The sequence below is a fragment of the Tursiops truncatus genome, chromosome 5, assembly GCF_011762595.2.
Source record: "Tursiops truncatus isolate mTurTru1 chromosome 5, mTurTru1.mat.Y, whole genome shotgun sequence".
NCBI classification, from domain to species: domain Eukaryota; kingdom Metazoa; phylum Chordata; class Mammalia; order Artiodactyla; family Delphinidae; genus Tursiops; species Tursiops truncatus.
Window position 1 is genome coordinate 132,377,618 of NC_047038.1, and position 72,089 is coordinate 132,449,706.

The 72,089-nt window shown below is 38.4% G+C and overlaps 1 protein-coding gene across 1 annotated transcript; it reads left to right on the top strand.

The window, feature by feature from the left end:
- The first annotated feature begins 12,989 nt into the window (after positions 1 to 12,989).
- NAF1 (nuclear assembly factor 1 ribonucleoprotein) lies at positions 12,990 to 51,820 on the top strand. The gene is made up of 8 exons (XM_033857406.2): positions 12,990 to 13,395; positions 15,840 to 16,008; positions 29,214 to 29,307; positions 32,669 to 32,751; positions 37,963 to 38,123; positions 41,058 to 41,109; positions 44,308 to 44,410; positions 50,885 to 51,820. The coding sequence occupies exons 1-8, from the start codon at positions 13,142 to 13,144 to the stop codon at positions 51,340 to 51,342; spliced, it is 1,374 nt and encodes a 457-aa protein (XP_033713297.1). The 5' UTR covers positions 12,990 to 13,141; the 3' UTR covers positions 51,343 to 51,820.
- The last annotated feature ends 20,269 nt before the right edge of the window (positions 51,821 to 72,089 follow it).

Genomic DNA, 72,089 nt, shown 5'->3' on the forward strand with positions numbered 1-72,089 from the left:
TTCAATTTACTATGTGAAGTTAAATAATTCACTTAATTATTTAATCAAATTTATTAGATTTGTAAGAGCTGTTTATGTAATCATGCAGGATCTATTTGAAGACAACTGATGTACTTAAGGAGATAAACTACATTAAACTTGTAAATGCAGCTTGAAATGTTGAAGGTGTTTGTCTAAGCAGTTCCAAATATTATTCAAAGATCTCTTAAAAATGATTATTAAAATTTACTAGTCTTACAAGTGAATAATAAGATTATGAGGTGAAATTAATTGCTTAAGAAAGTATCAGGGTTTTAAAATTGTAAAGTTGACAGATTGAGTATACACAAGGTAAACTTCTGAAGTTTCTTTCCTATGTATAAAACTATCTGAGAGGACACCAAAAGAACTCACATCAACTGTACACATATAGTACTTTGAATGACGCTTTTCAAGCAAAAGTGTAACTTTTCACATTAAACTCTGTATGTTCAGGTAATATCTATTTGGAAGATTGCTTTTTTTTGGATAGGACCACGATCTGTTGTCATAAAAAGAGGACTCTTTATAATACTTAAATTTATCTGGTCTAGTTCAACAGTTCATCATATTGCTATTGAATACAATAAATCAAGGAAACCTGCTTTAAAATAAAAACTACCAAAATGTAAATAAACAGAAACCGTCAGCCACTCTAAATATCATTTAGCAAAATGCACATTCTTCTTTAATTATCCATTATTATTTTCATCACTTTTAAGAAAGTTTTGAAGAGTAGGTAGAATGCAATGAATAAAAGAAAACATATTGCAATAGAAATAGTACCATGTTAATTAATGAATATTTTACCATGTTGAAAATATAGTTAGAATTTATTAAATGCTTCCCAAACTTCTACTTTTCCCAATTTACTCATATTTAGTGCATCTTTGCATTTTTCAATATGTAAACTACATGAAGGTAATAACTGCAATAGCTTATCATAATTCCAGAGAAAGAATAAATTATTGTGGAAATACTATAAACTGAGTCTGGCTCTGATTTAAGATATACAAATCTTTGGAAACTATTTTAAGGACTGAAGGCAAATAATTGCCTGAACAACAGGCAATCTAATTCTTTGCTAACCTGAGTTACTTGTTTTACTTGTTTTCTTAATATTGTTCTTTTTACTATTTTTCTCCAATTAAAAATTTCCAGAATTTCAGAGGTGATTGCTTTGCCCTACTTGATGTTGGTAAGAACACATGTACAATATTGTGCTAAGTTTGAGGAGAGCATTGAAAATCTAGAGAATGCCCCCTGTTTTGATGCATTCATTCACTCATGTGTATATCAAGCACTTATTGAACATTTACATGGTCCAGGAAGCATAAAAGGCACTAGTTAAGGTGGGGAACGTCCTTTTTAGGAGTTTGAAATCTATTTAAGGCAACTTCGGAAAGCTTGCTCATTTTCCCCTGGGATGACCTCTAGAAGATATACCATCAACAAGGGTATTATCAAAGTTTGCATAATCGTGAAATGGAACAAACTACCTGCAGAACCTTCAAGAGAAAACTGTCACCTACAGAGCATGCTTAACCACACAATTCCCAGAGAGTTGTATTTAATGCCACAGACTAGCTTGCAGTTGCTATATGTCATAAAAACAAAAAAAAAAAGGACATATACTATTTCTGGACCAGACGTTATTTGGTACTTTGCTATGAGACCAAATTTTTAGATCACTAAGATACAGACGCAAAAAATAAATGTTTTGACTCTTTATGGTCCTACTTGGAAAAAAAAAGTATTTTCAGTAATTCTAATCCTAAGAACAAGACATTCTGGACGAAAATAAAATGAAACGAAATAAAATCTATTTGAAGGCATAGGAAAGCTGCCAAATAGCAAATATTCGTGAGACCAAGATCCTGGAGAGAATTGAAGTTCAGAGAGGTGAGTCCAGTATGGTCAATTCCAAACGTAATTATGTGGGCTGCAAACTGAGACTTTGGTAGACCCATGAAGTTCTGGTAACAAAAAACTGGGTTTTAGAGACTACAAAGTAGGAAGAAGCCTAGCAAATATTACAGATTTTATGCTACTACCTTGGAGAGCTCCACCCTAGGAATCAAGGGTGAATCAGAAATAAGGCTCAAATTAGAATCATTTCAACCCCTGATTAGATTAAGATGACCTGGGATTCCTAGCACTTTAGTAGAAGAAAATTAAATTCTCTCTCTGGGAAAATATCATCCAGAGATTCAAGTTATCTATACTTTTTCATAAAAATGTCTGACATTTAAAGAAAAATCACCCAGTATAACAGAATCAAAAGAGAACAAATGAATCAAAATATAGGTCAGAGAAAACATCCAAACTGAAGTATGAAAGACATAATGATAGAAAATACATGAGCACAAGAAACATGTAACGTGGTTAAAGGGTCTATCACATGTGAAATTGGAGTCCCAGAAAGAGAAGACAGAGGGCATTTAGACAGTAGTAATATTTCAAAAGATAATGCCTGAGATTTTTTTCCAAAACTGGTTCTCATGATGAAGAGCTGAGAAAAATCCCCTGTGGCTCAGACAGGGGCAAGGAAAGAGTAATCCTTGTGAAAAACACTGAGTGTGTTCTCCATAATAAAGACCTACTCTCTAGAGAAAAAAAATCTCAGCAGGGCTTTATCCCAAGTGGGGGAAGGGCACTTATTTCACTGTAGTCCCCTCTAGAATTTCTGTCTCACATACAGGGGGAAGTTCTTGGGAAGGTAACCCTCCAAGAACACAGACCCACCTAAAGACTGAGATTTAATTTTAGGGTCATAGAATGCTTACCCTCCCTCACACCTTAGTACATACCATCAGGGGCTCCAATATAACAACAGTGGATTAGGCTGGAAGAGCTGTGAGATATAGACTCTCTCTAAGGAGGACCACTACTTAGGAAAGCCTGAAGTCAACAGGGGAGAAAGAAGAAAAAAAAAAAAGAGGATTTTAGAGAAATTTGAAGCCTCTGGTACTTACAGCACTGACATAGACATTAAACACAAGTGAGTTCCTAGCCCGACTAATATAAAAGCTCACCGTGAAGACTGTTTACCGTATTACCTGATATATCATGTCTGGCTTTTAATAAAAATATTACAAGGCATGCTAAGAAGCCAGAAAGACCAGTGTGAAGAGGCAATGCAAGCATCAGAACCAGGCTTAGATATGACACATACGTTGAAATTATGGGACAGGGAATTTAAAATACTATGCTGAATATGTTAAATGCTCTAATGGAAAAGGTAGACAACATGCAAGAACAGATTGGTAATATAGAGATGGAAAACCTAAGAAAGAATCAAAAGGAAACTTCAGAAATAAAATACACTTAGAAATGAAGAATGCCTTTGATAAGCTCATCAGTAGACTGGATGTGAGATCAGTGAGCTTGAGATAGGTTCACAGAAAATTTCCCAACAAAATGCAAAGAAAAGTGTAAAAGGACAGAATAAAATATCAAAGAACTGTGGGACAATTTCAAACGGTGTAACATATGTGTAATTGGCACACCAAACAGAGAAGAAAGAAAAAATGGAGCAGAAGAAATATTTAAAGTCATAATGACTAAGAACTTTCCAAAAGTACTGACAGATAGCAAATCACAGATCTAGAAAGCTCAGAGAATACTGACTGGGTATATTCACCCAAAGGGGGACGTCTGACAATCCACTGAGTAGGAATAAATAAATCTTTAGAGCTTCCCTTTGTATTTATTTTTTAATTGCAAGGATTTCGGAAAAAAATAAGCTTTATAAATATTGCCTATGGATTGACCCTGTTGTCCTCATTCTGTCTTTAGATTAGTACTGATTTCCCTGTAATAAGAGAGGTATGATTTTTTCAATTAATTAATTTTTATTGGCATATAGTTGCTTTACAATGTTGAGTTAGTTTCTGTTGTGCAGCAAAGTGAATCTGCTATATGTACACATATATCCCCTCTTTTTTGGATTTCCTTCCCATTTAGGTCACCACAGAGCATTGAGTAGTGTTCCCTGTGCTATACAGTAGAGTCTCATTAGTTATCTATTTTATACATAGTTGTGTATATACATCAATCCCAATCTCCCATTCACCCCCACCCCTTCCCCCTTGGTATCCATACATTTGTTCTCTGCGTCTGTGTCTCTATTTCTGCCTTGCATCCTAAGGGGAGGATGACGGTCCCCCAGGACAGGGGGCTTCATAGCAGAGTGCACCCTGTCCTTTACTTGAAGTATACGGTAACACATTGAATTTTAAGTGTGACTTAAGTGGATTTATGGCTTACATATGGTTTTACGATATGTGATATATGATAGATGGTTTTAACTAAAGTAGCTCTCGTAACATGTACAAGCAGCTTTAAAATATTATTCTAAGAAACCAGTGATACTAGTAAAGCAATTGTGATGCTAGTAAAGCAAGCAAGAAATAAGCAAGGATACTGGTAAAGCAGCAACGGCAGAGCTGAACCTCCTGTTTCTTAGTAAGAGCTCTTTTTATAGTTAACAGTACAGTATTATATAATTCAAAGCAGTTAAGAGACAAGATCTTAAATGTTTTCATCATAAAAAAGAAATGATAACTTTGTGAGATGATGGAGGTGTTAGCTAACCCATCATATTGCAATGTATAAAGGTACCAAATTGTTACCGAATCAGGTCCAGCTGCTCATCACTCAAAACATTAATACTTGAGCTTCCCTGGTGGCGCAGTGGTTAAGAGTCCGCCTGCCAATGCAGGGGACACGGGTTCGTGCTCTGGTCTGGGAAAATCCCACATGCCGCGGAGCGGCTGGGCCCGTGAGCCATGGCCGCTGAGCCTGCGCATCCGGAGCCTGTGCTCCGCAGCGGGAGAGGCCACAACAGTGAGAGGCCCACGTACCAAAAAAAAAAAAAAAAAAAAAAAAAAAATTAAGCCTCCCGAGGATCCAGAGGCTAAACCCTTGATTTCTTTTACTCCCTGGACTAAAGCTGAACTGTGAGCCATAGTCAAAAATTTTCCCAAAATAACCCAAGATCCTGCCAGAAATAGTGAGGAATTTAATATAGTCATTCAGACGTATCAACCTGGTTTCTCTTTCATCAGCTAGTTTATATGCTTGTTGGTGAAGGCCAGACCCACATTGGATGAAAACCAGTAATTGGGAAAGTCCTGACAGGTCTCTAGAATTACACCTAGGAGACCATCCACTAACTTATTATATGATCGGGCTCAAGCAATTGCTAGGTGTGTTCATCAGGACATTTTTTCAAAGCTTGTTAACTGGAACAAAATTCAGGCTCGCACATAAAATCTGATGAACCTGTTCATGACTATTCTATGGACTTCCGATTATTTATTTATTTATTTGCGGTACGCGGGCCTCTCACTGTTGTGGCCTCTCCCGTTGCGGAGCACAGGCTCCGGACGCACAGGCTCAGTGACCATGGCTCACGGGCCCAGCCGCTCCGCGGCATGTGGGATCTTCCCGGACCGGGGCACGAACCCGTGTCCCCTGCATCGGCAGGTGGACTCTCAACCACTGCTCCACCAGGGAAGCCCGACTTCAGATTATTCTTTTTTTCTTTTTTTCTTTTTTTTTTTTTTTTTGCAGTTTGGGGATGAATCTCTTCCAGTCCTAAGTGACACCAGAGCCACACACTTGGTGTTCAACCCCATTATTATAAAGCAGCCCCTGCCTCAGAATACTAAAACAGTTCAAATAGTGGGGATCTCTAATGAACCTCAAGAGGTTCCTGTCTCTGAACCTGTTCCCTTTTGTTTAGGCCCTTTGAGAGATACACACCATTTTCCCCTTTGTTACTCTGACCCTATCTATTTATTAGGCTTCTTGGAAAACTATCATACTGGAATGTCTTTCTTCCAAAAGGGGAAAATAATTCTAGAATTTGACAGTAGTCATCAAAGTAACCAGCCAAGTGAATTAAATGACCCTTTGACACCTTTTATTTGCTCCATCTCTGATGGTACTAGAGCTGATTCTGGAAACACTTATCATTTGTTCCTATTGAATCAGCTACTAACCTCCTTCTGGGGAAAATCTCCAACTGATGTTAGCAAAATTCACCGCACACCTCCCATCATGATTCAGATAGATACCTCAAAATCTCTACCCAGAATTAATCAATATCCTATAGGATATAGAGTCCTTTACCATAAGGACGTAAGGCATAAAGCCCACAATAGAAGATTACAGGGCTTAAGGCCTCTTATCCCTGTACTAGCCCCTGTCACACTGTCATTTCACTATTAAGAAAACTTAAGGACTAAGGATGGAGGTTTGTCTGGGACCTCTGAGCAATAAACGACATTGTTATCCCTTGACACCCTGTTGTTCCTAATCTCATACTAACATCCATTCCCACCAGAAGTAAATTCTTCACTGTAACTGATTTGTGCAGTGCATTCTTTCATATTCCAGTTGATGAAGCTACCCGATATCTTTTTGCCTTCACTTGGGAAGAGAAATATTCACCTGTACACGTGATACTAATATAATACTGTAAATCATTTATACATTGTCGACTGAAACAAAAATGCACAACCTAAAAGTTGAGAATTATGTTTTATTTGGTGGACATACTGAAGACGTAAGCCCAGAAGACACCCTCTCAGATAGCTCTGAGGGACTGTTCTGAAGGGGTAAGGCAGGAGCCAGGTATATAGGGATTTTTGCAAAACAACAGCAACATCAAAAAAGCAAAACAACAACAAAACACAAAACAAAAAAAAAAAAAAACCCAAAACAGGTAGCTAGAAATCAAAAGATGACTGTTAATTAAAGAAAACCAGACATCTCAAAGTAAGAGTTTAGTGCTTTTCTGTGTATGGGAAGAAGCAAGAGTCTGGGCTCATTGAAATCATTCCTATGATGTGTACCTTAACGATCTAGGGCCAGTGTCCTGCTTCTCTCCATCCTGAATGTCCTCAGGGTGCACAGTCTGGGGTTCCTGCTGTGGCCGATGGCTTGATGGCCACAACATCCCTTTGTTTACCAATATGGCAAGCAACATTCCTTGTCCACAACATCAATTTCAATAAAAGAAAAGAAAAAGAAAAAAGAGTCCAGATGTAGAATCAGGCCTACCTGGGGTGACATGCCAGCTCCCATCCAACCAGCGCTGTGATCTTGGGTATGTTTATTAACCTACCTAAGCCTGTTTCTTTGTGTGTGAAAAGAGGATAATAATACTTTGCAAAGATTAAATATGATGTTTATAAATAGATTAGCATAGTGTTTGGTACCTGAGAAGCAACAGGTTGCAAGGTACCTGGAGATGTATCTTCCTGTTCAAAATCAAATAGGGGAAAAAAGCAAGAACAAGGAAATAACTTTTTTACGATTTTATGATTCACATTTGCTTCATCTTAATTTGTGCTTAATACTTAATCCACAACACTTGGAATAATTGTGTTTTTATTATTTTTTTCCTAAAGTAAGAATGATGTTAAGATGTCGTGATCCTTTTATATAACCCGATAAGTTTTTTTGGCATTGTGAATAACTTCACTCCCTAATTTATCTGTGTGCAGTCAACATATTTAGGTATTAATCTTAATTATGTTTAATAATATAAAAAGCTAATCCATGTGTTGAGTGATACAGCTCTACAGAAAAACAAAGACAAACAAACCAAAAAAGAACAAAAATATTTCATCTGGACAGTAATGTCTTAAGGTTATACTGACAGTCCTTCTTATTTCTTAGAAATCCTGAAGTCTGATCTGGATGATATAAAGTCCCTAGAGGTTCTCTTTGTTGCAGTATGTGGATGATTTGCTTCTTTGCTCTCCTTCTTAAGCTTCTTCACAGGGAGACAGCATCCACTTCCTAGAGCTTTCAGGCTTAAAGATACAAAAAGTCTCCAAAGAAAGATTGCAGTTTTCCCAAACTCAGATTTGGTACTTAGGGGATCTGATATCAGAACAAGATCCACATGACATCATGGTGTCCTCAGTTTCCAAAAACCCAAAACTAAACACCAACTGTAAGGTTTTCTCAGGATAGTTGGTTATTGCCAAAACTGGATTCCAAATTTCTTCCTTATGGCCAAGCCTTTACATGTTTTACTCAACAATAACAACGTTGACCCAATTTTATGGGAAGAACTTGACAACATAGCCTTCAAGACTTCAAATGAGAGTTGGATGAACCCACCTGCCCTTGGGCATCCCAATCATCAGATTTCCTTTCTCCATTTTGTGTATGAAAAGATTGGAACACCCTTGGGGTACTCACCCAAAAACATGGGGACCACCATCGACCCATAGGGTATTATAGCCTACAACTGGACCCTGTGGCATGGGGATACCCCCCTTGTCATAAAGCCATTATGAAAACTGCCCTTTTGCTTAATATCTCCAAGAAAATCATGGGATTCCCTTTAACCATTTTTGTACCTCATGCAATAGAATCTCCCCTGAATTCTCATCGCACTCAACATTTCTCAGTCAGCAGCCTCAACTCCCATGAAGTTCTCTTTAACTGCCCCTCACAGAACCATTTTACATCGTAATAATCTTAACCTGGATACTCTTCTTCCCTCCATCACTGACAAAATCCCTCTCAACTGCTTAATGCTGACAGACCACTACTGGCTCTTCGTAATGATCTACAGAAAACTCCTGTGGGTAACTCTGACCTCAAATGGTTCACTGATGGTTCTTATTTAAAAGGTGACAATAACAAATATTGTGCTATGTATGGTATTACAACTCCTTTTAACGTTATTGAGGCAATACATTTACCTCTGGATACTTTGGCCTTATCACCTAAATTATACACTCTTACAGGGGCTTGTACTTTAGCCAAGGACAAACCTGCCAATATTTATATTGATGGCAGATATACTCTTGGAGTAGCTCATGATTTTGGAATGTTATGGAAGCAATGTGGCTTCCTTGCTTCCAGTGGAAATAAAATTTAAAATGGCCCCTATGTTCAGGAATTATTGGATGCAATAATTTTACGTGCCACTTTAGCTATTATTAAGATCTAAGAACATTCTAAACTTCACTGTCTGGTGGCTATGGGAAATTACTTTGCTGACATTTCCTCAAGGAATGCTGTCCTTAAAGGGACCAACCAGCAGCCAAGCCTCTGTCATGATTCAAAGGTATATTTCCCCAAATGAGAATTTTAAAAAACTGGCTAAAGAAGCCCAGCAATTGGCCTCAGAAAAGGAAAAACAGGACTGGAAATTCAACAATTGTCGGTTTGATAAAAGAGAAAGCCCAAGTTTGGATCAAATAACAACCCGGTTCTAGCAGACACTCTAAAATTTCTCCCTACTGTACGTGCCTTAACCCATCAGTCTACTGACAAAATGAGAGCCTTCATGAATCAGTGTTGGTGGGGAAACATTAACAAGGCTTCAAAGAGTGTCTACCTCCTTGTCTCACTATCCAAAGTACAGCTCGGGGAAGCATGTTCATCCTGCTCTGGGGGCATTTTAAACCACCTAATGGACAATCTGAGGTCTGGAAAATGGATTTCATATAACTTCCTCCTCTCATGGATATAAATATGTTTTAGTCATGGTGTGTGTGTTTTCACACTGCACTGAAGCCTTCCCTTGCAGACAGGCTACTGCCTCTTCCGCAGCTAAAATCCTTTTTAGCCCTACCTGAGGAACTCCTCTCAAACTTTATAGTGATGGAGGAACCCATTGTACCAGCCAGGTACTTTGACAAGTCTGTGCTCTTTGGCCAGCTTTGCAGCTCTTTCTTTAACTGCATTATCGGAAGACTCAACTGGCAAAATCTGTAGAGGTGCTAGAAATACCTCGGCCAAAAGCATTGCCCTTGGTCCTTTTTAATCTCAGATCCACCCTTTTTGGAACTCATAAACTCTCAGCTTTGAGGTTTGTCACAGATGCTCGATGCACTTGACTCCTGCTTCTTTTGACCCACAACAGATAAAAGGAGAGACACTCCGATATTACAAAGACCTAATTGCTTCTCTTAAAAATAACCATGTTTTGGTAGAGCAACCTTTTCACAGTGTGCCCTTGAGAGACACAGACCCTAAGCATCATGTTTTGTAAACTGGAGATTTTGTTTATTGGAAAAGACACCTCCCATAGAACTCTCTCCACCCTCACTGGAGACACCCCTATCTGGTACTGCTAACCAACTCTTGTGTCGCCAAACTCCAAGGGATAGACTCTTGGATTCACATGACACCTAAAGAAAGCGCTGAACCTTGACTGGACCTGTGCATCATCTGGTGACCTGAAAGTAAAGATTTCCTGCAACTGAAGCAGATGACATCTGATGAGACAGCTTTCTCAAGATAGCCAGACCAAGGCTGTTGGAAGTTTGTCACCAGACCTTTGATGATGACTTAGCACTTCAGATGATCTCCAGTGCCTATGCTCTTGATAACATATGGACTTCTCCCTCCTACCCCTCCTTGTTACTTGAATGTGACCTTAACAGGTTTCCAATCTGTGCACTTTCCCTCCAATGTGAGACACTACACCCAGGAAAGGTCCTTTCTGACACTGAGGGACAAAAAGTCAGTGAACCTAGAAAAACTAACTCTTGATCAATGATGCTTAGAGAGAGATCTTGATCAAGAGGGGGAAAAGTAAAAAATGTAATAAACAGAAAACTCAATTAAATAGAGTTGGGAGACCAGAAGGGGGATCTCTCACACCCTGTGACAACAGCAGAGCCCAGCAGGAAGAAGAAAGACTCCTCTTCTTTCTTGGCCAAGCCATGGATTCTTTGTTTATTACATCCCTCCCAACTTCCTTTTCCTCTCTATAAAAGCAGTCTCCTTCCCTTGCCATGCGTATGGTTTGCCATGATTACAGACCCAGAACTGCAATTCTCTGCTGATCCTGAATAAACCCATCTTTGCTGGAGAAATATCAGTTCATTTGTTTCAGATCAACATCAATATGAAGTTCTTCTACTTTCTTAGATTCTTAGATTCCTGGTTCTCTTTAAAAGTCCAGCTCAAATGTCATACTTGTTGAAAAGTCTTCCTTCACTCTCCCATCGCTTTCTCTCTCTTTCGTATTCCTTTGGTACATCCCTCTTCTGTAGTACATGCTTGTACTATAATACATTTCTCTACTAAAGTACTTATGGCTTGCTTCCAACTTGTCTTTTTTACTAAACTGTTAGTTACTTAAGGGCAGGGACTGTGTTTTTCACCTTCCTGTATGCCCAGTTCATGATGCAGTGCATAGGCATGCTAGTAAGTAAATGATCACGGAGTGAACAACTAGGTATTTGAATTGTTCCCAAACCTATGCTTCTGGTCTTAGCCTTTCTATTCAACTCCATTCTCATATTTTCAAAGGGCTGCTGGCATTTTTCAATTGACTGTGTAGTTTTTCCTCAAACTCAACATCACAAACTCATTATGTTGTTCCAACTTCTCCATCTTTATCAGTAATACCAACTTCCTTCCAGTTTCCTTGTTAGACATTTTAGAGTACTTTGAGTCTTCTTCTGATGCTGAGGATTTCCTTTACTCTATTTCACTGACTCTAGCCTCTGTTCAGACATTCATCACTCAATTCCTGGAAAAATACAAAACCTTTTTGGCTGGCTGGAGGGTATTCTGACTCAAATTTCTTTTCTTCTTAAATTAATATGCATATCTCTGCAAGATCATCACTGAAGTATCATTTTATTCATGTCCATGTGTTGTTCTATTTATCAAATAGTTTTGTGAATGTGTATGACACATGCCATTCTCTTGCATAAAAACTTAATTAATGTTCACATGAACTAAATGAGATAGTATTTTTATCTCTATTTTATAGATAAGGAAAATGAAATTTAGGTATGTTAGACTCTCTGCCCAAAGTCAGTTACACCAACAAGGAAATGGTAGAGCTGAGATTTGAACACAGGTCTATTCAGCTGGGAACACTGAGCTCTGCTTAATCACTGCATTAGAGAATAGTTATCTCGAATTTAAATTCCTGCCTCTTTTTGGAAGGTCTCCATGATACAGCCAATCAATCTTATTTAACTTCCTTTCACATTTCAAATATCTTTCTCGTTATCTCCTGTGCGTTGACCTTTTAACTTCAATTAAATTGTAAGCTCCGGAGACTGTGCATTATTCTTGTCTTAATTTCTATGAAGGTCTAGTACTGTGGAGGGCACACAGTAAAACTCCGTGAATAAATGATAACGTCTTTGGTACAGTTCTCGGCACATATGCATGCTTAATCAGTGGTCACGACGATTATTATTTATTATTACTCGAGGGGTGGATGCATCAAGCTGAAGTCCTAACAGAAAACCAGAAAATTCTGATCTCTACCTCAATCCTAAGAACTTCTTCCTTGCCTTCCTTATGACCCAGAATTATGGTTTCTCAGGCCAAGTTAGTCATTTTAATTACATCCCACCCTTTCTGCGAAGCGGTATCAACTATAACATCAACCAGCAGCAACACTTTTTCCACGATTAGTGCTCTCTTTAAATTGGGAGCGCTTTGGAGGAAAAAAAAAATGGAAGAGTTGTAATCGTTTTGAGATGGATGGTCATCGTGCTTGCTGTCTATCCACGGCTGGAACTCCATTTAACTTTAAGGAAGTCTACTAGAAGTGCCTGCTCAAGGATTCCTGGCTCAAGTTTCTGATGTGTACGGTCTCGGCCCATCAGGCATCTCCCTGTCCTGTCCTGTCATCCCTCCTACCAGTCTCCGCCTCCGCGGAATTGTCCCAGATCCTGCAGCAGCTGCAGGAAAGTCTCTCCATCCCTCTTTGCGGAGTGAGACGCACTTCCCAAGACGCAGGAAATTCGGCGGCTTTCGGACCCCGCGGTCCAGGCTGCAAGGGCCTGCGGCCCGGCCCCGCCCGCCCCGGCCCCGGCCCCGGCCCCGCCCGCCCCGGCCCCGGCCCCGCCCGCCCCGGCCCCGGCCCCGCCCGCCCCGGCACCGGCCCGGCCCCGCCCCGCCCCGCCCCAGAGAACGCCGTCGCGTCTCTCTACGTCACGCGCTGCCGGAAGTGCAGCTGCGTGCACGGCGGGGGCACGTCTCCGGACGGTTCCGCGCGCTGTTCCGCGTGCGGCTCCCCGAGCAGCGCGGGAAGTGGCCCAGCGCTTCGTTGTCGCCTCCGCCGCCGAGGTGGTGTATCTCCCCGCGCGGGCGCTCCGAGCGCGGCGCCATGGAGGTGGTGGAGGCCGCCGCCGCTCAGCTGCAAACTCTGAAATTCGGTGGCGCCGGCGTCGGGGTTGACCAAGGTCTGGCCGTGCCGGCTCCGGACCCCGCTCCGGTCGCAGCACCGGGGGCGGACGAGGGGGCCCCGGACCTTGCGGGGGAGCAGCCGCCTCAGCTCGCCCCGCCGTCGCTCCCGGAGCCGCATCCCGGAGGGAGCAGCCTGGAGACGTCGGACTCCGACTCGGACTCCGACTCGGACAGGTCGGGCGCCCGGCGGTCCGGGGCGCGGGGCCTGGGGCGGGCTCGGGGAGCGGGAGGGCCCGGGGAGCCGGGGCGCGTTCCTCGCCGCCCCCTGTGGATCGCGCTCGGGGCCTGAGCATCGCCGTCAGGGCCCCTCGTCCCCGAAGTCTGGGGGTCTTGTGTACACCATATCGTTTTCAGCTAGAGTATAGGAAATCTGTGGATATAGGGTTGTTCCGTGACCAGTCGTGTGGCGTGTCCTTGGTGGTTATAGCTTATAGTTTGGGGCAGAGCCGACTTTTCCCCTTCCAGTTTAGTGTGTGCGCTTGTTTGTGGAGCCAGATAAATGGAGCATCAGGTGAAGGATTTTATGTGTTTACAAGTTAGGTCCCGGCAGTTTTGTTCGTAGAAGCTTTCTGGTGAGGAATTATTAATGAAATTAGCGAAATATTGTTATTTTAGTGTTAGTGCAGGCTTCCGTAGGTTTTATGAGCCACCTCCCCCCTCTCTCGCGGTGTCTTTTAAATATGAAAGTTTTGTGGAGGGAGGGGACTTCGGCGTGACGTTACTACACCACGCTGCACATCGTCTACAAGTGTTTGACTGTGTCTTGTGCGACGCGGTTAACAAAATAGATACTACCCCTGCCCTGCATTCTGCTGAGAGGGACGAAAAATAAAAGTAAACATACCAATCAGCCAATGAGTTGGTGACAATTACCACGAAGGAACAAGCTAGGCACTGAGAAAGTAATAGGAGAACCCAACCCGGTCGGACCCCCTGGCCATGATAAAGTTTTAATTCTAATGGGTGGAGAAACTATTGAAGAATTTTTGAGCAGATAATTGACATGCTCAGGTTAACGTTCTGATGTTTTGCTCTGTGGATAAGGAATTGAACTGGGCTCAAGAGTGAAAGCAGAATGGGCAGGGTTAGTGTGGAAGCAGTTGGAAAGATGTTCCGTTAGTCCACGATGTGACCATGTTTGGATTGAATATTTTGACATCTCCCTGATCAGGGTCGCTAGTAGATGTTGTAGTGGCCGAGTCAGAGAGGCATCAGTTGGGTGGATGGTGGTGCTGTTTACTGGGATGGGGGCTGTAGACCAATAGGAGTATTAACTTCGGACAGTTAATTTGAGGTTTCCCTCACAACAAATTGGAGATGTCATGTAAGCAGTAGGATGATGAGTTTAGAGTTCAGAGGACAATTCTGGTATGGACATGTAAATTTGAACATCAGATTACAGATAAAACTTACTTGAACTTTTTAATATGGATGTTTTCAAACTCATACAAAGTACAGAGAGTAATACAATGAATGAACATATACTCATCACCAAACTTGACACTTTCCAATATTTTGCTCACTTTGTTTTATCTAACATTTCTAACTTTTTTTTTAACCTGGTAGTGTTAAAACAAATTTCAGACAGCATGCCACCTTACCTGTAAATTCTTTACTATTCATCTCTGATAAAATACTTTTTACATAACCACCATGTCATTATAAATCATAGTAAAATGAACCCTAATTCCTTAATATCACCTAATACACACTCTGTATTCAGATTTTTCTAGCGGAATAGGAGTCACGTTTACCAGTTTTATCATTGACTGAGAATGCAATAGCTTGAAATGATTCCAAGGTTTCTACCTCTGGTGACTGGATTGAGGACTAAACAATGAAATAAAAGTAGAAGCTCGAAGACAGAAGCAGATTTAGTAAGGAGAATGCACTTTTTTCTTTTAACTTGTGAGTGTGAGACATGTATAGGTCATTCATACCACAGTTGCTGGTAAGCAGCTAGAGATCAGGAGAGGAGCCTGGGGATATCAAGGCTGAAGATTTGGGAGTTATCTGCACATTGGTAATGATTGAGCTCGTTGGAGTGGATGAGGTTATCCATGGAAAGAGTACCAGAGAAAGAAGAGAACATGAGGATGGGACTCTTAGAAACAGTACATACAAGGAGCTGAAGTGGCTACCAGCAAACAATTTAAGAGGAGAGTTACTGGCACTGAGAATTGCTGTGGAAGTCAAGGGCTAAAGGAGATTTCAGAGAGTAGTGTTCAGCATGGTTAGTAACTTTGAGGAGTTGCCAAATTGAAGACTGAGAAGAAACTCTCTTGGCTTAGTTGTGATTTGGTCCTTGGTGACTAATAAGAGAGGTGCCTTTCCCAGAATTCTCGTCTGTCAGTGATTTGTCACATGCTTAATTATATTCAGACTGTGGCATGACACGTGAGGCAGTTGTAATAAGAGGGTTTGGGTTATAGCAGGGATTTTGTGATCAATGGATTAAAGACTGCTTTCCAAATACCATAGTCAGTTTCGAAATGCTAAGCTTTTGAACAGCAGCCATAAACACCTAGTAAGGTAGATATTTCCTAGTTGAATAATCGTATTTTGGTACCCTCATAATAATGCTTTTGTACTGTTTTCAATTTTTTTCTTCTCTACAGTGAAACAGATTCCGATAGTTCAAGCTCCTCTTCTTCCTCATCATCATCCTCATCGTCTTCATCCCGTATATCCCTCCCTGCAGTGCTGTCAGATGGAGAAGATGATTTACAAGTTGAGAAGGAAAATAAGAATTTTCCTCTTAAAACAAAAGATGAGTTACTTCTGAGTGTAAGTACTTAGATTTGTTACTGAACTTAATTTGCATGTTCTAAAATATTTTATGGTACCAGTATTGATCTCATTTGGCCTATATCTGCTCCATAAATTTGAATACCTTTCTCAGCTTTTATTGGTCATACCTTTGCCATGCCTTGGCTTTCTTAAGTAAAAGAAAGTATTGATCTGAATAATTTCTCAGGTTGCTTCCAACGCTAACATTTGACAGTTGTGCTGGGCATCAAGTTTGGCTTGCTGCTTTTCATTTTTTATCTTCCCTAAAGAGTGTAAAGATTTTTTTTTTTTTTTTTTTGCTCTACAACTCAGGAAATTTTGCTAAGTAGCAATTGAAATTATTTTTTTAATCGACTGCATTTAGAGAAATAGTGAAATTAGGTCGGTTGCACTTTTGAGGATTTATATTTACGTGAAGTTTTTGCAGTGTTTTCATTATTACAGTTGGAAAAAACTTGTTTATTGTGGATTGGTATTGACATTTGATAGGTTTGGTCTATAAACTTAACTCTTGTGTGCTTATTTCCTTCTAAGCTGTTACTAGGAGGTTGATGGTAGTCTGGTTGAATGAAACCTTATGATCCAAGAGGAAAGTCTTCTCAGAATTTCACAGGATATTGCCACATGTTTATTCTCCCCACTCCCACGTGTACTTTAGTTATTATTAAAGCTTTTAAAAACCTTAATGATCACTGACTGTAATGATATAATACTTAAATCAATGAAGTAGTAAAGCAAGATTTGAAAAAAAATTTTAAAGCCTAGAGTCATTCAGGCACCTTTTCATGACTGTATTCACTCGATATTATTTCCTTTTTCTCGTTGTAAGAAATTTCCTATCTCACTTAACACCTCATGTATTGAGAACCCTTGGATTTGTATGCAACTTCATCATTAATTTATATTTCCCTAGTATAGACATTGATCTCTGTCAGTGGTCTTTTTACACAAAGCCTCTCCCAACTTATGACTATTTTCTGAAAGTATTGGGAAACTTGATCTTTTCCCTGTATCTTGATCACCTTTTTATTTAAGTTCTCTCTTAGAGTATAAGAGTCAACAAATAAAGGACCACAGTACTTTGATTTATGTATGTGTTTCATTTTCTTATTTATCTTACTAGACCTGGAATTTTTCCCTTGGAATTTAATGCAAAATATTAGTCAATATACTTAGGTATTTTTCTGGATAGAGTGCTCGTATTTTCATCAGAAAGTCAAAAAGGGTCTGTGTCCATAGAGGCCAGGAACCACGTTCTTGAGGACTGAGTTCAGACCTGGTCTTCGCGGTTCCCTTAGAGCCCAGCAGAGTGCTTTTCGGTTGTGGGGTTCTCAGTCAACGGTAATATGTGATTGTAGAATGGGTGAGTGAACAGGCATCTTACATTCACCCACTTTTAAACTATTACAGCACACCTGCCATATGCCAAGTGCTGTAAACAAGACCCATCCCCTTTCTGCTGTCGTAGTACCTACTGGAGAGAGAGAGAGAGAGAGAGTAAATGAAGCAGAGACAAATACAGTCACTTGCTGGAAGTGCTGTTGAATTGTGAGTGTATGCTTGGCTCATATCAGAAAATTGCATTTTTGCTGGGAAGGAAAGTATGTTAGCTTTTAAAACTTGGAATAGTGTGCTGCTCTGTTCCTTTTTGTGCCAGTTCTGAAGGATCTTTGGGAAGGATGGAAGGGGCAATTATAGTCTTTATTTTTAAATTTTGGGTTCTTAACTAGCTGTTTACTTTATATTTTCATGATTAGGAAATAAATGTACTAGAAGTTCCTAGTCTTTTAAGCCACTCTGGTGCCAGAGCTAGGTGCAGGAATGAGTTCTCTGGTCTGCCCTAAATCTTTTTGACTTAGGGTCTGAAAGAGTATCTGAGGACTCCTTCAGGACTTTAGCTCTGAAGTTCAAGGGAAGAGAATGACTTGGCCCTGAACACCAAGGATGGTGTGGCTACAAGTACTCAGTATCTTTAGGACTCTGCTCTTTTTCTGTTGCTCTGTAGGTGTTTCTGCGCAGGGCTGGTGGCTTGGCCACTGATACTCCTGTATGAAAGCCATGGAGAGAACTTGTGCTGGTTTACCGGGGGCTCAGTACTCAGGCCTGAACAAATAATTGAGTCTAGTGAGATGAGTATTCGGATTGCCTGGACATGAGTTACCTAGTCACTGCTCTTCTTGTGGAGAGTGTGTAGGAAAGTGTGTGCTTGAGAGAAAGCACAGGGTGAGTGTGAGAGCCAGGTGACAGAAAGGAAGCGTGAGAGCGTGTGGAATTTGAGGAGGGCGGGAGCTGGGTGGGTGTTTTCAACCCCATGCAAACCACAAGGAATGGGTTCTCGGTCACAGGAAAGGGAGGCTTAGAACACTTCAGACGGGGTTGCTGTTCTGTCAGTAATAGTATTTATCTTCTGTGGAGGGGAAGAGGGAAATAATAATACTTGGGAGCAGTTAATCACATGACTTACATTGGACTCTTGTGGCGGCAACAGAGACCCTCAAATTGCATCAAGAGAAGGGGGATTTGTTGGAAACTTACTTGGATAGGAAAGCCATCGGGAACCAAGCTAGCTCTTGTGGATGGCCATGCTGTTTCTTTTATACACTTCTTGGGACTCTCATCGATCCAAGTGTCATATTCTTGTTTCCTGACTCACTTCTTCTGTTTGCCTGCAGAGTCATCTTTTTAATTCTCGCTTACACCTGCATTTCTCTTCTTGCTCCTGGCTGTACGTCTGGTCTCTCCTACTTTAAACTTCTCCACGAGCTGGCTATTAGCGCCATATTCTTTCCTGACTATGACAGCTTAGATTTGTCTTTTTTCAGAAGACGGCAGTCCGCGCTTCCTGGGAAGCATCCCCTCCTTTGTTACAACTAGCTCTGGCTGGTATTGAATGTGCCATTTGTTCAGGTCTACTGGTGTGTGTCTTCTTAGGCAGCAGGGGTTGTGCAGCGGAACTGTTTGCTCTGTGTAGTCTATTAATTTAATTTCCTAATGAAATTCTGAAGAAGATGAGAGAAATATTCTGTGTTGTCTTTGCCAAAAGGCATACATAAATTAAAATGGGCCAAACAGTTAATACCAGTTTCAGAGTTTGTGCTGGATCATTGAGATCTTTAGAACATAAACATGCCCAGTTTAGCCCGGTTTTATGTCCTACCTCTTTATGAAGTATCTCATATGCTAGGCTGTTTGCTATTGTTGTTCAGGCATGCCGAGCTTAATTTTTACCTCCATTTAGCCTGTTTGTCAAACAGGAATGTTGCCTTCCTGGGTCGAGCTTTTTAAATCTTTTCCATTGTTGCAAAGTTAGGTCCTGGTGATCTACCTACTAGCTATTGCGGATCTCTCATTGTAAGAATGTGGGAGCTACAGTGAGGTGACCTCGAGATTGTTCTTTTAGAATTAAACAGTTGCTTTTTAAAAAAATTTTAGTTAATTTATTTATTTTGGGCTGTGTTGGGTCTTTGTTGCTGCGTGTGGGCTTTCTCTAGTTGCGGCAAGTGGGGGCTACTCTTTGTTGCGGTGCGCGGGCTTCTCATTGCGGTGGCTTCTCTTGTTGCGGAGCACAGGCTCTAGGCACGCGGGCTCCAGTAGTGGCTCGCGGGCTCTAGAGTGCAGGCTCAGTAGTTGTGGCACTAGATTTAAACAGTTGCAACAATCTCTTGGGATGACAAGATGTGGTTATAACTTGTTTTAAAAAAAGATGAGGGGAAGAGGAAAAACGAGGGATTGGTCAGCCATAGAGGCATTGGAAAGGAGAATAGACTTAATTGGCTTTTTTCTTAATGTCACAATTACATAATATATGACAAAGTTAACCAAGTGGAATCATTCTTTTAGAACATAAACCCTTTAATGCTGAGAAGGTTTATATTAATATGTAATCTATACAGTAAATATAAAGCAGTATGCATATTACAGTTTTGGAACTACATTAAACCACATAGGGTTTATTCAGTGTTTCAGTGAATTGGAAAATTAGGTTCTATTTGAAGAAGTTTCTCATCAATTTATGTTCTTAACTGTTCTTTCAAATAAATCTGATGTAATTAAAATTTAGAATCATAAGGACATTCATGGGATTGTGACATTGCAAAGTCTTAATCAGAAATGAATTGTATAAATTAGTACCTATTGAAAACCTGAAGTTTTTACATAATATTTTAAAATTATAATCACAGTGCTTTTGGGGATAAAACATAGATAATACTGCAATATAGATAATGTGTATTTATACATGTAATATAACATGACCAAGAAAAAAACTTAATGCTTGTAGGCAATTCTTGGTAAATTTACCTTCATAATTTAGAGACTGCCTATATTATGTTGTATATATACCATATATATACACAATATATGGTATGTAATTTACAATATACAGTATATAGGCAATATACAAATGCAATGTATGTATATATACAATATACAGTATAATATAGGTAACATACAAATGCAGTATAATTAGGTTGACCCTTATAGTTGTAGTTAGGGTGAGTACACTTTTTCTGATTCTGGCAGTGCAGACCCTTATCCTAACGTGAGGATATGGAAATACGTGGGCCACCTCAAGTGGTCAGAAGTTACAGTGGATTATTTCACATTTTTGACTTCCCACCATCTTGAAATTGTATTGCACCTTGTTCTACAGTTAATAATCGTTGATTGAATGTGGTGTTTTCAGGGTCCAACTTGGTTGATGAGTTTTGTCCTAAATGCAGGCCTTGTTCAACTTCAGCTTTTTATGACTTTAGTATATCTGGAATTATTATATCATATCTTAGAATACCGATGGCACTTACTAGCATTCTCAAAATACCTGATATTTAAGAAATGGCTTATATACTTGAGAGGAGGTAGGTTTTCATTAATACTTGGTGCTTTTTAAAAACAGTGCTCAGATTTTTTAAAAAATTAAGATTTTGTGCTTCATTGCACAGTTTTTTCAGTAAGGCTTGTATGAAGCACAAATAATCCTGAATAAATACTGATTTATTCAGTAGAGTATCCATATATACCCTGTGTATATACATGTATATGATCATTATTACACAGAAACATTCCATTTATTAGCTTTCTCCATCCCCAGTAGATTTAATAAGTGAGTTGTGATTGTTTTTAGAGAATAAAGACAAATGTCTGTAGAGAAGACTCCAGCTAGAGAGTGAGCATACACACTTGGCTGAAAGCAGAGTAACAACAGAGTTGATGACTGAATGCCCAGTGAATTGTACCAGGTACAGGAAGCTGAAGGAGTGAGTGGAAGGGGAGATGAGTTGCAGTGCAGTGGTCAGGGAACACATCGTGGCTTGACCTTAGATTGAAAGGTGGATAGGATCTCCATAGAAACGGACATGTGAGCAGGATAGGAAATTTCCCAGTGAAAGAACCAAGTCTGTCGCAGCGGAGTTGTGTCCCCGGTGTTGGTTACGCTGTAGGGGCTCAGGAAATGTTTCTTTGTTCACTCATCATCCATGGGAGTGTTTTCAATTCTAAAATGGATACTTTTTAACCTTTTCACACTTCTGAAAAGTTGGGACTAGTAATTGATGGCAGTGATTAGCTTCACAGTTTTTTGGCAGTGCTTTTAATTTTGTGGTATATAAAGTCAGTGTCTTAGATTCCGTGAGGTACGGACTCCTCAGTTAACATAAAAGATAATGCTTAGGGTTATATTCATCATTGAAGGTTTTTTCTTATGGAGATGGATTATGATTTTATTTTACTTTTATATTTATGCCAGTTAACTTTCGAGAGTATTCTTATGAGCTTTGTTTTTGTGACAATAATTTTAGAGAAAGATGGGATGAGAACATTGTAGTTTACTACAAAAGGAGAATATAAAGAAGATAAGAGAATATAAAGACATTTCAAAGAAGTGTTCACTTTCAACTTTTAGGTGAAAATATTTAATGGGCTAATGTGAATCTAGTGTCATATATGATAGGGTAATTGATGAGGGCAAATTAATGCTTGTTGGTGATGGCTAAAGGAATAGCTGAGTTCCATGGAATGTTGTAAAAGTACTTTCCGTGGAGAAGTTGATGAATCCAACTAAATGTTATATGAAGTCCTAGTTGACTCACAGTGTAGAGACCTAATCCATTCTTTTTTCCAATATGTTTTACCAGTTATAGGAAAAAAAAGTTAACAATCATGGCTCTCAGTACTCCAGAGATTGGATGCTACTTTCCAACCATATCTGAAAAGTGAAGGCTCACCTAATAGCATCAGGTAATTGGCCTCCACGTGCATGTCCTCTGTTCTTGGGTAACATGAGAAAGTGGTCAGATAACTTCATTCCACTTTCCTCACTTTTTAAAGTTCTCCCCAAACTGGCACCGAAAGAATTTGTTGCCATTTGGAATGTTTGATTCCTTTTCCACTATCTGCTGCCCTTTTTCTGTATTTGTGAGTGAAAACCCAAATCAAGGTTCTTTAGGTAATTTTACCTCAAAAGATCATAAGTTACTGATTTTTTTCCCCCTACCCCAGTGATAAGTCTTCATAGAGCTAGGGAAGTCAAGGCCATTGTAAGGTATGACTGTCTTCTCAGCGGGCCATTTTTGACCCATTAGCTCCTTCCGTTTTTGTGCTGGAAGTTTTAGGCACTGTTTTTTGACTGGTGTGTCTACAGTTTAATTTTTAATAGGGTGGATTTTTAATGTTCAGTGCTTCTCATTTGAATTTTCGTTTAACTGAGCAAACATGTAGGCCATAAAGATGTCTGAGAATCAGAATATAATCATATTCTTCTGATAGACAGTGGTTGATCTTTCACGACTGCTTGAGAAGTGTGGTTAGGACCTTGCATTTCTTTAATGCCATAGCTGTGAGCATCTGTTCTCCAGAATCAGAGTAACTTTGTTCAAGTCTGGTATGTAATTTCTGTATTAATGTTCTGTCTTTTTGATTGCATGCTGTTAAACATTTTTTAAAATTGTATTGTTAACCACTTGTGTGAATTATTCAGAACTTTTTTTGCTTAGTTTCTCACTATTTATAGCTAAGAAGCCTGAAGTAGTGAGTGGAGAGGAGCAGATTCAGAACTAGCATCAGGTGGATTCCAGGCAGCTCTGTTTTTAGTTACTGTTGTGGAGGCCTGCTTAGCAGCATTGGAATTTGATCATTTGAACTTCCTGATTATTTCCTTTCTGAATAATATAGGATAATTTGTCATGGTAGAGGCTGATTCTGTCATCTAATTTACGCTTTCCTACATTACTGTAAGAAACCCTACATTGCCTTTTAGTAAAGCCTTTGACTTGGAGGTATAGAGTGTGTCAGAGTAGAGGATTGGATTTCTTTAGTATGTTGAATTTCAGGAGTTCATTTGCCAAATGCTGTGACTTTTTTCTTTGCCTGATGATGTGAGTGAAATACTTTTCTTCCTTTCCTTGTCTACTCTTTGTTGTTAAATTTGTCATTACATGTAAACATTTTGAATAAATATGTCCATAAAAACTGTTTTTACTTTTCTTTGATTTTTGGATCAATAAAGATAATATTAATTTTATTTAAATGAGTGCATAGATATTTATATCTAGTTGCAGATACTGTACATCCAAAACAGTTGTTAGTTTGTTTTTAATTTTGGAAAATAACAATGATGACAACAGGGATTTATCACACACCTTCATTTCTGCCAGTGGAGTATTCAGGTTAGTGTTCACATCTAATATGGTGCGTGATGTCAATAATATGGCCTTAAAATTATACTTGTATTAATGGCCGAAAATAGATTGGTCCTCCTTTACCTGGGTATATATTTAGTAATGGAGGGCTCTTTGGTTGTGTGAGGGTGTAAAGCATTGCTGTCCAGTAGATCTTCCTGCAGTGATGGAAATGTCCTATAGTGACCCTGTCTTCATACCATAGCTACAGAGCACTTGCATGTGGCCAGTATGACTGAAGACTGCAGTGCAAATTTTATTTACTTTTAATTAATTAAATTTAAATAATCAAATGTAATTAGTGTCTTGTATTGGATAAGCAGAATAGAAGGAGTCTTTTCTACTCCCTCATTAATCTTTCCATGGGGGTTGTAGGTAAACTAGGCTCATATGTTAATCTTCCTAAGCGGCTGTAAATAGCCTTCTAATCTTTTGTTTTCATTGCACTTGATTTTGTTTATATGATGAAGGGTCCGGATTTCCCTCATCAGCTCTTCCTTCAGTTTTTTAGTTTATCGTTATGCCTCTTATTTCTGATTCTTTATATCCTCTGCACTGTCAAGGCTGTAATGTACTTTAATATGTGTTCTGGCCCCTTGTTTTTGGTTATTGGAGTGTGTCTGTTTCTCCTCGTTTCTGTCACACACACACATCCTCTCTCCACTCCTGGAAAAGCAAAGTGCTTGATTTTTGTTTGAAGGAGATTATGAGACAGAGCAGATTCATTCATTATCTTACCAGGGCAGCCTCTGTGTTATTAGCGGGCCAGGTGTTAATCTAATGGCTGTAGTAATGTTTGACACTGCAAAGCTGAGGTATCTGTGCATCAGTCCTGGGCAGTGAAGCTTAATTGGAAGCCTGCCTTTTTTACTTTGTTATTGAGAAGGTCGGGTTGAGGTCCTTTTCATTCCTTGAGGATTCTCTTTTGAATTTTAAGAATTGTATTTTCATTATCTAATTTCTGCTCTGACTGAAAAAGTCTGCGACCTCTTCTGAGATTTTTTTTAGCTTGGACTGATGAGCTAAGCCAGTTCATTTTACTGAGCACCTACTATGTGCTCGCCATTGTTCCTCCTATAGCAACAAGCAAGGCAGACCTGGTGCCTATAGTTGTTGATGGATTTATTGTCTGGTTAGGGAAAGACTTTAAGCAGGTAAACAAATAGTATGTTAGACAGTAATGTATTTACAAGAGAGCAAAGCCACAGGATAATTTGATGAAGAGTGACTAGGCTTGGTGGTGGTGCAGTTCTTTAGATTAGTAGTTCTTTAAATTAGTAGATAAGGTAACTTGTGACATCTACATATCAAGATCAGATCTTGTATTAATGGTCTGACATTGTAGTCCAGAAACTTTCCCTTTGAACCTTCTGAAGTTCTGCCTTCAAACCTGCCAAAAATCTTCGTGGAAAGCACATCCCTTGGATGAATTGTTGAGGGAGTTTGGGAGATTTTTTTCTCCCCCTTTTTCCTTCTCCTCTCCTAGTATCCTCGTTTAAGAGGAGCTAATATCTCTTTTCTCCCTTGATTCAGTCCCCAAAATGCTATTTCCAAAGCAAATATATTGTTTGACTTAACTGGACTTTCAGAGGCTCCAGAACAGGCTCTTAACCTGGAATTATACAAGGCTGGTTTTACTTCTTGATCTCAACCTGGAATTGCACTAGGCTGATTTCACTTTTCTCTTAACAAGTTATATGTATAATATTTGGTTCTTTATATACCTTTTGTGTTCTGCAGAACATTTGGTATAGAGACTTCATGCATATTGCTTTTATAGGTAGGGTCTTTTACCATCAAGAAGCAGTGTGATGCCTTCATTGGCCTTTTTTAGGAATCTCAGAACTATGCATGCATTCCCCCATTACAGAGTACTGGGGTAGCTGAATTGGAATTAGAAGTGTGGTGTCTGTGTTCTAAGTTTTGGTTCTACATGAGATCAGAGATCCTCCCCATTTGAAGGCAAAACTTTTTGTTCTGTTAGTACATAGGTTTGAAACAGGGTAGTAACAGGAGTTAAGGGAGTCTCCCAGACTGTGTTTTGACCACAGGTGTGAGTCCCTGCCTCACTACAGATATTCTGGCTTTGTTTACCTTCCCTTGTCTCCCTCATGCTGGATGTCTCATAGATGTCCTTAGAGCAGGACATCTGGACTCCATTAGACCCTGTAGTCTGACCTGCTCAACTTACAGTAAATTATGTGGTGATGATATCAAAAGATGATGAAAGGGCATTTGGTAAAGTTCAACAGTCATTTCTGATTTTAAAAAACCAAACACACACAAATAGGAATAGGTGAATACTTTTCTTAACCTTATAAAAAGTTCCAATCAAAATGCATTATTATGCTTACCATTTGAAACATTCCTAATAGTCAGACATCATGCTCACTATCATCACAATTTTATTGTGGTCATACCAACCAGTGTCATTTGAAAAGTGAAAAATGCGATATACTAATATTGAAAAGGAGGAGGAGAACTTACTTTTTTTTGAAAATATGGTAATACAGTGAATACACAAGAAAATCACTAGACATAAATCTCAGCATGGTGTTTTCTTGTGTTCAGACAATTTTAAAATTTGAAACTAGAGAAGCAATGAAAGTGTCAGTGAATTTTAAGTCATCTTAGTATAGGGAAGGTCTTTCTAAATGTGACACGAGTTTTAAAATCGAAAAAAATGAAAAGATTGATGTATTTGGTGTAGTCAAATGCCAGTTTAGTAAACAACTTAAATGCCAGAAAACATGGTGAGAAGTAAGGGAGTGGATATTTGCTACGTAGTTGATAAAGAGCAAATGTTCTTAAAACCCCAAAGTTTTCTTATAAATTGATAAAAAGATAAACCTTCCAAAAGAAATGTGTATAAAGTATACAAGCAATTCATAAACACACTCAGGTAGCCAGGAAACATGTCGTCCTGATTAATGAAGAAAATCAAATTAAGGCAAGATACTGTTTTAGACCTATCAGATGGGCAAAGATTTAAAGTTTGCTTCTCAGTGATGGCAAGGATGTAGGAAAATCTCTCATACATTTTTCGTGGAAGTGTGAATTGATGTAACCTTTTTGAAAAGAAATTTAGCAGTATCTGTCAAAATTAAAAATGTTTATACCTTTGGATATAGCAGCTCCACTTAGAAGAATTTATCATAGGAGTTACACAAAGATATGTTTTAAAGAACGTTCATTGTATCATTTTGTGTAATGATAAAAATTAAAACTGCAGATAAATGTTGTATCAGGTGATTGGTATACTAATTTTAGGACATCTATACAGTGGAACTGTAAGAGTGTTTAAATAAAATAGATACTTATGTTTTGGTGTAGAAAGATGTGGAAGATAGATAAAAAGGATAGCTTATATTACAATGTGGGTACTTTAATTAAGTGAAACATATCAAAGTTAAATGTTAAGTTTGTGTCCGTCTAGTAAGTGTATTTGAAAGACTGTTAACAGCTATCTATGGAGAGGAACTGGAAGGTTGAAAGGAATAGGGTGGGGGAAATTTTTGCTTTTTACTTCGTATCCTTCTATACTACTTCAGTTTTTATTTTTTTTAAAAAAGGGACATGTATAACTTCTGTACTTTAAAGTTAAAAAAGATCAAAATAGTACCAGAGTTTAGGTTTGTACCAAAACATAATTATATTGCATGGGCCTTAAATTCCTCCTAATAGAACACACAAAACAAGGAGCCTTCCATTTTGTGGTCAAATAGCATTTATTTATTTGAGAATAGTGCTGATTTTGTGTCCTAAGTGTTAACGGCATACAATCTGCCCTTCTACCCAGTTCAGAGGTTTTCATAAAAGATCTAACAGCATTTCCTCTTTTCTTCCTTTCCTCTACCTACACAGTCCTGGCTTTATTTAACCAGCGGGCTTTATCACAGTCCAGAAGGAATGAAAGTTTTTGCTCTAGACCTTAACTATAATTTGGTGAGGCAGCGGGGCAGATTTCATCACTGTGCTGCTGCATTAGAAGCTGCCATTCGCCTCTTGTAGGAGGCGCTACTCTCAGAGCCAGAGTCCTTGTGAGATGCCTGTCACATTGCCCTCTATCACTAAAGCCTCCTGCCTGCAGCTCCCAGCATTATAGTCCTCCAGTCTCATATTTCATAGGGTACGGAGTTTCTTCAGCTAAGAACTTCTTAAACAAGGCTGTTCCATGCCACATTTACCAGTTTGTTCTAACAACTGAACCCCCTTCTCTATTCTGATACACACATGGAGCATTTTCAAACCATGGTCTTTGCCAAGAAAAGGCTTTTCATATTTAATATGATAAAATGACAAGCGGTCGTCCTCTCCTTAAAAGTACTCAGGGAAATTCCGACATATAAAACACAATCATTTCCTTCAACACAGGCCAGGCTAACCATACAGAGATACGTCTTCTGCAATGAGTTGGCTGAGACCCTTAATGTGGCTTTTCATAACTACTCCTTGATCGGAAGGTAGCATCCGCAGAAGAAAGTTATGCTTTCGCTCTGGTTAAGTGATTTTGTTAAAAACCTCGATTTGAGTTCCCATAGAGGAAAATGATTACCCAGGATATGCTCATCTGCAATGTACTGTATAATTTAGGTTTTCCTGTCTTTTCTAACATTTCTCCCAAAGTTACCTTTTTTCTCTCAAAGTAACCCCAACATGCCATTAATAAGATCTTTGCACTTTCAAGCCCTTCTTAAGGAAAAACTTCCTTCGAAGAATCAGTTGTGATCATTTAGCAAAGGTGAAGAATAGAAAGCTCTGTTTATTTAATTTAAAGCCTAAGGTCTGCTTTATTCTTAGATTTCTCTTCAACTTCATCTCTACTTCAATATCTAGTTTCTGTAGCAGCTGACATTCAGTTAACAGCTGGGTCAGAAAAGAGAAATCTTTAGATGTAAAAAAAATTTGGATTTTAACCTAGACAGGGAAGATAATCAGGCAACACCTTCACAACTTTTTGGACTGAAGCTTACATTCTGTTTCCAGGAATTCTGTACTTTTTCTTGAAGAGGCCAGAAATTCATCTCTTTCACACAGCCCCAGAAAAGTTAGCTGTTACTCTGCTTAGCTGTTTAACCACAGTCAAATTAATTAACCAACCACATTAAGGCAGCTCAGAGAACTCTCCTTGTGTGGAGAAACTGGAAATATTTCTCTTCGAATGCAATGACTCTGGGAGTTACTATGTGAGTTGTCTCTTTTCTTTACCTTGGATTCCTTAACAGCAGTTTTTTGGGGTAGGGGGAGGGTGGTTTCTTGTTCAAGTATGATTAGGAAAATCTAGAATGGTCTTCAGGCCTGTGTTCTTATGGGTTAGGCTGTAGACACTAGATCGCTCGAGTCACTTAGGTGGGGAGATGTTGAAGCGGGGAGAAATGCTCAGACACTGAAAAGGACAACATCCAAGAGATGACAAGTACTTAATGTTATGTCTCAGAAACGGGTGTAGCACTCTACATGGAAACCGTCCTTTCTTTAAAAGTTAACTTGTTGAAGCTGGAGGAAGGTTAATACTTTCTTATATTTCAGGAACTACCTACTGTTGAAGAACTCACTATTGTTCTGCCTGAAGGTATTGAATTAAAGCCTCTTGGGATGGTTTCAAGTATTATTGAACAATTAGGTATGTAAATATTTTTATTAATAAGAATTATCATTTATATCCAAGCATGTACTAATAATGAAATCAAAGACTTAATGACTGGTAAATTTTCTCTGAAAGATGTAATAACACTTCATTTTACAGTCATTAGGTTTGAACAGATAAATTTAGTTTTTGCTTATACAAGTAATACATAAATACAGTGTCTTTATAAAAAATTTAAAGTGTGCTTTTACTGACATACTTCTCCAGAATTTCTTTGATTTGGTATATTTTCTATTGCTGTTAAATTACTACAAATTTAGTGGCTTAAAACAACACATTTATTAGTTTACAGTTCTGTGGGCCAGAAGTGTGATATGGGTCCCACTGGCTAAAATCAAGGGGTCCATCAGGCTGAGTTCCTCTCTGGAGGCTCTGAGGGAGAATCCTCATATTCCTGACCTTGTCAACATCTAGAGGCTGCCGCCTTCCTTGGCTCATGGCCCCCTCCCTTCATTCTCAAAGCCCATAATGTAGCTTCTCTCTGACCTTCTTTCCTCATCACGTGTCCCTCTGACTGCAGCCTGGAAAACGTTCCCTGCTTTTAAGGACTCCTTAGGTGGGGTCTACCCACATAATCCAGGATCATCTCCCGTTTCAAGCTCCTTAACCTTAATCACATTGGCAAGGTCTCCTTTTTAACATAAAGTAACATCCACAGGTTCAGGGATTAGGGTGTGGATGTCTTTTTTTGTTTCTGTTGTGGGGTGGTGGGTAGAGGACCGGTAATTGCCTTTGATTTTATCTTATAAACATGTAAATTAGAAAGTTCTGTGATTTAACACCGATATTAATATCATGAAATATGAACCCACTGGAATACATGGGAACTAGATTCTACAGATTTCTTTTAGCCCCAGGATGTGAAGTACATATAGGAGAGACTTTGAAATTAATGTCGCTACCATTACCTCTCTAGTAATAGACTCCTAAAAATAGGACTCAGAGTTGACAAAGTCATAGGATTTCTTTAAAAATATTTTATTTATTTATTTATGGCTGTGTTGGGTCTTAGTTGCGGCACGCAGGATCTTTCGTTGTGGTGCACAGGCTCTTCGTTGCAGCATGCTGGCTTCTCTCTAGTGTGGCATGCAGGCTCCAGAGCATGTGGGCTTTGTAATTTGCAGCACATGGGCCCAGTTACCCCATGGCATGTGGGATCTTAGTTCCCCGACCAGGGATCGAACCCTCGTCCCCTGCATTGGAAGGTGGATTCTCTACCACTGGACCACCAGGGAAGTCCCAAAGTTTTAGGATTTTTGAACTGGGAAAAAGACCTAAATTGTCCACCAGTCCTTAGTTTATGACTTAAGAGGCATAGAAAAATTCAGGTCGGGGCTTCCCTGGTGGTGCAGTGGTTGAGAATCTGCCTGCTAATGCAGGGGACACGGGTTCAAACCCTGGTCTGGGAGAATCCCACATGCCACGGAGCAACTAGGCCCGTGAGCCACAAGTACTGAGCCTGCGCGTCTAGAGCCTGTGCTCCCCAACAAGAGAGGCCGTGATAATGAGAGGCCCGTGCACCGTGATGAAGAGTAGCCCCCACTTGCCACAACTAGAGAAAGCCCTTGCACAGAAACGAAGACCCAACACAGTAAAAATAAATTAATTAATTAAAAAAAAAAGAATAAGGTCTTAAAAAAAAATTCAGGTCACTTGCTCTTGTGATCAGTCAATGGTAGAAATGGAAATCTGTCTTTTTGATCTTTTTATGTGTCCATATCACTATTTTAAAAATTAATTCTTATCTAATTTTGCCATTTATTAATGAAAATTCCAATTAAAATGAAACTTTTTTACAAAAATCATAATTAAAACTCTTTACATCACTGTTGAGTCATTACATTTACTAGTTTTTGAATTATCTTATGGTATTTAATATGCACAAATAAGTCAGGAATTTATTGGACTTGATGTAGATAGAAGAAATTTAGGTCATAATGTTTATTCTCAAGGGAAAGAAATGTAAACTATATGATACACATGGACTAATGCTTTTCGAAGATACTGTTTTGAATAACACATCTTAATAGACTAACAAAATTTTCAACCTGGTGGGAATAAAGAGTAATGAATCAAACAGCACATGTTACTGTTGTATCAATAAATGCTTGTTGCACACTCTGTTTGGAAAGCTTAAAACATCTAACACTATTTGGACCTTTTACAGAAAGGAGTGTACAATAAGTATTAGTCCACTAGGTTGTGGTGATAGCTCTGTCTGGATTTGACCATGTAATCATGTTAATCTCTTGAGTACTGTTTTCTTACCTTTCTATAAAATGAGGGTTTTGGATTAGGTGATTTTTAATATTCATGTAATTTTTGACTCCTTGAGAGGGGTATTGGGAGGGAGAGAAGACTGAGAATAAATTCTGCTCACTGTTATTACCTATCCTTGTCATCTTTATTCCAGGAGCAGATCTAACTCAAAAATTGTTGACCTGTGATCTGTTCCTTATGTGCATGTTCAGAACTTAGAAGCACTAGCTCTTGAAATTAATTGGGATACAATTGAAAATCTTTGAGTGGATTTTAATAATCTGAACTAATATTTCAAGTGGATATTCAAGTGGAAATACTTCAATATTTCCACTAATTTTCCAAGTGGAGATGGCATTATCTGTTTAATGTGACAGAGTACTCTTGTTTGTTGCTTTAATTTTCTAAGAACCTGTTGTGTGTGTGTGTGTCTGTTTGAGGTGTGTATGTTTGTTTTCCTCTTTGCTGTGGTAGATTGGTTGTTTGACATTTGTGGCACTTACATGAATTGGAGATTCTGCTAGACCAGTGGAATAATGCTTTTTGCCTTTTGAGAAGGGAAATGATAAAAATTACTGGGAGTTCTATCATTCTTACTTCAGCTGTTCAGAGGAAAATATATTTGTGAAATCTAACTTTTTCATATATCAGTAAGTAATCAGTGCTTTGCAGAAAAGAATTTCTAGGGTGAGAAAGAAGACTAATTTCTTCTAAAACAGGAGTTAGTGACTAAATGTGAGATTATTCTTTTTAGGGTAAAAATTGCTTGAGAAAATGATCAGCTTGAATTTGTTGTCTTAATGGATGATTCCAATTTTCTGTGAGATTTTGTACTTTAATTTTTTTTCTTGGAACTGTAGCTTTCATATAAAATAAAATAATGTAGAATTTATTTCCCTGTGCTACTTGGTAATAAATAGACTTTGTTTTTTTATCCAAGAGAAATAGTTACTGAGGTATATTATCCCACCTTAAATTTCATTTTAAATTATGTTGGAATTAAAGCCTAAATTCTCATTTAAATTCTACATTATCTTCTGATTAAATCTTGAAATAATCTTTTTGTTTCATTTTTCAGTAATAATTGAATCTATGACTAACGTACCTCCAGTTAATGAGGAGACTGTAGTTTTTAAAAGTGATCGACAGGCAGCAGGAAAGGTTTGTAAAAAATATTCACATCCTACTAATTATCCTGTTTCTTTGTTGATTGGTTTTTCTGACTTTCACTGTCTTAAAAAGTTTATTAATTTTAGTACATGAGCAATCTAGAGCTCTCAAATTTTAGTACATTCCCGATTTTCTTCAGTACTTCGTGTCTGCCTTTACATTGGTTTAATACTGCTTATTATCCTTTGCTGTTTGTGTCATTAAATACACATGTATACAGATTTTTCCTGATGTTTGTCAGGTTGTTTGCCAGGCAGTGGGTCTGTGTATTGAATAAGATACAGTTCCTCCAGGTACTCAGTTAGGTGCAGGAGACTTTACACTGCATAGTTGTTCATACACTTTTTTGGTTTGTGAGGGAGGCCCTTTGAATAGTGACTCTCAAAACTTTTTAGACTTTGCCTTCCTCAGGTGGAAGCTGAGAGTGGAATATTTCAAGTGGAAAAAGATTTCGGTGATAGCAGTAAAGTGTCACCGTAGGCACTTTCTGGGGAATTATGAATATGTGTATCATCGAAAGGTTGGGTCCCTTTTAACGTCTTACTAATGGAACAACCCCACATGCTGCATGTCCAACCTTAAGAGGGAGGAAAGACCCCACATTTTACCCTGCAAATAACAATTCAGAGCGGTCAGCAGAGGATGTAAAACCGTCCAAGATGAAGAATGTAAATACCAACCAGGTGTTCTTTTTCTGGCAGCAGGGACAGAGTTATATTCACCTCGGGACTCCCCACTGTGTGTAGTACAGTCCTTTGTAAATTATATGTGCTGAGTAAATATGTATTGAGTTGAAAACAAACAGGTAAGAAACCAGCTGCTATCTTTGGAGAAGCAACTTTCTGGGTTTATTTTTTCCTAGATAAGCAACAGTTGGTGTCTTTTTTTGTTCGGAGAGATATAGTTTGTGTTTAATCAGAAAAAAGCATGTATTTTGAACTATATTATTAGATCAACTCACATAACTTTCCCTTTTCTATGCCTTTTCCTGCTGTTCTATTCTAACACAAATTAGAAAGGGATCAGGCTTTTATCAGGGTCCTGCCACCCTGCACTACCTACTTTTTAGGTCACCAGACTAATTTACCAAAGAGAAATGAGTCTCTTACGATTGCAAAGCAGTCAGCAACAGAATTAATTGGGGTCTAGAGCTAATACTTTTTGGCAATTCTTGAGAAAGTTTGCAAAGAGAAGAAAGACTTTTTAATACTGAAGGATGGTGCTGTGCTTTTCTCCCTTTCAAATACTTAGGCTTAGTACTTTTGTTTCAAGTATGAATCTCAGTGCTTTTGATTCAGAGGAAGAAGTACTGCAATACAGAACAAACCCTATTTACTGCTGGTGCCTTTGTAAGGGGTTAGAGAGATTCTAGGGGCTTAACCTTGGAGGCCGTTGAGAGAGAGAGGAGTGGAAGTGGGTGGACACTGCTGGGGAGGGAACTCTCCATGTACAGGCAGGCTGGTGTGCCTCCTCAGGGGAGGCCAGGTAGCAGAGGCAAGGGAAATGCACTTCCTCCTCTTCTTGACTGAATTGAAACTGATCATTTCCATGATTCCTTTTATTTATGATTTTCATGACAGTTCCTTTTTCTTTAATAGCTAACTTAGACAATTTCAATTTCAGTATACTCAACACTTCACTAATTTTGAAAACCTCTAAACTCACATTTCTTATATCCCCCAGTACATTTGAATTTTCAGTCCTGAATAATATTAATACTCAGCCCTTCTGTCATTTGACCTTGGAACAAGTCGGATAAAAATATAATATTTACGTCTTTAACTTTAGCTATGTGGTATAAGTCTAGAAAGAAAAATTAAATCTCTCTCCAAATTTTACATAGAAAGCTTTGTAAATTCAAGAAGTGACAAGTCTTTGAAAAATATTTGATTATAAATCTAAGCACCTTGAAATAATCCCTAAGATAATGGTGGAGGTGTGGAGGGTTGAGAGTATCAGTTAAACAAACCAGTGATCAGAAAATGAAATTGAATCTCTTAGATATTTAGCATATATTATCCAGACACTAGATTGGTTTTACGTTTAATGTTAAACCTTTGCACGTCCTTCCTTTTCCCTCTCCTCTTCAATAACAATAATGATCAGCTACAGTGTCGAATGTTTTGTGTATATTTTAAAATTCACTGAAACTCTGTAAGGAAGTGGAATTATCCCCATTTACTCAAAAATCACAATAGCTAAAAAGGAACAAAGTGGAGTTTACAACCCAGGTGGTCTGATTTTTTTTTTTCCCCTTCCACCTCCCTCCCTCCCCCTTTTTCACTGATTTAAGGAGGGCAACCTCAGATTTGAATTTCTACTTTTGCACTTTAATCCTAATAATGATTAGTTCCTCTTGATAATTAGTGAATGGAATTCCATTTTTAATGTGAGTTCTTTAATATTAGGGGCTTTTTAAAAAGTGACCAACCTATATCACCTGTTATATCTATATAACTTGAATTTCTTTGCATTTAGTTTTGAGCATTTGTTCAAGCAGGTTTTGTTTTTGTTATTTTTTGTTTTACTTTTTAACAAATGAGAACTTTAATAATCAAAAATCAGCAACTGAGGATGTAATAAGATAGGTACTTTTAATGCAGTTGGTTTAAATTGGTCTAAGGTATTTGGAAAGTTGTTTAGTAGCTTAAATCAAGAGTTTTAATAATAATCATGCTTTTGGCTCCAATAATTCTATTCCTTACAAATCAATTTTCAGGAAATCTGAAGTACAGAGATTTACAGATAAAGGTATTTATTACGGGGCATCAGTTCTTACACTGAACAAATTGGAAGCTGTCTCAGTGTTCTACAATATAAGACAAATTAAATAAATTCTGCTAAATGTATAAAAGAGTGTTAAGTAGCCACAGAAATTATGCTTATGAAGAATACATTTAACATGAAAAAACTTAAAGAAACTTTAGGTTTTAAAAGAGAGCAATAGATCAGTGGAACAGGATAGAAAACCCTGAAATAAACTCATGCACCTTACGGTCAATTAATTTACAACAAAAGAGGCAAGCATATTACAATGGAGAAAAGACAGTCTCTTCATTAAGTGGCGTTGGGAAAACTGGACAGCTACAAGTAAAAGAGTGAAGTTAGAACATTCTGTAACACCGTATTACAAAAATAAACTCAAAATGGATTAAAGAGTTAAATGTAAGACAGGATACTGTAAAACTCCTAAAGTAAAACATAGGCAGAACACTCTGGCATAAATCGCAGCAATATTTTTTTAGATCCGTCTCCGAGAGTAATGGAAATAAGGGCAGAAATAAGCACATGAGACCTAATTAAACTTAAAAGCTTTTGCTCAGCAGAGGAAACTATAAACAAAAGAAAAGACAACCTACAGACTGGGCGAAAATATTTGCAGATGATGCTACCGATGGGATTAATTTCCAGAATAAACAAATAGCTCATACAGGTTAATGTTAAAAAAACAAATAAAAAACCCAATCAAAAAATGGGCAGAAGACCTAAATAGACATTTTCCAAAGAAGACATACAGACGGCTAATAGGCAGGCACATGAAAAGATGCTCAATATCTCTAATTATCAGAGAAATGCAAGTCAAAACTACAATGGGGTATCATCTCACACCAGTCAGAATGGCCATCACTAGAAAGTCTACAGATAATAAATGCTGGAGAGGGTGTGGAGTAAAGGGAACCCTCCTACACTGCTGGTGGGAATGTAAACTGGTGCAGCCACTACGGAGAACAGTATGGAGGTTCCTCAATAATCTGAAAGTAGAGTTAGCATATGATCCAGCAATCCCATTTCTGGGCACATATCTAGAGAATACTGTAAAAGATACATGCTTCCCAGTGTTCATAGCAGCACTATATTTACAGTAGCCAGGACATGGAAGCAACTTACATGTCCATTGACAGATGACTGGATAAACATGTGGTATTTACATAGAATGGAATATTACTCAGCCATGAAAAAGAATGAAATAATGCCATTTGCAGCAACATCGATGGACCTAGAGATTGTCATAGTGAGTGCAGTAAGTCAGAGAAAGATAACTATTGTATGATATTACTTATATGTGGAATCTAAAACAATGATACAAATGAGCTTATTTACAAAACAGAAATAGACTTGCAGACATAGAAAACAAATTTATGGTTACCAAAGGGGATAATGGGGTGTGGGGAGATAAATTAGGAGTTTGGGATTAGCAGATACACACTACTACTATATTAAAAATATACAACCAGGACCTACTGTATAGCACAGGGAACTGTACTCAACATCTTGTAATAATCTAATGGAAAAGAATCTGAAAAAGAGTACACACACACACATGTGCATTACTGAATAACTTTAATGTACACCTGAAACGAACACATTGTAAATTAACTATGCTTCAATTTAAAAAAATAGTTAAAATAAAACGGAGCAATATACAAAAGTATGATATAGTCTCAAAAGAAAAAAAATTGTTAATAGGAAAAAGACTGGAAAAATCTACACTGCTACTGATCATGGTCTAGTTTCTATAATGTACATTTATTATCAGAAACATATTTAAAAACTCAGGCATTTATATTGGGAAGAGTTTGAAATCAAGAGGTTCCCTTTCATCATTTATAAAACATTTTCAAAAATAAAATAATAGATATGCTAAAAGCACTTCCTTTACCTAAAAGTTAAAGGCTGTATGGTATCTTTGGTTTTTGAGAAATAAACAATTTCAAGTTCAAATCTACTTTACTACTTTTTGAATTAAAAAATGTTGTCATTTAATATTATAAAAATGTTAACAACTCTGGAAACGGCAGAAGTGACTGAATCTAAAAGAATCGAAAAGTTCCATTTCATAAGATTTTAAATGACAGCATTATATTTCTCAAACATTACCAACTGTAATTCTTTTGTTTGTATCTTATAACTTAAATGAGCAATAACAAAAACAATTTATTTGCATCTAGTTGGTAATTGGTACCACCAAAATGATTTAAATTTAGCAAGGAACAAACTTGTCACAGTTATTTTAGATTCATAGAAAGGAAATCTGGAATAAGCTAATGCATTTTATGATCAAAATGTGAAGGCTTTATGAGTACGCAGAAATGACTTAAACTTTTATTGGTTTTATATGGACAGCAATTACCTTTGAAAACATTTATCGGGTTTCTTTATTTTGCAGTTAAAGGAGAACTTTATGTGTCTTCTTTTTCATAGATATTTGAGATATTTGGCCCTGTTGCGCATCCATTTTATGTGTTACGGTTTAATTCTTCAGAGCACGTTGAGAATAACAGTATTAAAATAAAGGACACTATGTATTTTGCTCCATCAATGAAAGACTTCACCCAGTATATATTCACAGAAAAACTTAAACAGTAAGTACGTTATTGGCATGCTATTTCTTTGCTTATCTAATATTTATGTTTTAGGAGTAATTCTCAGTGATGTAGTTTCTTGTAGTTAAAGTGGTATCTATCTAACAAAGAGTTCATTTGTCTTCCTGGTAGCATCTCTGAAAGCTACAGTTGTTATCAGATTTTATAGGTCGAGATCATTTGTATCTTTTGCCCAAAATGACATGATCAACTAGTAAGAGCATGTTTGGGCCATATACTTTTGTCAATTTTAATTCATTATTTTTTCCATTATATACCTCCTTTCATATATATGCTACTTTACCATTAGTATTATAATTTTTTTTAAAAAACCTTTTCCATTTTAAATAAAAATTTCTTTGGATTACATTCATAGGCTTCACTATTTAATGAAACTATAATTCTCAAGAAGAAAAAAGCAAATGAGTAAATTTCAGGTTGCTTATAAATTGTTAACTTAATAGAAGAGAGAACTAAAATGTGTGTTGTGTATCAAGCCATGGTTAACAGGGTTGACTTCACCAGCAAACCAGTGGTCTCCCTTCTGTCTGGATGCTATATGAAATATGCTATATGATGCCTGTGGCATGTGTCTGATAATATTTCTGTTCCCACCGATGAGCTGTATATTTGCCAGGTGTAAATTGTGTTGCCAGGTGTTAGCTGTAGAGCTGTTTATATCAGTTAGGTTTTTTTATTATAATTACATAATTAATTTTTGCACAAACCAGTGACATATGAATTCAAGTAGAATAGCTTTTTCTATAAACATATGTTAAATGCTTTGGAAAGATGTAATGAATATGAGCCAATAAAAATATTGCCCAGTTAGGGGCAGAAGAAAAGACCTCAAGGGATTGGCAGAGAGTAGATCTTAAATCTGAAAAGACTTTGCACTCAGTTTGTCACAGAAGTCCCTTTGAAATCTACCTGTCTTTCAGTTGGAAACTTGAAATACAGGTGAAGCATTAGGGGTGTGGTTTTTGCAGGAGCTAACAGTGAGTAGTAACCCTGGTGCTTGTCAAACCCTGGTGCCAGTCCCAGCTGCAGGCCACGAGAAGGCCTTTCTACCACCTACATATTAAATCCAGTCTGAGTTTCAGTTATGGGAAATAATCTCTGAAATGAGATGAACATTTTATTCCTGATAATTGATTAAACTCATGTTTAAGAAGCCACACGATTATCTGAAGGAACTTACGGTGTTCTTCAGGTTGCATAAGGTTAGTTTTTCTAAATGTTGACAAGAAAGGTGAATTAAATAGACAAAGTCATAGAGGTTTTAGTATGTTTTAAAATCATGCCTTAAATAATTAGCATTTCATTCTGTTTGAATATTAGGCTGTTGCTCTGGATGTGCCATATATTTAGCTTTTAACAGATAAAATATTTTAGCTAAAAATAGATAGGTTGAAAATATTTTCTGAAGATGTTTTTAGATAGATTTAGAAGCAGTCTTTGTACTGATTTGCAAGAACAAGAATTTTGTCCTAGAAAGAAAGAACAAGAAACTAAAGAATTGGGAAATTGAGCCCACCCTGCAGAAACCCAGCCTGAGAAAGACTTCTGTTCTAGGCTGCGTTTTTTGTGTCAGTCGTGGGGACTCCTTTGCCTTTGAGGTGGAGAAGTTCAGCTTCTCTCCAGCTTACCTTCTTCTAGTAAGGCTATTTTAATCTTAGCTTCCCATGAACTTAGTCTTTTGTTAAAGATGCTGTTTGAAATGTTGCTTGATCTTTTCTATAGTAGATTTTGATTTTCTGTGGTGATACCCTACTTGGGGAGCGTTTACCATTTACATCTTTAAGATTCCACACTAAGGGCACCGCAGGCCATCAGATGGTATCCATACAAAAAGGAGTCCTGGAGCTATGATAAATGCATGGGTGTAAGATGATAATTAAAAGCAGAAAAATCATTGGTATACATCGTATATAATGTCAAAATTCTGAATTAAAATTTTAGAACAAACTTAATGATTTCATGTCGTGCCAGCCCACAGACATCTGTAAATTGATTTTAATGGATTGTGGATTAATGGATTAATGATTTTAATGAATTAATTCCTGAGAATCTTCCATTTATTTTTGAGATTTGGTTTCAAGCAGGGAGGACAAAATCTACTCCTAATACCTTGTAATATTTTAATGTAATTGAATAACAAATATTGTCAAACTCTGAACTCAAGAAGATTAACCAGATAAGATTTAAAATGAGGTTTCAGAAATTATAATTGTACTTATAATAGATGTTCGCGCTTTTGTTGGTCATAGAGTGTAAAACTTTCCACCAAAAGTAGTTAATGCTTGTGATGATACTGTCCTTTGGGGTCTCCGAAGCTCCTCCTCCTTCCCAGACTAGATGCCCTTTGTCTCATCCTCTCGTCCTTGAGAGTCAGTCTTAGAGCAAGCCTTGGTTACTCAGGGAGGATCGCTGATATTCCTCAGGTAAATCGAGGAAGAAGAATTTCATGTTGTGATCTCTGTTGTTGAACCTGTGAAGTCTTAGACAAGGGAATGCCTCGTATTCATTTTTGTGTCCTTGGCACCTGGAACAGCATTTTGACCTTGTGGTATTGGTTAAGCATCTATTGAAGGAAGTTTATGAGCTGAGCTCAGGTATCATGAAACTGTCAGTCAAAGTCAGAGCATCTGGAGCTACTTAGGAACTGCAGAACCACTTTGCCCTGCACAACACAGCCTCGGCTTCTCATTCTGATTCCCCGCTCCTAATAATTACGTGTGCCTTTCCCACGTCTTCTTAAATGAGGTAAAGAACACGAAAATGAGCCTTTATTCTTTGTTCTTATTTTCATATATATTGCAAATTAAGATTGAGCTTAGGTCTTCTACTTTATTATTTTCCATACTATTAGGTTATAAGCACTTAAATCTTAGTAAGTACCTTGACCCTTTGACCTTTGTTTTTCCCCCCTAGGGATAGGGGATCAGATGCATCATGGAAGAATGATCAAGAACCACCACCAGAGGTACACGTATAAGTCTTTTTACACAGTATTTGAGAGAGGAAGGTAGGACTCAATCTTATAAATCCATCATTTTACACAGTATTTGAGAGAGGAAGGTAGGACTCAATCTTATAAATCCATCAGTCTTGTAAATCCAATCTTATAAATCCTGAAGGAGGTCCTCAAGGCTGCTCACCAGTTACGCTGCCTTTTGCCAGCCTATGTGCTCTCCCCTGTCCCAGATGGCTTTTATACCGCCCAGCGTTTGCGATCACTTCAGGAAAAAAAATTTTCAGTCACATTTTAATAATTATCACCTTATCATTTTCCTTTAAATGTCCTATTTTTATCAATTCTGTTGAGGCCTGGCAAAGGCAGAATTGTCACTATTAAAAAAAATTGTTTTTCTTTAGTAAGTTCACCATGTGGGACGTGATTATACACCATCACATTTATTGATGGTGCTTTTAATAAGCTGCCTTTCTTTTGGAGGTACAGAATCATTACAGTCTTACCTACTTCTCCATTTTTTACAGTATAATTACCTCCCTAAAAAGAGTGTTCTTGTATTTCTTTCTTAAATCCATGCCAGCAAGACTATTTTTATGTCTCAAAGTAGCTTGATATATATAGTCTTCAAGTTATTAAAATATGAAAATTACAGCAGTGAATGTATACATTTATTAAAGTAGTGTGAATTTATACAATATAAAAGAAAAATTGTAATTATTATAAGTGGGAGTTTTTAAATGTGCTCAGTAGTTCTGATGAAGCTTCTCAGTTTTGTAAATTCTTGGTATTGCAGATTTAATTTTGGTCATTTTAGATGTTCTCAAACGGTGCTGAAGGTTCATGGTCTATGTTAATTTCTGATTTTGCTGAAGCATCAGTCAGGGAGTGCCCACTTACATAGTCACTTAACCAGTGAGCAGTCCTAGTTTAGTATCCACACTGCCATGGGATTATGTTTTCTGATTTGTGTCATGTGTACATGTGATTTCCACTAAGACCCTGAAGATTCACTTAATTTTCTTAGTTATGTTCAGGACATCTTAAAAGTATTTGGGGATTCATAAAGGTCTTGAAACATATTTCTTGTGAAATCCATATATTCTAATACATCCCTGTTGTTTTAGACCTAAGCATTAAAGTTGTTAATTATGGAATTGTTAATAGTTTATAAAATTGATTTGATTGGGTTAATTTTAAAATTAAATCACAACATAGTTCGTGGGAATTGTTTTTTCCAAGTAGTCAACTGGATGTCTCTATTTCCGTAATATGAGAAACTCTGAGATTCTAATTTTATAATGATCAGATTTTGTCATATAGGATTATTGCCTGGTCTTAATCGTAGACTAGAATTTGGAATTTGTGGGGTTTAAACTTAAAAAAAAATCATGCCCTGAAAATAGGAAATACTGAACTGGGATAAAGGAGCATAATAGTGAATACATCTTATTCATCTCCACATCCATTTCTAACATGAATACATAATTTGAGTTGAATAAATGTGTTCACTGAATGCAAATTTAAATTAATTTTAAATTAATAAGAAAAATGTGAATTTTTCTCTGATTTTGTGAGGTGGTAGCAAAATATTGCCAAAGTAGTCGCTCTAAAATAAACTATTGCCAGTTAAGATCCTTTAATACAGCCCTCCTGCTTTTTTTTTTTCTTAACATCTTTATTAGCGTATCATTGCTTTACAATGGTGTCCTCCTGCTTTTTAGGATAATGTCCAGTTGTTTAAACTGGCCCCATAAGGGTCTTTATTAACTTCTCCAATTTCATCGTCTCAAAGTTTGCTGTGTAAGAAGCTTTCGCTTTGCCTTAGAGAACCATTTGTACTTCTCTAATATACGGTGCCTTTGCACGTATCCCCCACCCACCAAAAGTTTCCTTCTCCTTGTTCATTGCTGACTCATCATCAGAGATTCATCCTGGGTCTTCCGTATCAAGTCTTCCTTGCCCTCTTTCCTCTTTCTTTTGCCCCATAATCCCACAGCACTGTCATAGCACTTGTTTATTGGCTTATTTATCTGTTTTCTCATTTGAACCATTTCAGAGAAAGCAGTGTCTTCCATCTGATCTCAGTACTTTCGAGTGCCTGGCTCAATACCAAATTTAACATGAGCTTAAAACTTTTAGCACATTAAAGATCAGTAATAGAAGATCATGTGTTTCAGGGTACTAAAATTAGTTGATGTTTTTGAATTTGATTATAGATTCTGAGGCATATCAACTCTTGGTTCATGGAAGATTCAATCTAGAATATATTTCAGCAAGACCATACTGAAAATCCCATACAGAAACTTTCATATGTATTTTATTTCTTCCTTTTAATTAGGGAACACATGTATACACAGTGACCCTGCTTTTGTATTTTTTTTAACGAAACATAGTAATTTTCTGAAATTAATAGAATAGTAAATTACCTGAATTCCAAGAAATCATAGAAGTTATACATAGCTAATAGGTCTTGGTTTTTGGTAGGTTGTAACAGTGGATCCCAATTCTTAGTAACATCTGAATTTTCCCTCTTGTAATTTAAAACGATTTCTTCTTGGAAGTTGGGTCATTCACGTATCTGCTTATCAAAGCCTTTTCCTACGGTCCTATCCAAAGGGCATCCTAGTGATTTTCCCCACCCTTACTTTGCCTTATTATTTATTTATATCCCTTACTATACCTCACATTGTATTATTAAAATAATCCCTATAAAGTGTTTAAAACAGTGCCTGGCATATAATGGGTGTGTGTAAATTTTTGAATAAATGATGGGTATAACATTCACTTCCATTTTTATGTTAGATCTGATAATTTATGTATTTGCTTATTCCTAACTACTCCTGTCTTTCGAATTGTTTGGCAGCTGGCACTATGATGAATCGTGACTCTAAGCTGGAAGTCAGATTTCTAGCGAGGGAATGCCCATATCTGAAGGGTGTTTAAGATCAGCATTTTAAAGTTACCTATCTGAAACTTTCTAGGCATTCAAAACAAAACAATATAAAAAAAAATCTTCAGTACTCATCTTCTGTGTTAGAGTCATTAGGCATTTATCAAAAAATATTTTATTTTTCTATCATATCTGATTTGAATATTACTGGTAAATATTAAGTATTGAAAAGGGTAACTTTTCTGTCAGGGTCACTGTTAAATATATACCATTGAATTGGTAAATGCATGTGACGTAAATCTATTTTTCTGTGGAAGGCCTTAGATTTCAGTGATGATGAAAAGGAAAAAGAAGCCAAACAGAGAAAAAAATCTCAGATTCAAGGCCGGAAAAAATTCAGATCTGAATTTAATGAACCAGGTGAGTTAAATGTAATATATAGTCATTTTTTCATCTTCATTTACATCTATGTAAGTTCCTCAGTAATAAAACTGAGGGAGACATCTGGGGGTCTTCTCTTTACGCTCTGGCATCTGGCTAGCATTGGAGGCATTACGCACAGCATGCGATGTGGTGGTAGAGTCACAGGGGATATTCATTGGTGGTTTTTCAGGCTCATGGATGTAAAAATGGCTCCTAGCGGTAAAAGGCAAACTAAGCCTTGGTAGAATCATTTGTACTCATCAGTACTTTTTTTTTTTTTTTTTACAAAGCTGTTTGCTTCCATTTTTAGAATTAAATGATATGGTGCTTAAGCTAAAGTCAAGGTGTTTTATTTCCTATTGACATAATGCAATCACAGAAGAAAGTCTTCATGTTGCCTTTTTATATCCACATCCACTTCCCTCCTCCTGCCTCTTCCTCAGCTCCTGACAGCCACTGATCTTTGTGCCATTTCTGTGATATATTTTGTCCTGTCAAGGATGGTTATATAAATTAATGATTGGGTTTTGTCACTGAGCACCGTTTTCTGGAAATCATCTAGATTGTTGTATGTATCAAGTTTCTTTTCATTCCAGCGTAGTATTCTGTGGTGTGAATATACCACAGGTAGTTTAACCATGCATCCATTGAAAGACATTTGGATTGTTAACAGTTCGGGGTTTTATGAAGAAAGCTGCTTTATATGTTCGTGCACAGATTTTTATGTGAACACAAATTTTCACATATCTCTGGGATAAATGTCCAAGAGTACAGTCGGGTTATATGATACAGTTGCAAGTGGACAACTTTGGGGTCAGGGGCACTGACACACACACAGCCCAATGTAGTTGAAAATCTGTGTATAACTTACAGTTGGTCCTCTGTATCTGCAGTTATGCATCTGTGGATTCAGCCAACCCTGGATAGTATAGTATGTATTTATTGAGAAAAATCTGCGTATAAGTGGACCTGTGCAGCTCAAACACATGTTATTTGAAGGGTCCACTGTAGTTGCATGTTTAGTTTCTTGCGAAACTGCCATACTGTTTTTCGTGTGGCTCTGCCACTTTACGTTCCTATCACCAGTGTATGAGTGGCCCAGTTTGTCTGCATTCTCACTAGCATTTGGTATTGTCATTATTTTTTATTTTAGCCATTCTGATAGGTATGTAATGATATGTAATTGTGATTTTTAACTTGCGTTTTCCTAATGACTAATGATATTGAACAGCTTTCCATGAGCTCATTTGCTATCTGTGTATCTCTTCAATGATGTATTTGTTCATGTCTTTTGCCCATTTTCTAATTGTATTTCTGTGTTTTACTCTTGAGTTATGAAAGTTTGTACATAATTTCTTCCAGTCTATAGCTTGTGTTTTTATCCTCATGAAAGGATCTTTTGCAGAACAAAAATTTTTTATTTTGATGAAGCCCAGTTTATCTGCTTTGCTTGTATAGAGTCTGAGAATTTCTTTCCTAGACCTACCTCCCAAAGATTTTCTCTCTCTCTTTTTTTTCTGAAAGTTTTCAAGATTATTTTAGCTATTTTAGTTCCTTTGCCTTTCCATATGAATTTTAGAATAAACTTCCCTATATTGACAGAAAGTCTTGCCAGGATTTTGATAGGAATTGGGTTAAACCTGTATGTTGGTTTGGAGAGAATTGACATCTTAACTGTATTGAGTCTTCCATTCCACAAACATGGTATATATACATCACCATTAATTTAGATCTTTAATTTCTTTCACCAGCATTATGTAGTTTTCAGAATGCGAGTCCTGTACATTTTTTTGTCAGATATACACCTGAGTATTTCATTTTTGGGGAATCATTGTAAATGGTGTTGCATTTTTAATTCATGTTCATGTGTTCATTTTTAGAATACAGAAATACAATTACTGTTTCTGTGTTTAGCTTGTATATTGTGAGCTTGCTGAACTCACTAGTTCTAGGAGTTTCTCCCTTGAGATTTTCAATGTAGACAATTATGTCAATGGAAGTTAAGAACAATGCCCCCCCCCCACAGTCTGTATGCATATTTAGCTCTCTTTCTCACCATTACTAGCTATAATTTCTGGCACTATATTGAGTAAATATGTTTTGTTCCTGGTCATAGAAGAAAACATTCAGCCTTCCACCATTAAGTAAAATGTTAGGTGTAGGGGTACCGTAGATGTCCTTTATCAAGTTGAGGAAGTTTCTGTGTAGTTCTGTTTTCCCTGAGGTTTTTTTCAGGAATCATGAATTTTGTCAGAATTTTAAATTCTGACAATTGTTTTTCTGCATTGATTGATAAGATCACATGACTTTTTCATTACCTTGTTAGTAAAGTAGATTACATTGGTTTTAGAATATTCAATGAGCATCATGGGAATAAACTGTGGTGTATAATTGTTTGTATATGTTGTTGAATTTTGCTCATATTTTGATAAGGATTTTTATGTTTATATTCATGAGGAATATTGGTCTTTCTCTTCCTTCCTTCCTTCCTTCCTTCCTTCCTTCCTTCCTTCCTTCCTTCCTTTTTCTTTTTCTTTCTCTTTCTCTCTCTCTCCCCCTCTCTCTCTCTTTCTTTCTCTCTTTCTTTCTCCCTCTCTCTCTCTCTCTCTCTCTCTCTCTCTCTCTCTCTGTCCCTCTCATTTTTTTTATGTGGTTTTGATGTCGGCAGAAGCTTCCAACTAGCTTCATAAAATGACTTGGGAATTTTTTTTAAATTATTTTCTTGAAAACATTTTGTAGATTTGGTATTAATTGTTTAAATGTTTGGTAAAAAGTCTCCAGTGAATCACCTCAGCCTGGAGTTATCTTTTTTTGGGAGACTTTTAATTACAAGTTCAATTTCCTTAATAGTGATATCTTTTTCACATTCGATAGATTATAGTAGGTTGTGTTTTTCAAGGAATTGGTCCATTTCATCTAATTTGTCAAGTAATTTGTGTAGGGTTGTTTACAATATTGCCTTAACATCCTTTTGATGTCTTTCCTGATATCGATCATTTGTGTCTTCTATTTCTTTGTCAGTTTTGCTTGGAGGATAGCCAATTATGTTGCTTTTTCACAGAGCCAGTTCTTTATGTCATTTAATTTTCTTTATTGTTTTTCTGTTTGCAGTTTCATTCTTTCAGCTCTTTATCATTAACTTTCTGTTGCTTGCTTTGGGTTTATTTTGTTCTGGTTTTTCTAGGTTCTTGAGGTGGGAGCTTATATTATTTACTTAAGACTTTACTGCTTAAACTTGTTCCACAGATAGTGGTGTGTTTTATTTATTGTGATTTAGCTTAATGTTCCTTTGTTTGTTTTTATTTACCTTGAGACATCCTCTTTGACCAATGGATTATTTAGAAGAGTATTATTTAGTTTCCAACTGTTTGGAGATTTTTCTGTTATTGATTTCTATTTTTGATTCCATTGTGGGTTGAGAACGCAATCTGTATGATTTCAATTCTACATTTTAAAAAAAGTTTTGTGGAATATGGTCTATCTAGGAATATGATTTGGGGCAGTTGAAAGTAATGTGTATTTTGCTGTTGTGTGGTGGAGTGTTCTATAAATGTCAATTAGATCTTGTTAGTTGATGGTGGTATTGAAATTTTCTCTAGCCTTAGTGATTTTATGTATAAGTGTTTTGTCCGTTGTTGAGAGAGAGCATGTGGTTGGGGCATGCACATTTAGGATTACTATATTTTCTTGGTAGATAACCCCTTTATCATTATAAAATGTCCCAGTCTTTGCTCTGAAGCCTGTTTTATCTGATATTAATGTAGCTAATCCTTCTTTCTTTTGATTAATGTTTGCATATTATAGCTTGTTCCATCCTTTTACTTTCAACATGACTGGATCATCTGAAATGTTTCTTGTAGATTGTAGTTATGTTTTTTAATCCACTCTGCCAACTTCTGTGTTTTAATTGGTATATTTAGACCATTTATATTTAATGTAATTATTGATATGTTTGGGCTTTAAATCTGTGTTTTTCTGTATTCTCTCTAGTTTTTATTTCTCTGTTGTTTTTCTGCCTGCTTGTGGTTACTGTAACATTTTTTAGAATTCCATTTGCATTTATCTGCGGTGTGGATTGTATCAGTTAGTGTGGTTTTCTTTCAATGGTTGCTTTAGGTCTTAAATTTTATATACATAAGTTATCACAATCTGCTGTTGTCGTTTTACCAGTTTGAGTGCAGTGTAGAAACCTTGCCTCTCTAGACGTCCCTTTATTTTCCCTTGTTAATAATATAAATTGCTTTAATGTTTCCTATGTATACAATAAGAATCACATTAGCGGTTATAATTTTTGTTCCAGCCATCAAACATAATTTAGAAGACTCAGTCACAGAAGGAAATTCTACTGTATTTACTCCTGTTTTTGCTTACTGTGTTCTTCTTTCCTTCCGGATGTCTTAACAGTCTTTTCTTTTATTGTTTCGGTTTAGAGAACTTGCTTTAGTCATTCTATTAGGGTAAGTCTGCTGGAGATAAATTTGTAGCTTTTCTTCGTCTGAGAAAGTCTTTGATTTCCCTTTTTCCTTAGGATATTTTCACTGAATATAGAATTCTAGATTGCCAGTTTTCTTTCAGCACTTGAAAAATGTTGTGCCACTTCTTTCTGGCCTCCGTGGTTTCTGAAGAGACATCTACTGTCGTTCAAATTGTTTTTTTCATGTGGGTAAGGTATCATTTCTCTCTTCCTCTGCTTTCATGTTTTTAGTTTTTAAAAGTTTGTGATGTTTCTTGGTGTAGACTTCTTTGGGTTTATCCTGACTGAAATCTATTTCGCTTTTTGAATCTGTGGGTTTATGTCTTATGCCATATTTGAGAAGTGTTCAGTCATTATTTCTTGAAATATACCTTCTCCCTCATTTTTCTTCTCCTTTCCTTCTAGAATTCTGAAGATGTAAATATTAGTTATTTTGTTACAGTCCCACAGATCCCTGAAGCTCTCTGTTTATTGTTTCCCCAGTTTATTTCCTTTCTTCTTTTCAGACTAGATACTTTTCGTTGTTCTATCTTCTCTCTTCTGTCCCTTCGTTCTACTGTTGAGCCCTCCCTTCAGTTTTTAATTTTGATTATTAAATTTTCAGTTCTGAAATTTATTTTTCTTCTTTGTATTTTTTTTTTTTTTGCTGAGGCTTTCTATTTTTTACTTGTTTCAGTGTGTTCCTAATTTTTTATTGAAGTGTTTTTATGATGACTACTTAAAAACATTTCTTGATAATTCTAACATCTTTGTCTTCTTGATGTTGGCCTCACTTAGTTTTCCTTTTTCATTGAGTTTCAAATCTTTGTGGTTCTAGGTATGACGAGTGGTTTTTAATTGAAACGTGGACATATTAGTTATTATGCTGTTTTTGTTTTTAAAACTGTTCTGGCGGGGAAAGGAGGGAGGTTGCGTTATTACTGTTACTACCAGGTGGGGATAGGAGTTAAGCTTTTCTTTATAACTTCTGTTGACATCTGAAGCCGGGGGTGAATCATTACTGCTGCACACGGGCATGCCTCCTCTTGTGTCTGGTGGGGGTAAGAGTGCTTCTGGGCAGGCCTCCTTTTGTGTCTGGTGGGGGTAAGAGTGCCTCGTTACTGCTCCTGACACCATGGGGGATGGCCTTGTTATGCTGGGCACTGATGAAAGTCCTGACTCTCCCAGGTTTTCTCTGACTCCACCCCAAGTACAGGAAGTGGAGGAACACTGTGTTGCTGCTGGTGGAGATGCAAGTCCAGGTTCCCCATGAGGTCTCCACTGTCTTTGAGGGGAGGCTGGAAACTGGCTCCCTGCTCAGCCTCTTCTGACCACCCTGGTTGGGAGAGCTAGCCAGGCCCCTTACTCAACCTTTGAGAATGTGAGTGAGGTTCCTGTCCAGTTTTCTCTGTGATGTTTGACTGAAATCAACTGGTTATTGTCTCAAAGTTTTGTCTTGCTTTCCCTTACCTGATCTCTGGCCTTTTGGATTCATTTAAAATTGATAATTTTAAGCCTTATAAAATTGTAATTACTGTAAGGTATACTGGAAGTTAAAGAAGACATTATTGAAATTTTAAGCAGTGGTTTTTTTTTTTTACTAGGGGTTTTTTTTTTTTATAGAAGCCTCTAGCGTTATTCTTTTATTTATTTATCTGTTTAATTTATTTATTTTTATATTTTATTTTTGGCTGTGTTGGGTCTTCGTTTCTGTGCGAGGGCTTTCTCTAGTTGCGGCAAGTGGGGCTCACTCTTCATCGCGGTGCGCAGGCCTCTTCACTCTCGCGGCCTCTCTTGTTGTGGAGCACAGGCTCCAGATGCACAGGCTCAGTAGTTGTGGCTCACGGGTCCAGTTGTTCCGCGGCATGTGGGATCTTCCCAGACCAGGGCTTGAACCCATGTCCCCTGCATTAGCAGGCAGCTTCTCAACCACTGCGCCACCAGGGAAGCCCCTAAACAGTGTTTTTTGATGTATTAAAGTTAATTTTAATTTTGTTTTTATGCTTTTTTCCCCAAAGGTGAAGATTTTGCAGAAGTACATCAGAATTGGAATGTTCATAGCTCTGCTTCAGAGCCTTCAAAAGGATATCACAGCAGAGAATTTACACGAGGGTTTTCCCGGGGCAGATATCCTCGGTCTTGTCCTGGCAGGCCCCCACCTCCGCAGTTTTATAACTCAGAGCACATGGTACCTCAGGAGACTTCAGGATTTCCACCCCAGAGACAGGATGGCCCTATGATGCCACAGTATCCCTTCCCTCCTCCCGGGTTTGACATGCATAACTTCTCACTCCCTCCCCCTCCACCACCCCCACCACCTGCATCTGCAAACATGGGCTGGGCTGCCCCTGCTGTGGCACCTCACCCGTTAATTCCCCTACCGTACTCCCTCCCCCCACCTCCGCCCCCCCCACCTCTGCCTCCCCCCTCCTCTTCTGGAGATAGTAATGCTTCTCATTTTGGTCCTTACTATTAGGTGGATGTATGCATTTCCTGAGAAATGTGGACTTTATATATATATATATATATATATATATATATATATATATATATATATATACACATGCGTGCACACGCGTGCGCGCGCGCACACACACACACATATATATATAGGAAGGATTTTTTTAAAAGAGATTATGTAGCTAGATTTTTAAAACATTATAAATTACTAAATGGTTCCTTCAGTTGTAAGTTGATATATATTGTAATCTTTGTGAAATTGTATTCATGAAAATTTAACATTAAACTTCGTGGGGGGATCCAATTATGTGGTATTAAAACTTTGAACACCACCCAGTTAAACAGTATGTGTAGATCTAATAATAATAGATCTGGAGCAACTTTCATCATGGATTAAAACGTACTGAGCATATTGATTATGTTTTTGGTATATCTGAAAATAAGATGTTAAGTCCTATTGAGAGTCTTTAAAATAAACTATTTTTATAAACTTATACTTTGAAAATTGATTTTCATTGTAAATGCCGTTTACTAATAAACATAAATGTCCTAACTTTTTTTTTTTTTTTTTAAAGCAAGTGAAGGGTACAAAGAAGAAAAGCCTTAGGTCTTGGCAGCAGTCATGTCTATAATTAAAGTTAATATTTATTTATTTTGCACAGGCAGGCTTTCCATTATCTATGCAAATTTCCATTATTTGGGCATGATCCAGTAGGCTTTACTGTTTAACCACGTAAGGAGACACAAGGATTATTCACAGTAGCATGTATTTACCGCCACACTAGGAGACTGTGTCTCCATATCTGTTTCCCAGATGCTCGGATGCCTGGCACAGAATAAGTACTTAATAAATATCTATTGAACGACAGACTGAATTTAGAGTTTTTAATTAAATGACCAGTGAATATTATTTTACATGATTCATGTACTCATGAAACATAAACGTAAGGAAGTTAGAGAATTTGAGAGATAGAAGAGGCCTTGGGAATAGCCGGAACTAGTCCTAATTTAATAAGTACGGAGCAGCCTGACTAGGGGCTCCAGGGAGGTTAGGTCACCAGGGTCGCCAGTGAGGTGGCAAGGAGTTAAACCTAGTTCTGATTCTCAGATCAGCACTTTCTACTAAATTGGTGTTTTTCAATCTTTCGTTCCTTGACGCTCTTACAAAATAGTACTTGTATGCACATTGGGGTAATCTGCTAATTTATCACAAGCCCCTGGACTCTGGTTGCACCGAGACCCCACTTCGCCTCCCTGTGGGCTGAGGAGACTCTTTTCAGGGTTACCGGGTAATAAGGTGAGAGGTTCTTGCTCTGGTAATACCTTGGCTTTATCATGTTGTGCTTTATGATTCTTTCTTGAAACATTACTGCAGCTTCTCTTTAGGAGTTGTCTTCATAGATTATGGCGCTGTCTTCTGGTTGATGGAATATTGTAAGAGTTAAGTGAGATTATATCTAAGAACACTAAGAAAACCCCAAAACTTTTTTATAAAAATGGGAAGAGTGAGATGTTGCCATCCAGTTACAGCAAATCAGTAAGCTGTTATAATCACCATGGCATTTAGAAAATCTTTAGACCTCTGTCCAAAAGTAGTCGGTAGATATTTGACAGTAGTTATTTAATATCTGAAGAAACTTAGAGCTGAACCATACCATTTGATTTCTGGTTTCAATTAAGCTGCTACCTTAAACACTTAGATCCAACTTGCCTTCCTCTCTGTACTTAATTCAAGGCTTTTGAAACTTCAAAAATCACTTGAGTTTTGGATGGTTTGTTAACAGTGCACATTCTTGGACTTTATCCCCAGATTCAAATTCAGTATACCTGAGATGAGACCTAGGAAACCACTTTTAACAGGTACCTGCAGGTGATGAATCTCAGGATTTACTCTGTGTAGATTTCAGGGTAGATGTACCTACTCCAGCTTCTCGGCCCTTCACTCAGGGACTGAAGGGAGTTCTGTTTGGGGTAGTGGTGAGGGTGTGGGGAGTTGATAGGGAAGAAGAGGGAAATAAAACTGGCTACTTAAATTGTATCCTTGCCATCTCACTTGGTTCTCAGAGTTGTATTTTTTCAGCTGTATGCATCTTTGGAGTTTAAGAGGAGGAACCAAGTTGTCTCTTTCATTTGGAAGAGAGAAATATTACAGTCTTCATCATCCCAAGGTTAATCTTGCAGTGCTGCTTTTAAAATCATGTGGCCCTAGATCAACTACTAGCTGATCTAAAGGTAAAACTTAATGTTCTTCTCACACCGTTTCTCACCTCAAATAGAGAATTCTTTATGTAAGTCTTTTCGTATAATAAAGTAGATTGACATTCACATGATTGACTATAGATAATGTTTTTGCATGTCTACAGTTGTAAATATGGCAAAATGAAATTAAAATTATGGCCTAGGCTAGTATATTTATTTTATTAAGGTCAGTATCTCTTCTCTTTTTTTTCTTTAATGGAAAAGATAGTGAGGTCCATGGTCATTGGATGACTTGTCCAATATTAGAAATAAATATTGAAAGAACTGGGTTGAGGTTGCCTAGACCTAGAAGAGGAGGTACAGTTTCAAAACTTAGCAAAACACATTTCTCAAAAGCCTTGTGGTCAAGTCATAAAGTTAAATCCTAAAATGTACCCATCTCTGCTGTGTAGCTGATTAGTAGACCCTATTATCAGTACTAGTTGGATACATTGGCAGGGACCCATGTGCCGGGGTCTCCACTCTTGTGGGCGTTGAGGACTGCAGGGTGCAGCCTTTTCCCTCTTTCTCTTCCCCCCCATTCTGATTTGTTACTGCCTGCCCTCCACCTCACTCCCTTTGTGCTATCTTTCCTTGCTTGGAGTTGGTGAAACTAAGTACATTAAAATTTCAAGACATGTGATGAATAAGAAATGAGTAGAATCTGAGTTCCAATCTACTATAATTTTAAACTATTTGATAAAAAAAGAAGTGGTATTTAAAATCCCCAGGTGTGAAAAATCTTGGTATATTTTTTACGGACAAGTTTTCTTAATGATTTGGGGAGAAAATCTCAGACATACTGTGTCATTCATATATATTCTGTTTCAACAGTAATTGGCATTTGCGTTCAGTATTATGAATTTAAACATTTTAAGGCAATATGATTAACTGGCTTAATGCTTTCTACCAGTTACTTTGCACAACGTCCGTTGTTGATTTCTTTTCTATTGTGGAAAAAGGCAGTCCTTCCCCACTCCAGATGATGACCCAGGTCAGGGAACATAGCAGAGGAAGAGAAAGAATTTGTTACATGTTTACCTCTCGCCCTTCCCCACTGCTTGGCTGGGGTACCTGAGAAAACACTTAGCACACTATCTTCACAAGCTCATCAGAATAGTCTTGTACTTATGTATTTGTGTGCTAGGGAAAATAAGTATGCTAAATACTAGGTCTTTTTAAGAAAAGAATTAAAAACTAACGTTTCGTAGAGTGAATTACTTTGTATGTTCCCACAATTTGCGTTCATAAAATCTTCGTTCTGACATTGCATATTTGATTCCAATAATAATAAGCTCTCAGGTGTAACTATTTAAAACTAGATACTTTTAATAGAATACAAGCTGGAAAATAAAAAAAATAATTATGAGAAGTCATTGTCAGGTTATGTTGCAGATACACTATGATTTAATACAGTCTGCACTATATTTATGATTTAATACATTCAGGGTAAAACAGTACACATTTGTGTCCTTCACTGCAGATAAATTGCCAGTATTCCAAAATCCATTCTCTCCTTGACATTCTGACCTAGTCAGTTCCTACATTTATGTAGCAATTATGTTCCATCCCCAAAAAATCCCATGGAAACAATTACTATACTGTGCCTGAAATTAAAGTTGGGAAATATCTTCTTAATACCACCTGTCAGGCCCAAGTACTTGTTTTGAGCTACTAGCAGCAATGAAATGACATCTCGTCTTTGACTGTGTACTCTGTACCTAACTTGTTATCATTGGTGGATTAGACTCGATCAATTACTGAGTGTCCTGGAAATGAGGTACACAGTTGTGTATCAAATGGTAAAATAATGAAAATAGCCAATGAGGAAAAATTTTCTTCCCCATATTCAATAAAAAAATATGAATAATTATATATATATTATATGTATACTTTCATATATATATTTGAAGGCTAGTACAAAAAACCTGATTGATATGCATAGTTTAGTTGTTCAGTACCTTTTATTTCTATTCATAAGGTTGATGAAATGGGAATAAATATTACATTGGCTTATTTCGTAGTTACTGCATTACACCAGCCCCCAAAGAGAACAAACTGACCTTACGTGGTAAAAGCTTTTTATTTAAATTGAGCATAAACATTATCTCTAACAAGAGATATGACCCAAACAGTAATAAATACAAAGGAATAAAATCTGTTAGCGTAGAATCCTTATTAAAATGTGATATATAGATGGTGGTGGTCTGTAATGTTTGGATGGTAGAGATGAACTTCTAACATGCTCTCAGTATCCGTAGCCACTGCGATGTGCACAACCGTTGCGGCAGCTCTTGCAAACTTTCACGTGTTGTCCCGTGACACACAGGAGGGATGCTCTCCAAATGCCTGCCTGACCTTGAGTCACACGCGGTACTCCATCTCAGCACGTGGCACTGTCAGCCCCAGGTATGCCAGCTGTCTTAGTGGCCAATTCATTCAAAGCAAATGATTAATTTTCTTTAACACCAGCTTGCTTTTTGACCAACTGTAATTCCTGGTATATTTATTGGCAGCACCGTGAGTTTTCTGTTTAGCAAAATTATGGGTGGAAAAATACTTAAGGGCAGAAAAAAATAACTGTAGGCATTAACTTTATTAATACGTTCAGATACCGTTTGACCCCTATGAAATTGCCTACAAAATGGCAATGTCATACGGTTCAATCTTAAATATGGACTCCATAATGCATTACTTCCTACACATATTTTTCTTCAGTGAACATCTCCCTGTCCCATTATTCTATAGGTCACATTTTGGAAACAGTGTCATAGATAATAGCTGGAAGAAATTCATGGTGGGGCACATTTCTGAGAGGTACCTGGTCTTGCTAAGAAGACAATTTATTAGAAGATCCTGGGGCCTGGAAGTAATGTTAAATATGTTGTATTAGGTTAGGAAACCACTGTTCTTTAGTATAGACTCTGTAGTTCTTAACCTGGTTTCCCTCCCTCCCCAAACCGCCCCTGCCCCCTGCAGTGTTCTAGAGCCTACTAAAAACCTGTGAGATGTACATTTTTCTAGGAAGGAGGAGAACTGAGGGTCCGTGGCTTTGCTCCTGTTTTTAAAGAGAGAAAAAGAAAGGGGCTGGAAAGAGAGTCTCTCTCAAGGTTTTCCCTTTTTTGGAGCACGTATAACACAAATCTTTTTCAAATTTGATAATGCACAAACCCTTAAAAAAAAAATAGTTGTGAATCCCCAAGACTACTCAGAGACCACGTTGGGAGACACTGAATTATGAAACTAAAATTTCATTCTATAGAAATGCCTCTTTGATGTCTTACAGAATTTTTATACCTGCAAGAATATATCTGTGGATACATTCAATTTAAAAAAATTTGGCCTGAACAATGTTGGATTTCAAATGGCTTTATAGGCAAAACTTCCAAATAATTACAGCCAGGAGGAGAAGAAATATTTAATGGTCTTCGACATTTAGAAAATGTCTTCCAATTGTTTCTGCCCAATATGGAGTTTTTTTTTTGTTGTTTTTTTTTTAATATATTTATTTATTTATTTGGCTGTGCCAGGTCTTTTTTTTATAACAACACCTTTTATTAATTAATTTATTTTTGCTGTGTTGGGTCTTGGTTTCTGTGCGAAGGCTTTCTCTAGTTGTGGCGAGCGGGGGCCCCTCTTCATCGCGGTGCGCGGGCCTCTCACTGTCGCGGCCTCTCTTGTTACAGAGCACAAGCTCCAGACGCGCAGGCTCAGTAGTTGTGGCTCACGGGCCTAGTTGCTCCGCGGCATGTGGGATCCTCCCAGACCAGGGCCCGAACCCGTGTCCCCTGCATTAGCAGGCAGATTCTCAACCACCGCGCCACCAGGGAAGCCCCCAATATGGAGTTTATTTATAATTTAGACCGTGAACAGGAAATCACTCTTACACTAAAAGAAAGGAATTATCTTCACCTTAACAAATTTAGTTGTCAGTCTCCGTTTTACAAAGCTCTCTCCAGGCATACTGTGACAAGGAGTGAAATCTGGGTAAGTTTGAAAAGTCTAAAAACATTCTACAAAGACAAAAATGCCCGTACACAAGAGCAACAGACAATAGCCCATGATATGTGGTAACTAAACAGCTGGTGTCTAGGGAAGACAAAGTTTTAACTGATCAAGTAGCTGCTGACAGAAAACATTACTGTGGAAATAAAGAATAAGGACTTTGCATTAGGTGATTCTTCTACGTTGATTGGAGAGATTGGAGAAGAAAAGAGTTGAGCCCAGGGCTTTAAATTCTAATCCTGCAACCTGGGTAAGGACCAAGAAAACGTCTATATGATCCTGAAATAAACAGACAGTGCCAACTCCTTCACAAAACTATCTCCTGTTAGCTGCAGGGTTGGAATTTCCAAAAACCAAACCTATGTCTGATCCTGTGGTTGCCTGAACACTGAATGACCCTCAGATGAACACTGTGAATGAACCTCAAAAACAATGTAGAGCAAAACCACCAGACACAAAAAGGTATGTTGTTTGTTTCCATTTATGAAAAGATGAAAAAAGAAATGTAAAAACCAGTTAACCTGACCTTTAGTTTTTAGGGATACACACTTTGATAGCACAAATATTAAAAATGGAAAAAAAAAAGCAAGAAAGGAATTAACTATAAATGTCAAGAGTGAATGCATTAACAGTGAGGAAGAATAATAATTGGGAAAGGGCAAAAGGGGGCCCTTCTACAGTTCTGGCCACACCCCAGATACAGTTATATGGGTGATTGCTTTGTGATAATTTATTAGGCTGTACATTTATGTTCTAAGCAAATCCATATGTGTATATTATTCTTCAAAGTCAAAAGGATTAAGATAAACAACCCTTGTATGTCTTCCCATCCCACTCAGAGAAAAAAGACAAGGTCCTTAAGTGGCCTGCAAGTCCCTCAGTGATCTGGCCCCTATTAACTGATTTCTCAATTCCCCTTCCTTTAAAGACCTAAACAGGCATTTCTCCAAAGAAGACATACAGATGGCCAACAAACACATGAAAAGATGCTCAACATCACTAATCATTAGAGAGATGCAAATCAAAACCATAATGAGGTATCACCTCACACCAGTCAGAATGGCCATCATCAAAAAATCTACAAACAATAAATGCTGGAGAGGGTGTGGAGAAAAGGGAACCCTCTTGCACTTTGGTGGGAATGTAAATTGATACAGCCACTTTAGAGAACATATGGAGGTTCCTTAAAAAACTAAAAATAGAGCTACCGTATGACCCAGCAATCCCACTACTGGGCATGAATCCTGAGAAAACCATAATTCAAAAAGAATCATGTACCACAATGTTCATTGCAGCACTATTTACAATAGCCAGGACATGGAAGCAACGTAAGGGTCCATCAACAGATGAATGGATAAAGAAGATGTGGTACATATATACAATGGAATATTACTCAGCCATAAAAAGGAGTGAAATTGGGTCACTTGTAGTGATATGGATGGACCTAGAGTCTGTCATACAGAGTGAAGTAAGTCAGAAAGAGAAAAACAAATATTGTATATTGGCACATATATATGGAATCTAGAAAAATGGTACAAATGAACCTACTTCCAGGGCAGGAGTAGAAATGCAGACATAGAGAACAGACATGTGGACGTGGCGGAGGTGGGGTGGGAAGGAGAGGGTGGGACGAACTGAGAGAGTAGCATTGACATATATACATTACCATGTGTAAAATAGGTAGCTAGTGGGAACATGCTGTAAAGCACAGGGAGCTCAGTTTGGTGCTGTGATGACCTAGAGGGGTGGGATGGGCGGTGGGAAGGAGACGCAAGAGGGAGGGAATATGGGGATATATGTATACGTATAGCTGATTCATTTTGTTCTACAGCAGAAACTAACACAACATTGTAAAGCAATTATACTCTGATTAAAAAGAAAAATTCTCCTTCCTCTTTCTCATTCTGTTCCTGCAGTTGCACATTTATACTTGAACATGAGTGGAGAAAACCAAACCACCATGCTGTCTGGATCACTTGAAATTCCTCAGCACTTCCCCAAAAAATGCACCCTTAGAGCTGCCTGGAAATGCACCATATTTCGCTAGACTGTTCACCAGTCTCCACCTAGGTGACAATTTCATGCCTCTCCTCTATCTCCAAGCCCTCCACTTCCCCCACCTGCTATTTCACTATTCTTCCTCTCCTGGGTATTTTGCCTGCCTCTTTGCTCTGAGAAAATGGAAAGGATTCTATTTGTTGGACATAGAGGTGTATCACCCTTTCAAGAAAAACGCCATTACCCCAGCTGTTGGGAGAGCTGTCAGATATATGCCTGAAATCAGCTCCTAGCAAGAGCCCAAGCATAGACCCTTCAGAGGAACCCAAATCCAATGTCAGTTTAGAGGGAAGAGGGTGGCAGCAGCATAAAGACACCAGGGACAAATCCAAATCTGTCTTTGGAGTTGGTTTAAGGCTTTGCCAGGCATGAACTGTACTTTGAAATTTTCTTCCAAACAATCCTGTTTCCTCCCTCTCCCTTCGTAAGTGTTGATCCCTAGTATTCAGCATTCCAAACTCCAGCTTAATTTTGCTTCCAGAACTCATTCTGTGACACCTCATAAAGGATCCAGATTCATATCGCCATGTCCGTATACCAATCTGCTTCTGTTCCAAAGTCCTATGACTGCCTCCTCTAGGTAGAGCTCTTATTTAAAGCAATCACTTCATTCGTGTACTGTTTTTGCTTACTCAAAGACATCACTCTAGCAATTCTCTCCTCTCCCCTGACATCACCAATCTTTCCTTGTTGGGAAAATTTCCATTATTTGTCCCATCCTATAATTAGAAAAAAAGTAATTCTTTTGGCCCATTCACCAGTTACTGCCCTGTTTCTCTGCTCTCTTTTGCAAAAAAAATGACTTTAAAAGTGATCTATTATCCCAGTCCCCAATTCCTCTTCTCCCAACTCTCTTTAGTTTATTCTAATCAGGATTTTGCTCCCACTAATGGATGAGAACCACTCTTGTCACAGTCATTCCGTGCGTCCTACAATGCCAGCTACGATGGTCTGGTCTCAGCCTTCGTCATACTTCACTATTTTCATGAAGGCTGATACTTTTCTACTCTTTGAAACTTTTTCCGCTTGGCTTCTAGGATGTCAAGCTCTCTTGTTTTTCTACCTCACTGGTCACACTTTCTCAGACCAGCCACAGGTCTAAGTGGCACTATTTACTTAAACAAAAATATGCCCAGGTCCCTGGAGATGTGCCGTGAGGGGCATTGCTGTCAGTCTCCTTTCCTGGTTTGCTCTTTGCTCTGCCTCTTAGGGAGCACGGTCACAGGGCTCTGTGCTTGGTGCACTTCTGTTTTCCAATTACACTCATCTCTACCCCAGACTTTGCTCAGAGTTGGAACTCCACAGACCACCTGATGTTTCACTCCGATGACTAATCCACACCTCAACATGTCCACCACTCAGTTCTAAGCTCTCACTCCACAGTTGCTCCACCAGAAGTGTCTGCTCTCTCAGTGGTGACAACTCCCTCCTTGCAGTTGCTCAAGCCTCAGATACCTGCTTCAAAACAAAGCAAATGGAAAATCAATAAGGACTGTATATTTTACTTTATGATCAGGGATGGGGATGGGAGGGTGGTGGTTAAAGTAGAGAAGTAACCTACTTCCCAGTTTGCTAGGAGTAGTTCTCTGGATTTAAATACTCCACGTGGGTTGATGACAAGACCAAAGGGATTAACTCGTCTCCCTCCCTTTCCACCAATAATCATTCCTGCCTCCATTGAGTAGGATGTTACCAAACTCAGGTCCAGCTGCTGGTCTCTCGAAAATCAATACGAGAGAGAGAGAAATGTTGGTAGAAAGGAAAGTTGCTTTTAATCAGAATACTGGCCATCTGGGGAGAAGGTGGACTCAGTGTCTGCAGTAACCATCTCTGAAGGTTCTGCTTGGCCATGAAAGCTTTTAAGGGGGAACAGGGAAGTCATTTCAGTTAATCATTGAGATGGGGGTCAGCGTCCTCACCATCCCTCACTGTGTGCAGGCTTGTCAACTCCTTGCGATATTTCTTTAGATGATCTCTTGTTCACACAGCTTGTTCATGAGATTACTGAAGGGGAAGCTAGGGAAGAGATCTGTTAATTACTTATTCTTCATTTCTACTTCTTTGATCCATGGAAAGAACCAACAGTTTAGGCAATGTATTGGGTGATCAAAAGATTTGAAAGGTGTGCTAGGGCTGGAATGAGTAGAGCATGGGGTGCCTGGTTTAAGGTTAGTGACAAGACCAAGGGGCCTCCTGCATAGAGCTGCTGACAAGGATACTCATCTATTTGTTTAACATCAGATCAGTCTTTTGGGCTTCCCTGGTGGCGCAGTGGTTGAGAGTCCGCCTGCCGATGCAGGGGACACAGGTTCGTGCCCCAGTCCGGGAAGATCCCACATGCCGCGGAGCGGCTGGGCCCGTGAGCCGTGGCCGCTGAACCTGCGCGTCCGGAGCCTGTCAGTCTTTCAGCTTTTTATCTAGAAGAATATATCCTACCCCTGTCACTGGGAAAAGCAGCAAAGGGTAGATATGCAATGGCTAGAGTCACATCCAGAAAGGAGAGATTTTTGCCAGAGCCACTTAGATAAAGTATTTTCTGAGGAGCCTTTGAAGAGTAATTCCTGGGCTTAATTAGTTATTATAGTTATTGTAAAAGGGAGAAGCAAACTCAGGCAGCTCTATCAGTTTTCATCCAGGCCTTTAATCCATTTTCTAAATACAACTAAATCAGAGATTATGGTTCCTGATCCCTGGGACCACAAATATAAATATCTGTGTTATAAAGTGGTTAGAGCTCATCAGTGGTGGGTTCAAAAATACCCATACTAGAGTTTAACTTGATGGAAACAAAAAGAGAAAAAAACACATATATGTGATATCATATGGTATGTGTTTTTCTGTTTCTGACTTACTTCACTTAGTATGGTCATCTCCAGAATATGACACAAAGGAACTTGTCTATTAAACAGAAACAGACTCACAGGCAGAGAGAACAGACTGGTGGTTGCCAAGGCAGAGGTGGGGAGGGTAAGTGAGAGATGAATGAGGAGTTTGGGATTTGCAGGTGCAAACTATTATATATAGAATGGATGAACAACAGGGTCCTACTGTATAGCACACGGAACTATATTCAGTATCCTGTGATAAACCATAATGGAAAAGAATATGAAAAAGAATGTGTGTGTATATATATATAACTGAGTCACTGTGCTGTGCAGCAGAAATTAATGCAATGTTGTAAATCAACTATACTTCAATAAAATATTTTTTTTAAAAAAGAGAAAAAACCAAAAGCAAAACTAAAACTCAGCTTGAAATCTGCAGGAGTGTGTTGAGACACATCTACACCACTTTTCCTTGACCTTAGGTTTCCAGAGGAGGGAAAGAAGAGTCCAAACTTGCACTCACCGTGCAAGTTCCTGTTACAGTTAAGAGCCTGCCACTCACTCACGGAGGCTGGCAGTGACTTCTAAACAGATCACGTGTGTGAGTGATCCCGGCCAACAGCTTTCTGTGTCAACTGATGTCAGGTTTCCACTCCCCATGGAGAAGCTGTCTCCTTCTAACAGTGGATCTCGCTGTTGTCACAGAGCAAGCTGTGGCAGGTTTTTCTCGGCTCTGTGAGGTCGGTCATTATGTCATCGTCCCCTCGTTACACCTGTGTTCTTTCTCTGGGTCCCTAAATGTTACTTCCCTTCTTCACTCACTCATAGGAAAATACTGTAAACAAACATTAGCCTCACAATAAGAGGATTTTTTTCTTCCTAGACAAATTGAAATGTTTTAGACGGCAGAAATAAAGGAATTTTAATGAATACAGAGTGAATACTTTCAACTTCTTTTTCTCCTTTCCCAGAATGAATAAGTAACAATTGTAGGCCAACATTTTAGAGTAATCTAGCCAGGGCGTATAAGCTTTTTAAGTATGAAATTATTTTAAGCACTTCATTTATGGCATAAATTGTGACTTTTATATTGGGATGGGGCATATGAGGGTAGGAGGTAATGGAGGGAGAAGAAGGACATGTTCTTGAATTGTATTTGAAAGAAGTGATTTCCTCTAGCTGTCTTCTCTCAGCCCTTGCAAGGTCAAGTCTCTACATGGGCAAAAAGAAGATGAAAGGACACCACCGAAACCTTGTCCCATGGAGCTGTTTTAATGAAGAGCTTGTTTCTGCCCCAAGCAGAAATACCTTGGAATGTGAGAGGTACAGATGGAGAGTTCTAAAGAAGTTATTGTCAACATGTAGTGATGATTTGGGGAGAAAAAGGAGGAAATGGGGAACTATTTCCTCTGCATGAGCCTAATTTCATTAAGGAGCTGTAACCCAAGGGAAAGACACAAAGCCCTCCACTTGCGAGGCTCTCTCCTGAGAAGGAAGGAGCTCCAAACACGAGCAGGTTGGTCACTGGGCCCCAGCTCCTTTGGATGCACGTGTTTCCTCAAGCATGTGGTATCCACAGGGAATGTTTGTTGAATGAATGAATGAAGGAATAATTCAAAGAGTATATTTTTGCCTATTATTAAATACATTTTAAGAACACTTATTACACTTTAAAATCTCATATTCCTTCTTATTATTACTAGTGTGAAGCATAACAAAGGAAAATATAAACAAAATGCCTTATCTGTTGCCTTAATTATAGATTCGTTGATTCATCAACTAATATGAAGGAGGAAAGCTTTGACTAAATGAAAAAAAATGCAGATTAGTGTAACTTTTAACAATTATTATATTAAAGTATGACTGACTTTCTCATATTGAATTCAGTGCTCAACATTTGAATATTATTTTCTCTTTTAGGAAATTGTAAAGGATTTTATTAACTGAGAATGGGGAAATAAGAGATGCTTTCCAAGTGCTAAGTTAGGAAGTTTCAAAAGAGACAGAGTAAGCTATTCGATAATGAGTTTGAATAAACAGCTACTGGGAAATAAACAATGTGCTATTATCTAAGTATCTTCATCTATTTCTTCCCCTCCTTCAATACCCTTACCCAATCTTCCCCTTCCTGTAAGCAGTTACAGGAAAATGGAGTAGAATGACCTAAGATCTCCAAGGTCAAGGTCTAGTGACTTCAGAAACTGTGACCTCTCAGAAAGCCCAGAGAGGTCATCTCCTCATTAACCTACTGATGAAAGCAAAGAGAATGTATGCAGGAAGAAAGGAATATTTTCTGAATCCTGACACTCAAGTGAGCTATAATCTTTGAAATATACGCACAGCTCACTGCAACATAGATAAAGAATCTAGGAAATAGTACCTATTTCCGATATTTCAATTCCTGTTTATCAGGCATTATCAAGGGAGCTATATCGTCTCCAAGGAGATAAGACTTAATTCTTAGAAAGTGAAAAATTCTTACTCTTCTTCTTTTTCTGTACACAGCAGATACACATACAGTAATTATGTATTAGATATATATAATTAGATATACAGTATATCTGAGGTATTAGAATTTCATGCTGGGAAGATTAGTTAAAAATGCCTAAAAAGCAGGAATTCTCTGGTGGTCCAGTGCTTAGGACTCGTGCTTTCACTGCTGTGGCCCGGGTTCAGTCCCTGCTTGGGGAACTAAGATCCCACAAGCTGCCGGGTGCATCCCAAAAAAAAGCAAAAACCGAAAAACAGTATTGTGCATCGGGCTTTTTGTTTACTAAAGGTTTTTATTCTCTGCCCAGTTCTGGCTAATGGAGCAAATGGTAGAGAAGTATGGAAACCAATTTTTTAAATACTTGAGCCAATACAGAACTTTCAGGTAAAAGATTGTTTTTAGAATATGCCTAGATCTGAGACTGGACTGAGGTCACTCTTGTCTGAATTGAAGTCATTTCATTCCTGCAAGATGGTCTAAACTTTGTTGTTGTTGTTGTTGCGGTACGCGAGCCTCTCGCTGTTGCGGCCTCTCCCGTTGCGGAGCACAGGCTCCGGACGCGCAGGCTCAGCGGCCATGGCTCACGGGCCCAGCCGCTCCGCGGCATGTGGGATCTTCCCAGACCGGGGCACGAACCCGTGTCCCCTGCATCGGCAGGCGGACTCTCAGCCACTGTGCCACCAGGGAAGCACTGTTGTTTTGTTTGTAAACTTAAAACGTCCTAATGCCCGAAGAGGCACTGAACAAATCATTGAGCCGTCGCTATAATTAAGTTGGATTTATCTTATGCACAAATAGTAGCTTTCCTGATTGTTTATACTAAATCGCTAGGAATTTCACCAGATGTCACTACTGAGGTTGGAAAAATACTCTACTGGCATTCTCATGGAACCACTGCCCTGATGTTTTTCAGAAAGTGAAGCTTATCATTTCCAATGCATTGTAAGTTGTTTCTCAGTGAGCATTCATTATGACTCTGGTTAATAAATTAATGAGCTTAGAGACTGGGATAGGTGTGTCTCAAATATAAATGTTCCTTCTTGCTACTTTAATACAGATGAGTAATTTCAGACATTAAAAAATCACTATCTTTGTATGTCCGTGTTTTGTTATATTCAGTAAAACTAGGAACAAAAAGAAATCGCATGTATGAAATATAACAGAAAGAGTCCAAAATTAACTATATTTTTATGAACATCTCTATAATAGCATCTGTTTTTTTCACTAAGTAGGTATATTCAATTTTATTAAAAGCCCATTTTTATAAAATGCTTGGTGCACCAAATATGGCACAATCTGTAGTCTTAGCCACATGTTCATTTACACAGGTGTCCAAGGAGCTAATGACATCACCCAGTCAGTGTACTGTCGAAGCAGAGTAGCTGGGCCAAGCAGCTACCTAGGAGATATTTTCCAAATCTGCAAACAAGCTGACAATCTGTTTCTAACCAAAAGAAACAAATGTCTAAGAAACGATCAGAAAAATTCCAAGTCAATGTATTAACAATTCAAACTTTGACAATCATAACTTGGGTGGCTCAATTGAAATGCAGCAGTGCTGCAGCCGTTGTTTTAATAATACAACACTTGACCAAGACTCAAGTGAACTGAAATATTGAATAAGAAAAAAAACACATGAGCTTCCGGGGAGCCGCAAGTCCCAAATGTAAGGTAGATAGCTAGTGGGAAGCAGCCGCATAGCACAGGGAGATCAGCTCGGTGCTTTGTGACCACCTAGAGGGGTGGGAATAGGGAGGGTGGGAGGGAGGGAGACGCAAGAGGGAAGAGATATGGGAACATATGTATATGTATAACTGATTCACTTTGTTATAAAGCAGAAACTAACACACCATTGTAAAGCAATTATACTCCAATAAAGATGTTTAAAAAAAATTTTAAAAAGGTGGGAGAACAGGCCGGGCAGCTTTGGCCTTTCGTGCCCAAACAGAACCTGAGATGATTCCCTTTCTCTCCCTCCCCTTCTCCCTGCCTCACACTGAAGGGGACACATGGGGAGGGGCAGTCGGGAAGGAGATTTCTCTTCTTCATAGTCTGTCCTCTGCCAGATGAAAGGGGAGGAGCCCGACTTTGAAGTCACAGCCGCAGGAAACAGAGACTGGAGGAGTTTCCTCCAAAAGAAGTTGCAGGGTTCAGTGCTGCTGCAGTCTGGATGTCTCAGAACTGAAACATGCCGATGGACAGTGTCTCTCTGAAGCCAGAAAGAAGTGTTGGATAAATAATGAGAACCACAAAACAAAGCTTCATGAGAATGGCACCAATGTTCACTTAGGTTTTTCATGAGCTTAGGCTTCTCCTATAAGATGATGCACTTGCCTGTTGAATGTTTATGCTGACTTGGTTTAGTAAAGGTTTAGTTTTGAAAACTGGAGAAGGTCTGCTTATCCTTTATGGAGATCAACCATTACAGCAGCAAGATAGCTGAGGTGCACGTCAAAGGAATGATTTCAGTGAGCCCAGACTCTTGCATCCTCCCATACTTAGAAAAGCGCTAAATTCCTTAACTTGAGATGTCTGATTTTCTTTAATTGACAATAATATTTTGACGTTCAGACCACCTGCCCTTTGCTGCAAAGGTCCTACATAACCTGGCTCCCCAGCTCGCCTCCTTGGAGCAGTTTTCTCAGGGTTACTGAAGATGCTGTCTTCCGGGCTTGAAGTCCTAAAAATTCCCACCGCATAAAACATAACTCTCAACTTTTAGGTTGTGAATAATTTTTTAGTTGACAAGCAAAATGTCTTGAAAGCTGGTACTGAATGATTCAGGAAAACTCAACTTCAGTGCATCTGTATGAATCTGCTCAGGCTGCCTTAACCAAATACCACCTGCGCGGATTAAACAGCATTTATGTTCTCATAGTTCTGGAGGCTGGAAGGTCAAGGCCAGGGTGCTGGCAGATTTGGTGTTTGGTGAGACCTCTCCTCCTGGCTTGCAGCCAGCTGCCACCTTGCTGTGTCCTCACACGGCCTTTCCTCTGTGCACACTGGGGAGACAGTGGGGTCTCTGCTGTCTCCCCCTCTTCTTAAAGGACACCAGCCCTGCTGGATTAAGGCCCACAGGGCCTCATTTAACCTTAATTCCCTCCTTAAACGTCCTGTGTCCCCATGCAGCCACACTGGGGGTTAGGGCTTCAACATTTGAATTTTAGGGGAAATAGAAATTTGGGGGGATCAAACTCCTCTATCTAGTTGATGACACTGTGCTGTTGGTAACTTAAAAAAAAAAAGCATAACCTAAAAGCTGAGAATTTTGTTTTATTCAGCAGAGTTGCTGAGGACTTCAAGGCTGGGGGGCAGCATCTCAGACAGCTCCGAGGGACTGCTCCAAAGAGGTAAGGGAGCATAGGTGTTTTTGCAACAAAGACCAGGTAGTCGGAACATCAAAAGATTACTGTTAAAGAAAACCAGACATCTCAAATTAAGAGCTTTTCTTTTTATGGGAAGATGCAAGAGTCTAGGCTCACTAAAGTCATTCCTTTGATATACACCTCTGCTCTCTGGCACCAGTATCCTGTTCTCTCTCGTCCTGAGTCCCCTCAGGTGCACCACTGGGGACAACTGCAGTGGCTGAGAGCTTGGCAGTGGGCAGCCCATTTGTCTCCATCCTGAATCCCCTCAGGGCTCACTGTTAGGGGAGCTGTAGTGGCTTGAGAGCTGCAGCAATCCTGTGTTTATCAATATGGCAGTTGGCAGTTTTCATCACACTGCCAAGTTTATTTTGACATGGCTTTTGCCCAGGTAGATATGGGCAGATGGGCAGCCTGCGGACACAGCTGCTTCCTCCTAGTGCCCTCTCTTTCCTTGGTCTCTCTCTCTCTGTCTCTCCCTAGAGAACCTAAAATTGGACACACATATGAGCACCTCACTATTCTTCTGTCTCTCTGTCCTCCCCACAATCCTGGTAAAAAGATTTTCTTTACAGCATCTCTTCTGATTTTGTCTTCTCCTCCTCTTTCTGACTCTAGCTAAAATTAAATATAGATAGCAGTTCCTTCTCTACACTATAAAAATGTCTGTGAGCTACGTTCTTCAAAATTGTTTGTTGATCTGCGACTGGGAAGAAAAATAATTAATTTTTAAAATTGTCAGGCTTCCCTGGTGGCACAGTGGTTAACAATCCGCCTGCCAATGCAGGGAACACGGGTTCGAGCCCTGGTCTGGGAAGATCCCACATGCCACGGAGCAACGAAGCCCGTGCGCCACAACTACTGAGCCCATGCGCCTAGAGCCCGTGCTCCGCAAGAAGAGAAGCCACCGCAATAAGAAGCCCGCGCACCGCAACAAAGCGTAGCCCCTGCTCGCAGCAACTAGAGAAAGCCCGCGCGCAGCAAGGAAGACGAACGCAGCCAAAAGTAAATTAATTAATTAATTAATTTAAAATTGTCTTTCTAGTCTGCCAGTGGAGTTATTATCTTGCTGCGTATTTTGCAATAATAACTTTAAGATTACTTCGGTAATATACATTTATGTGATTCATTTTATATGTGTGACTAGAAAAAAAGCAATCACAAGAAGAAATAGAACTTTTTGTATGTGTACAAAGTAAAGTAGAACTTGCAATGCAAGTCATTCTATTTACTGTAACAAGAAGAGAAATGTTTTTCATTTAGGTTCTTAAGCTCCCTATGTTAGGTAAGTGAGAGCGTTTATCAGTGTGCATTAATCCAGGGAATTGTTAAACCAAAGGAGCAAGTTGAATGAGCTACAGAGAAACTCTTAAGCAGAAGTGCTGAATTTCTTCTTATATAATTATCTTTGATTGCCAGGAAAGCTTAGAGATGATTAAAATAAAAAGGAGGTAAGTATCGTTAGAACACTTATGTATCTTGTCAGCAAATTGCTGAAACTCACGAAAAGGCACTGGACTTTAGTGCTCAGCTGGATCCAGAAGATGGAAATCATTTCTTTCCTCCTAAGTTCTTAACAGGAGTCCAGAAGCTACTAATATTCCTGAATTTTTATTCAGGCGTAAACTTTCACATTTTGTGAGCTCTATGCTATGGGACCTCTAGTTAATGGAATTCTTTCCCCAGATGACCCTTTAATAGAAAAGATATTCCTTAAGTTTCCTTATCATTTGCAATTAACAAGCCAGAAGCATAATAAGTGGCCATGAATTTTCCTTTATTTATTTTATAAATATTTAATGAGTATCTATGTGCCAGGTAGTGCTTTCAGTACTGGAAACACAATGACTAAATCACAAACTATACTCTTAAGGATCTCACTGTCTAGCAGGGATGGCGGGGAAAGGAAAGAATGGTTTCCATTCAGTGAGATGGGTGCCTTGGTAGAAATAATTATAAGCTAGAGTGAAGGAATAAAGGAGAGAGCAGGGAAGGCAGCACAGAGGAGGTGACATGTGTGCTGTGTCTTGACGGATGAGTAGGAGATTTCCAGGTTGATAAAGAGAGGGAAGAGCTCTCAAAATAGCTTACAACATGTGCTAAGACAGAGAATATGGAAAACCATGACTCTGAGATCACATCTTTCTTTTAGTCATGTACTACTTGACTCTAGGCAAAATCAGAATCAGTATATCTTTGATAAGTTATAAAGTAATTTCTTAAAAAATTGGAACCAGTAGCACATTTATGTATTTTCATACATTGGTCTTCAGGAGTGAAGTTCATCCTTAAATTCAGGATGAAGTTCAGTTTCATCTAAATTTCTTACAACATGTTTTCCTTCTATCTCTGTCAAAAAGATAAAAGCAGTTAAATGACAGCAATGCACCGAGAAGGAGAGGTGTTTATAGAGTTTCCTTTGTCGCAGCACTCACAGCAGCAACTTTCTGCTCTGTTCTTCCCTTCCCCTTCCTGCATCTACCTGAGGAAGAGGAGCTGCTGCTTTCAGATATAAGTAAATCCAAGACATTCCACTTCCTTCACCAGTGGTGAGATGGCTTTAAGTTAAAAATACATGTTAATCCAGAAATACTCTCCTCTGTTTTTTTTTATCTTATGGGGCTGGGTTAGGCAATTCACCGACAAACTAAGCAGCTCTATGCCCGTTTTTCTCACCTAATAAAATAGACTTACATGATGGTCGGGTCCTCCCAAGATACAGATTTGGGAGGGGCCGGGGTAGTGTGGGAAAAGGTCATGCTTAGCCAAAGCCACTAAGTCTCTGCCAGAAATCTGCCTTTGTGGTCACTGGGCACTCACTGCACCAAACTATCCTCTTGCCCTCAAACAGTCCTCTCCTTCTCCAGTATTTCTCTTCTCAGTGAATGCCAGCAGTCAAAGATCCCCAGGAGACACGAGACAAATTTAGGTGCTCAAACAGGGCATGTGGCGTCTCAGCAGGGGTGGTCTGGGAGGGTAGACAGGGGAGATGGGCTTGGGTGAGATGACTGTGGAGACGGTTCACAAAAGCTGGCGTGGCTCTGGATTGGGTATCTAGGGCTGTGTTTGTGCTGGTGTGTATGTACAGCTGTCACGTGACATCATCCAGCCTCTCCCAGCTAGCTGAATGAATTAATAAATATGTTCATTAATTTATTAATTCCCAAGCTATTCTGCAGTGATCTTTGAGAACAGATTTGGGGGAATTTTTGCTTTAAGAGAGCCTTAAAATTTGAGATCTTTAAATGGTCTTAAAAGATTCTCATGACTTAACAAAATTTCAGATTATAGGTAGTTAACCTCTCAATAAAAAGCTGATGGAAGTATTTATTGAATAAAAAAGACAGAACCTCAGGTTTGGTATTTTAAATTTACTGAGTCCTTAAGGATAATGTGGAAAGATGATTTCTTTGGAGTAGTGAAAATAAAGTCAGAAGTAGTTCTGTCCTCTGGGCATAGAAAGTGCTGTTTCACTTTTCTCTTTCATTTTTCTGGAAGAAATGGAGATTGAATCCTGGGGGGGATTCTTCAGCCTTAAACTGTGGAGTTGGGCTGTCAGAGGACTAATACCCTCACCCTCCTCAAACCTTACATATTGACTTTGTATATTTTTGTATTTTGTAAAATTTTAAGTTATTAATTTTTATAATTTAGTGGTGGATTCCTTTCAATTTTATGTATATAATAATAAAATTTTCAAATAATGACAAATTAAATTTTTTCTATTCTTCTAATTAATTAATTACCTGTCACTCTATCTACCTATCATTGAATTATTTAG

Excerpts from the sequence above, each read along its gene's own strand:
- NAF1 (XM_033857406.2), top strand. The coding sequence starts at position 13,142 with ATGGAGGTGGTGGAGGCCGCCGCCGCTCAGCTGCAAACTCTGAAATTC. Across the intron at positions 16,009-29,213 it reads AAGATGAGTTACTTCTGAGT|GAACTACCTACTGTTGAAGA; the intron begins GTAAGTACTTAG and ends CTTATATTTCAG. Across the intron at positions 44,411-50,884 it reads ATCTGAATTTAATGAACCAG|GTGAAGATTTTGCAGAAGTA; the intron begins GTGAGTTAAATG and ends TTTTCCCCAAAG.